Genomic DNA, 72089 nt, shown 5'->3' with positions numbered 1-72089 from the left:
GGAACCAAGGTAACGCATGGCTGCTGAACGAATCTCTCTCAAAGTAGAGATGGGGATCCGGTCCCTTGACAATAACCACAAGACTGACCACAAGGACTTCATGGCTGCAGCGGAACGCCTTATCACTGAGGTGACCGCAATCAAAATGGATCTTCAAGCGGCCATCGCGGATCAAGCTTCTCAGTCTCAGAAATTGATAGATGAGACTCATAATGCTTATGAGTCCACTATCTCTGTTCTTCAAGCAACCATCAATAGACTGCAGAAATCCCTTTCCTCCAACCTCCATGGCCCTGAGATCCTCCAGCTCACCAAAGAAATCCACAAGTTGCTCTTCAGCTTCTCCACTCCAAACAACCAACATTTGGCAGAAGCTCTCAAAGCTCAGTTCCAAGAAGTCTTCAACAAGGTGGATGGACTTAAGCAATGGCTTGAGGAAGCACCGGAGTTGCATCCCTCAAGAGGGGGAAGTGATGAAGAACAAGAAGTCCATCACTCTGATACTTCTATTCATCAGAGTCCCCCCATCATCACTGAAAAAATTCCCACACCACCGCAACCATCTCAACATACTCCATCTCCTCACACTTCACCTCCAAAAGATACTCCCAAAAAGCGAGAGACTCCTCCGCACTTCAAGAACTTGGCTGAAAACATGTCTTCTCCAAGCACCACAGACTCCCCTGCCACCGCTCAAAGGAAGCATGATTGGAAAGCAGCCAAGTTGGCAGAGTTAATTTGGAGAGAATGCGGGTTTGACACCATGATGGATGAGTCCTTGATCAATTCTTGGATAAATCCGCACCGCAGGCTGCTAGACGAAGATTACAGACCGCACCTCACTTATGCTGAACCCCCTGCTGATGGATACTAGGATATACCAATTTCTCCAAATGCCAAGTACTTCACTGTATTTGAGCAGTTTGACCAAAGCCTTCCAGATCACAAGAGACTACCAATGGAGTTTGAGAGACTTAGTCTTTTTCATGCTAAACATGCCTCCTCCATTGAAAACATATGGTCTAACGACAGACCATCCGCAGTCAAGAACTACAAAGTCAGGAAATTTATGAAGGCTGACTACATCCAGTATACCCTCACCAGAAGGGAGCATGACTATATCCGCACCCAGGCAGACTTTCCTTGTATGAATCCGGAAGAAATCTTCCTTATTGCCAGGGTGTTCCAAAACAAGTCAGAAAAGCACCCTAAAATGCAGATAACGCTTGAAAATGCCAACTCTTTTCTTAGGGATACGGTCTGTGACTTTGCCAAGATAGATGCGGATATCTACCCCTCCATCCTCAAGAAGTTTGATCTCCCACCTTTTGAACCTGTGCCAATGCCTACCGAAGGCTTCCAAGAAAGATCTCTAGCCGCAACAAACTACCCTGAACTTGGAGTCATATTCAAAAGGAAGACTGACAACGTCAAATATTTCATTCCTATGACTGCCATTCACCGCCTGACCAAGAAACAACTTGACATCTGCCGGACTGCAATTGAAAGATCTAAGCACACTACCGCAGAAGTCAAGTTCGAGATCACAAGAAGAATCACATGGTTGGAAAACGTCAGGAAGTTCTGGTGGATTTTGATCAAGTTCCTCAAACTTGATAGCCGAACCGGAGTTAAAGAGGTCACATAGGGGAAATTATTGAATCATAAAAGTGACCCTCTTGAACTCAGCTACTGCAACCATCTTTCTACCGCAACGGTTCAGCACCCGAAGTCAATCTTGTTCATCAGCAACCGCATCAGCAACCAGAGTCAGCTACCGAAGTCAACTTAGCTAGATTACGTTATTTGTCTTTTATGTAATACACTCTATTATCCAGTATGCCTTGCACGGCTGCTTATGGAGTTGTAATCTAGTGTAGTTCCTAAGTCTCTATAAATAGACTTACTCTCTTTGTATTCAAAAAAGATAGGAAGAACCGATAACTTATGAATTCTATCTGAATACACATTCTGAAGTTATCTCTCTATCTTTCTTCAACTCATCTCTTCTTACTTAAATCTTATCATAATTCTGCTGATCATAATCTCTCTTCGGAGCAAGTCTTTAAGACTTAATCACTAAGCTTGATCTTCCTTATTAACTTGGAGTGAATGCATTCCTTGTTATGAATTAGCTTAAGTGTCTTCTTGATATAACAATTGCTGTCATTTCCATTCCTTTACATTTCCGCAACTAACCCTCTAACTATCTAACTATATTATTGTTGAGCTTTTAGATCCTTTGAGATTAACTATTCCACATTATACTTGTTCTCACTTTTGTTCAAGTGTCTCCAAGTTTTTCTCTCAACAACCTAGAATGCCATGGGCACCTCCCATGGTCTAATATGAAGTTGCCACGGGCTCCTCCCAGGGTCTTCACATATCTAGTAAATAAAGTACTAGCACATTCACATATACATGCATACCATACTTATCAGTAGTGAACCCACAATAACACTATAACTAACTGAATGGGCCATCCTTGGTGTCTTATACCCATTGGTATGGTGAGGAGACTCACCTCTCGTGAATGCTGAACTGACAAGATAAGATCTGATAAGTCCCAACGCACAGCTCCAACTGATCTGCCTATAATCATCATGTGATTAACTTGTCACAATCCCGAAATACCATAAATACCCTCAAAGTCAACCCTGGTCAACTCCTGGTCAAAGTCAAGGTCAACAGTTAGGGTCTACAGTTCATGTTGACCCAACTCGTCGAGTGCATCCAACAACTCGTCGAGTTCCTTCAGTTCTCAGAACACCGGGGAAAAACCTAACCAACTCGCCGAGTTATCTTACCAATTCGCCAAGTTCACTCTGTATACAAAAAATGGGAAAACCCGATCCAACTCGTAGAGTTTCCCCCCTGTCTTGACATACTCAACCCCTTTCAGTCGATTGTAAAGCCCCAAACTATAGATCCAACCCCTAGGGTTAAGATACCACGTAAAGTTGCTAACTTTACATCCATGCAAGGCATCAAAGGGCTAAAAACACTTAATCAAAGCTTATCAAGGGAGTTAGAGCATGAAGGAGGACCAAGACTTGATAAAGTTGGGAACTTTAAGTCCCCAAAGGCGCTGAGATGTCCAGATCTGAAGCCATATCTTCATAACATGCTCAAATCCCAAAATGGTCCCAAACTAAGCTAATAGTGGCCACAAACTTTCATAGAAGAAGATCTAAGAAATGAAAGGTCAAGGTTTCAACTTTATACCTTAAAATGGTTGCTACAACAGAGTAAACACCACATCTACAACCTCTCCCTTCAGCTATGCACCAACCACTTCAAGCTTCTTCACATAAACACCAAAAATGCACTCCTTAAGCCCTCACACACTCAAAAAGCAAGATGAGACACGATTTGGGTTTCTATGGACAAAGGGGGTGATAAGGGAGGCTACAAGTGAGGCATAAGGCCTTTAAATAGGGGACAAACCCTGAAACTTAGGGTTTTCCTTCCCAGTGTCTACTCGTCGAGTTGGGGCCTTCCAACTCGTCGAGTTGACCTCAAATGATGCGCGACTGAAGAGCTCTCTACACGACGAGTTGGAGCCTCCCAACGCGTTGAGTTCCCTTCAAAACTCAAAACTTAATATATTTATTCCATACTTGAACCAAGCATTACAAATCTCCCCCACTTGAACTAGACTTCGTCCTCGAACTCTTCTGATGCACAAGGTCCCGATAGTGCTTACATTCAACTTCCACTAACCCCACCATCTTGTTCTTCCAGGTCCTTGCTTTCTACTCGATAACTGATGCTAACTTCTCTACATGATTCATGCGTTCTTCATCCAGAATATCGACCAAAGGAACCACAACAGATTCGTTTTCCATCCACTTACATGGCTGAGAGATAATATGCACTATGAATCAGTCTGAGCTTCCGCAACGGTCGTATACGATGCACCCCTTGCCCATCGGGGCCAAATCCTGACAGAATCACCATACCTGGCCTTCAGCCCTGCTTCCCGAACCGGGTGTCAGCCCTTAAGGCGAAGTCCTGAAAGTACTTCAACCTTGATAAAACTTGAGTATCCAACTCTTACCATTAATCGGCAACCCGTTCTGAACCCAACGAATACCGACCCCCGACGTCCCGAGATACACCGCCGTCACCCCGATCATTCAATGGCCTTTTATAAGGTAACATGACCCAACCACACCAGACTCTCTCCAATCCTGATTATCTCGGTGTTACCAACTGAATGAATCCACATACCGTAACCGGATGCCGAACGTCTACATTTGGAATACCGGATTCCTGTCTGGTTGCTGAGCCGACTATCAACCTACCACTCGCCCCATGCGACCTCCAGAAGAGACCTCGTCTAGTAATAACTGTCCTAGCTATACCACGATTCATGGATCCTTCAATCTTTCTGACACATCTAATCATAATATCCTGACAACATGTCGCCACAGAATCTAGTACGAAAAGTGACTGCTACTGGAACCATTGTAGTCTTACATCACGTATGGTCTCCATCGACCCATCTTTTCCTCACTTCAAATACGTTGTGGCTCTTTCATGGATAATACTAACCCTAGACACATCACAATAACTCGGGCTGCTATCAACTAAGTCCACATATTACCCTTGGACCTCGCAACTGTCTCCCTTGGCATATAGATACCCCAAATCTCATCTCACTGAAACGAAATCCAGTACTGAACACGTGCAAACTTCGATTAGGGATATTTCCCAAAACAAATCGATACTCCGCTACACCAGTAGAAACCCAGACTCCTGGAATGACAAACTCCATTGCACGATTTCGCTCACGAACTGCACAGACTCCGACCCTGCTCGGCTCTCAAAAGCTGCTCCAAGTATTGGGTCTATTTCCGAGACCCTCCACTAAATGCACATGACATGAACCTCTCTTCTCAAGGTACTCCAAAACGATCCTTCGCCCTCGGGCTTAGGGATCCAAATCATTTAGGGTCTCGCACCCTGTCGCCCTCACCAACTTAATCGTCAATGGCTAAACTGTAATAGCTGTACTAACCTCTGCTCTAAACCAGGTTACAAACTACCCTCAAGACATAGTCTCTAATCGCAAAAGTACAATAGATCGCAAAATCAATCCATGCCGCCTGATACAAGAGATCCAAGGCGAACTCACAATCCTGGAAGTCCTTCCACTAACTGGCTCACCACCGGAGCAGGGACCAAACCCTGGTCCTTCCCATACGTGCTCATCCTCATCCTACAGAGTAGTTATTCCCACGGTCCAAGCATAAGCAAGAATTCTCCTTCCCGTAGGCTTGTAAGATTCTCCAAGACTCTCACCGATTCGAGTATGGATCATGTACTTTCAGTAGTACGGGCCCAATACTACCTTCCATACCTATCCATACTTTGCTCAGCAATCCTCCCGAATCCTGTAAGTCACCTACTTCACTAATGCACCAAATATCCGCTAAACAACAGAACTATGCCCACCGAAGCAACTCCTAGGCTCTCATAGGTTCCCTAACCCACCTAGTCCTCAACTGTTGAAAGATTCCCAGTAATGTCAACTAGCTACCTCATGAATATATCCACATGTAGTAGAGATCAGGTAATCGTTCAAGTAAAAGACTCATCCCTAGAACGGTTGGAATCATACAAGTGTTGCGCAATAGGGTCAAGTCCATCACTCTGAGATTATCCATCCTGTGCTTCATGTGGCTTAGCATATTCAATTACTAGCTAACTCACATTGATAAGAGTCCTACAAAGCACAAAGCAAGCAAGATTCGGACAACGGAAAACTAACCAACATACTCCAATCAAACAATTCTATCCACTCATACAATTTGCAATCAGGTGACTCCTGTCACTAGTCTCATCCTAGGCTTACCCTAGGGTAATCTCCGACCCATGAAACTATCATTGAACATTCGGCCCACATACCACAACTCATGCTGTCCACATCCATCCATCCTCACTGTCGGCTGTCTTATGCATGCAAATTGTACACAGAACAGGAAACGAGCCAAACCAATCATTCTAAGGCTAAAAGATCCTAACCGTATACAATTTTCAAAACATACACTTAGTAGTTATCCATTCCAATAATCATTCTCATTCTAGCATGGCATCCAATATCTCCAAGGCTACAAGAATCACATATCAGGCCAATATATCGCTGACTACTCAACACTAGCATGCGAGTTTACCAGTTCATACAACATATAAAGGCATCCCTCCTAGCCCTAACTAGCATGTAATTCTCAGATTCATAAATCAAGTCATAACAAATAACATATGTGGGTATTCTGGGAAACTTACTTGAGCTCGACTGATTGCATGCACCACACCCTTTCTTATCTTAAAAAACTTTTTCCTTGAAAACATTTTTCTTTTTGAAAACTTTACAAATCCTCAGTTTGAGTTCAGACACACCCGGAAGTATGTCCGAATCCCTCAAACCAAGGCTCTGATACCAACTTGTAACGACCGAAAATAAAGGGTAAAAATTTCGTTTTTCATTATAGTCACACACAAATGTTACTTCATCCAATCATTCTAACCATTACTTAATTAAAATGTTTATTAGAGTTACCTCCCGAAATCATATAAAGCGGAAACACAGGTGTGTGCGCTTCGATCAAGCCGGGCCCTTCCTTTCCTAACCGATGATACCTGAAACCATGAATAAAACTGTAAGCACAAAGCTTAGTGAGTTCCCCAGGGCATACCCCCCACATAATCCACATAATCACACAAACCATATCAGCTATATCAGCTACACAAACCACATAAGCCATGCATACAAACGTATAAGGATATCATGGTCTCCCTCCAGGGTCTTACTCCAGGATGTCGTGGGCTCCCCCCAGGGTCTTATACCTATGTGCCATAGGCTCCCCCGATGGTCTTTACCTGGAATGCCATGGGCTCCCCCCCCCCCCCATGGTCTAATATCCAACTGCCAAGGGCTCCCCCGGGATCTTCCATGTAAATGACACAGAGTCAACAAGCATACCATATATCACAGAAATAACTATCATACTACATAACACATATCTAAACATATATGGATGCCGTGGACTCCCTCCAGGGTTTTACTCCAGGATGCCGTGGGCTCCCTCTAATACCTATGTTGCATGGGCTCCCCCCATGGTCTTTACCTGGCATGCCATGGGCTCCTCCCATGGTCTAATATCAAACTGCCACGGGCTCCTCTCGGGGTCTTGATATATCTAATAAATAAAGTACTAGCACATTCATATATACATGCATACCAGACATATTAGTAGTGAACCCACAATATCACTACGACTAACTGAATGGGCTGGCCTTGGTGCCTTAGACCCATTGGTATGGTGACGAGACTCACCTCTTGTGAATGCTGAACTAACAAGATAAGATCCGATAAGTCCCAACGCACAACTCCAACTCAATTGGCTATATTCATCATGTGATTAACTTGGAACAATCCCGAAATACAATAAATACCCTCAAAGTCAACCCTGGTCAACTCCTGGTCAGAGTCAAGGTCAACAGTCCATGTTGACCCAACTCGTCGAGTGCATCCAACAACTCGTGGAGTTCCTTCAGTTCTCAGAAAACCGGGGAAACACCTAACCAACACCCCGAGTTCTCTTACCAATTCGCCAAGTTCACTCTGTATATAAAAAAAGGGAAACCCGATCCAACACGTCGAGTTTCCCCCTTGTCTTAACATATTCAGCCCCTTTCAGTCGATTCTAAAGCCCCAAACTACAGATCCAACCCCCTAGGGTTAAGATACAACGTGAAGTTCCTAACTTTACATCCATGCAAGGCATCAAAGGGCTAAAATCACTTAATCAAAGCTTGTCAAGGTACTTAGAGCATGAAGGAGGGCCAAGACTTGATAAAGTTGCCAAGTTTAAGTCCCCAAAGGCCCTGAGATGTCCAGATCTTAAGCCATATCTTCATAACATGCTCAAATCCCAAAATGGTCCCAAACTAGGCTAATAATGGCCATAAACTTTCGTAGAAGAAGATCTAAGAAATGGAAGGTCATGGTTTAGAATTTATACCTTAAAATGGTTGCTACAATAGAGTAAACACCGGATCTACAACCTCTCCCTTCAGCTATGCACCAACCACTTCAAGCCTCTTCACATAAACACCAAAAAGGAACTCCTTGATCGCTGACACACTCAAAATGGAAGATGAGACACGATTTAGGGTTTCTATGGACAAAGGGGTGATAAGGTAGGCCACAAGTGAGGCTTAAGGCCTTTAAATAGGGTACAAACCCTGAATATTAGGGTTTTCCTCCTTAGTGTCTACTCATCGAGTTGGGGCTTTCCAACTCGTCGAGTACACCTCAAATGATGTGTGGATGAAGAGCTCTCTACACGACGAATTGGAGCCTCCCAACTCATCGAGTTCCCTTCGAAACTGAAAACTTAATATATTTATTCCGTACTTGAACCAAGCGTTAAAAATCTCCACCACTTGAACTAGACTTCGTCCTCGAAGTTTTCTGATGCGCAAGCTCCGTATACGTCTTACATTCCACTTCCTCTAACCCCGCCGTCTAGTTCTTCCAGGTCCTTGCTTTCTGCTCGATAACTGATGCTAACTTCTCTACATGATTCAGGCGTTCTTCATCCTGAATATCGACCAAAGGAACCACAACAGAATCATTGTCCATCCACTTACATGGCTGAGACATTAATATGCACTATGAATCAGTTTGAGCTTCCGCAATAGTCCTACACGAGGAAACGCTTGCCCATCGGGGCCAAATCCTGACAGAATCACTATACCTGGCCTTCATCCCTACTTCCTGAATCGCATGTCACCCCTTAAGGCGAAGTCCTGAATGTACTTCAAACTTGATAAAACTTGAATATCCAACTCTTACCATTAATCGGAAACCTGTTCTGAACCCAACGAATACCGACCCCCGACGTCCCGAGAGACACCGTCGTCACCCCGATCATTCAATGGCCTTTTAAAAGGCAACAGGACCCAGATTATCTCGATGTTACCAACTGAATGAATCCACTTACCGTAACCGAATGTCGAACGTCTACATTCGGAATACCGGATTCCTGTCCGGTTGCTGAGCCGACTAGCAACCTCACACTCGCCCCACGCGACCTCCGGAAGAGACCTCGTATAGTAATAACTGTACTAGCTATACCGCCATTCATGGCTCCATCAATATTTCAATCACATCTAATCATAATAGCCTGACAACCTGTCGCCACAGAATCTAGTACAAAAAGCGACTGCTACCGGAACCACTGTAGTCTTACATCGCGTCTGGTCTCCATCGACCCATCTTTTCCTCATTTCAAATACGATGTGGCTCTTTCACGGATAAGTCTAACCCAAGACACATCACAACAACTCGGGCTGCTATCAAATAAGTCCACCCATTACCCTTGGACTTGGAAACTGTCTCCCTTGGCGTATAGATACCCCAAATCTCATCTCACTGAAACGAAATCCTGTATGGAACACATGCGAACTCCGATTAGGGATCTTTCCCAAAAAGAATTGATACTCCGCTCCTACCCCGAGACCCATGAATCTGCATATGAATAATGCACCATAACTTCCGACATCCCTTACTTGACCGATAAATAAATATCCTTAACCGATCCCCGAGACTACCAGTCTAGCACTTGGTCTAACCACCAGGTTCCCAAGAGATTAATATCAGGACCACCCGGCCGTAGCTCTACTATGTCACATACTAATTATCCACATGATCCTCCAACTCAAGTTCCAAACCCTTGACTCAACAATCTCTACCAATTCCATCCCGAATTTCCATAAGCATCCGAGCTCGCTCACGGATAACTAATTGAATAATCATCTCCGGTCCTTATTCTAATTAAGTCGTGGCTTCCCACGACCTTGCGAACTGGCCTACCCTATCCTAAATCACCTGAAAAAATATGTGAATGCTACGGCTATACCGCACTCTTACAACACTTCTCATGCTATCCGGATGCTAGTGAATGTTATGGCTCCCCATACTCTTACAACACTTTCCACACTATCCAACTGCATGTGAATCTACGGCTCCCCCGCAGTCTTACAACACTTTCACCCTAACTAACCATTAGTGATTGCTACGGCTCCCCCGCAGTCTTACACCACTTTCACCCTAACAAACCATTAGTGATTGATACGACTCCCCCGTAGTCTTACAACACTTCCCATACTACATGATCGTTGCCCATGGCGTAATCACTCATCTACCAATCCGAACACATCTCAATGTTGAGCACCTACGCGGTCTATCCTTCCAATCTGAACTCAAGTACTGACTGGAACCAAACCTGGTTCTTTCCCCCAAAGCCTGCGATATGACGTCAAGAAGACGCGATCCAAATGTTGGGGAGTTTCCCGAACTCCCATCCCGCCAGATCCTATACTCAGATAGTCCCTGAGGCTGCCTCTCCTCCCCGATAGGGATGTGAAATGCATCCTAGTTTCACACTTTCTTCTATCCTGGATATCTGAACGGTTCTCCCCCACTTAGATTCAACTAAATCCGCTCGGCACATGAAAATTGAAGGATTCCCAATCCTTCTTACGTTCCAATAATCATTTCGATGACGACCGGTGCATACCAAAGCTAGTGCACCATAAATAACCCTTCCCAAAACAACACAATTCCTGAAAACCAGCTAACTCTTCTTAAATCTCAACAACATCAATGACTCCAGATGCTTACACTGATATCACACTCAGATCTCGAAGTCCAAAGGTCGGATGATCCAACCAAAACTTCAGTGACAACTCTTTATCTTCGATCGGAAACCCCTAAAGCCCTTCCAAGCAGAATTTCTAAGGCTACTGAAAGCTAGTCATAATTCTCTTGTACAAGCCCTCGAACCCACCCCGACTACACTCAAGGTGGCATCTGAACACTGGGAGTCTGCTATGTATAAGGGGACGACCTCGTACTACTCCACCAAAGATCCATGGTATGAAGATAGAATATAAATCTTCTTGAGCATATAACTCAACCACAAACAGAGATAGCAACCCAACGATTCGCTTACTCGCACTGATGCAAGCTAACAACAACAAAATACAGGTAAATCTGGAAAAAGGAAAAAATATACATACCCCGCACCCTCGCCTGCTGAAGTTCCGGTCTCCCCTGACTAATACTACGAAGTGTGTCCCTTCTCTGTCGGGAATCCTGCTCTACCCTCTTGTCTGTCGGTGATCCTCAAAATAGTCGGAGCAGGTGCACTCACCGCCCCTCCCTGATCATCAGACAGTCGACCTCCTTGTCGCCCTCCTGATTGCTGTGAAAGTAGAACGGGCTTGCCTCCTGTGGGTAATCCCTGCTGATGTGACCAACCCTGCTACACAAGTAGAAACCCAGATCCCTGGAACGACAAATCTCCATCGCACGATTTCCCTCATGTATTGCACTGACTCCGGCCCTGTTGACCTCTCAAACGTTGCTCCAAGTATTGGGTCTCTTTCTGAGACCCTCCACTAAATGCACATGATATGAACCTCTCTTCTCATGGTACTCCAAAACGATCCTTCGCCCTCGGGCTCAGGGATCCATATCATTCAGGGTCTCACACCCTGTCACCCTCACCAGCTCAATCTACAATGGCTGAACTGCAATAGTTGGAGCAACCTCTACTCTAAACCGGGATACAAACTACCCTCAAGACATAGTCTCCAATCCCGAAAGTGAAATAGATCGCACAATCAATCCTTGCCGCCTGATACAAGAGATCCAAGGCGAACTCACAATCTTGGCAGTCCTTCCACTAACTGGCTCACCACCGCAGCCGAGACCAAACCCTGGTCCTTCCCATACGTGCTCATCCTCATCATGCAGAGCAGCTATTCCCACGGTCCAAGCATAACAAAGAATTCTCCTTCCCATAAGGTTCTTAGATTCTCCAAGGCTCTCACCGATTCGAGTATGGATCCTGTGTTTTCAGTAGTACGGACCCAATACCACCTTCCACACTTATCCATACTTTCCTCAGCAATCCTCTCGAATCCTCTAAGTCACCTACTTCACTAATGCACCAAATACCCGCTAAACATCAGCACTATACCCACCGAAGCAACTCCTAGGCTCTCCTAGGTTCCCAAACCCACCCAGTCCTCAGCTCCTGAAAGATTCCCATTAATGTCAACTAGCTACCTCAAGAATATAGGCACATGTAGCAGAGATCAGACAATCCTTCAAGTAAAAGATTCATCCCGAGAACGGTTGGACTCATACAAGAGCTGCACAATAGGGTCAAGTCCATCACTCTGAGATTATCCATCATGTGCTACATGTGACTTAGCATATTCACTTAGTAGCTAACTCACATTGCTAAACAAAACACAAAGCAAGCGACATTTGGACAATGGAAAACTAACCAACATACTCCAATCAAACAATTCTATCCACTCATACAATTCGCAATCAGGCGAATCTTGTCACTAGTCTCATCTTAGGCTTACCCTAGGGTAATCTCCAACCCATAAAACTATCATAGAACATTCGGCCCACATACCACAACTCATGCTGTCCATATTCATCCATCCTCACTTCCGGCTGCCTTATGCATGCAAATTGTACACAAAACAGGAAACGAGGCAAACCAGTCATTCTAAGGCTATAAGATCCTAACCATATATAATTTTTAAAACATACACTTAGCAGTTATGAATACCACCAATCATTCTCCTTCTAGCATGGCATACAGTATCTACAAGGCTACAAGCATCACATATCAGGCCAATCTATCGCTAACTACTCAGCACTAACATGCAAGTCTACCAGCTTATACAACATATAATGGCATCTCTCCTAGCCCTAACTAGCATGTGATTCTCAGATTCATAAATCAAATCATAACAGATAACATATATCGGTATTCTGGAAAACTTGCTTGAGTTCGGCTGATTGCATGCATCACACCCTTTCTTGTCTTCGAAAAAGTTTTCCTTGAAAACATTTTTCTTTTTGAAAAATTTACAGATCCTCAGTTTGAGTTCAGACACACCCAGAAGTATGTCCGAATCCCTCAAACCAAGGCTCTGATACCAACTTGTAACGACCCAAAAATCAAGGGTAAAAATTTCGTTTTTCATTATAGTCAAACACAAATGTTACTTCATCCAATCATTCTAACCATTAATTAATTAAAACGTTTATCAGAGTTACGTCCCAAAATCACATAAAGCGGAAACACGGGTGTGTGCACTGGGATAAAGCCGTGCCCTTCCTTTCCAAACCGATGATACCTGAAACCATCAACAAAACTGTAAACACGAAACTTAGTGAGTTCCCCAGAGCATACCCCACATAATCCACATAATCACATAAAGCATATCAGCTATATCAGCTACACAAACCACATAAGCCATGCATACAAACATATAAGGATGTCGTGGACTCCCTCCAGGGTCTTACACCAGGATGTCGTGGGCTCCCCCAAGGTCTTATACCTATGTGCCATGGGCTCCCCCATGGTCTTTACCTAGAATTCCATGGGCTCCCACCGTGGTCTAATATCCAGCTGCCACGAGATCGCCTCGGGGTCTTCCATGTAAATGACACAGAGTCAACAAGCACACCATATATGACAGAAATAACTATCATACTACATAGCACATATCTAAACATATAGGGATGTCGTGGACTCCTTCCAGGGTCTTACTCCAGGATGTCGTGGGCTCCCTCCAGGGTCCTATACCTATCTGCCATGGGCTACCCCCATGGTCTTTACCTGGAATGCCATGGGATCCTCCCATGGTCTAATATCAAACTGCCACGGGCTCCTCCCGGGGTCTTCACATATCTAATCAATAAAGTACTAGCACATTCACATATACATGCATACCAGACATATCATTAGTGAACCCACAATAACAATACAACTAACTGAATGGGACGACCTTGGTGCCTTAGACCCATTGGTATGGTGAGGAGACTCACCTCTCGTGAATGCTGAACTGACAAGATAAGATCTGATAAGTCCCAACGCACAGCTCCAACTCATCTGCCTATAAACATCATGTGATTAACTTGTCACAATCCCGAAATACCATAAATACCCTCAAAGCCAACCCTGGTCAACTCCTGGTCAAAGTCAAGGTCAACAGTCAAGGTCAACAGTCCATGTTGACCCAACTCGTCAAGTGCATCCAACAACTCGTCGAGTTCCTTCAATTCCCATAAAACCGGGGAAAAACCTAACCAACTCACTGAGTTATCTTACCAATTCGCCAAGTTCACTCTGTATACAAAAAACGGAAAAACCCGATCCAACTTGTCGAGTTTCCCCCCTGTCTTAACATATTCAGCCCCTTTTAGTCGATTCTAAAGTCCCAAACTATAGATCCAACCCCCTAGGCTTAAGATACCACATGAAGTTGCTAACCTTACATCCATGCAAGGCATCAAAGGGCTAAAAGCACTTAATCAAAGCTTGTCAAGGGATTTAGAGCAAGAAGGTGGCCCAAGACTTGATAAAGTTGGCAACTTTAATTCCGCAAAGGCCCTGAGATGTCCAGATCTGAAGCCATATCTTCATAACATGCTCAAATCCCAAAATGTTCCCAAACTAGGCTAATAATGGCCATAAAATTTCAGAGAAGAAGGTCTAATAAATGGAAGGTCAAGGTTTGGACTTTATACCTTAAAATCGTTGCTACAACAGAGTAAACACCGGATCTACAGCCTCTCCCTTCAGCTATGCACCAACTACTTCAAGCTTCTTCAGATCAACACCAAAAAGGCACTCCTTAAGCCCTCACACACTCAAAATGGAAGATGAGACACGATTTAGGGTTTCTATGGACAAAGGGGGTGGTAAGGGAGGCTACAAGTGAGGCTTAAGGCCTTTAAATAGGATACAAACCCTGAAAATAAGGGTTTTCCTTCCCAGTGTCTACTCATCGAGTTGGGGCCTTCCAACTCGTCGAGTAGACCTCAAATGATGTGTGGCTGAAGAGCTCTCTACACGACAAGTAGGAGCCTCCCAAATCATCGAGTTCCCTTCAAAACTCAAAACTTAATATATTTATTCCATACTTGAACCAAGCGTTACAAATCTCCCCCATTTGAACTAGATTTCGTCGTCGAAGTCTTATGATGCATAAGGTCCAAATACTGCTTACATGCCACTTCCTCTAACCCCGCCATCTTGTTCTTCCAGGTCCTCGCTTTCTGCTTGATAATTGATGCTAACTTCTCTACATGATTCAAGCGTTTTTCATTCTGAATATCGACCAAAGGAACCACAACATAATCGTTGTCCATCCACTTACTTGGCTGAGACATAATATGCACTATGAATTAGTATGAGCTTCCGCAACGGTCCTACACGATGCACCCCTTGCCCATCGGGGTCAAATCCTGACCGAATCACTATACCTGGCCTTCAGCCATGCTTCCTGAATCGGGTGTCTCCCCTTAAGGAGAAGTCCTGAAACTACTTCAACCTTGATAAAACTTGAGTATCCAACTTTTACCATTAATCGGCAACCCGTTCTGAACCCAACGAATACCGACCCCCGATGTCCCGAGAGAGACCGTCGTCACCCCGATCATTCAGTGGCCTTTTAAAAGGCAACATGACCCAACCACACCAGACTCTCTCCGATCCTGATTATCTCGGTGTTACCAACTGAATGAATCTACTTATCGTAACCGGATGCCGAACGTCTACATTCGGAATACCGGATTCCTATCTGGTTGTTGAGCCGACTAGCAACCTCACACTCGCCTCACGCGACCTCCGGAAGAGACCTCTTCTAGTAATAACTGTCGTAGCTATACCGCCATTCATGGCTCCATCAATCTTTCTGACACATCTAATCATAATAGCCTGGCAAGCTGTCGCCACAGAATCTAGTACGAAAAGTGACTGCTACCGGAACCACTGTAGTCTTGCATCGCGTCTGGTCTCCATCGACCCATCTTTTCCTCACTTCAAATACGTTGTGGGTCTTTCACTGAATAAGACTAACCCAAGGCGCATCACAATAACTAGGGCTGCTATCAACTAAGTCCACCCATTACCCTTGGACCTCGCAACTATCTCCCTTGGAATATAAATACCCCAAATCTCATCTCACTGAAACGAAATGCTATACTGAACAAATTCGAACTCCGATTAGGGATCTTTCGCAAAACGAATATATAATCTGCTCCTACCCTGAGATTCTTGAATCTGCATCTGCATAATGCACCATAACTTCCGACATCCCTTACTTGACTGATAAATAAATATCCTTAACCGATCCCTGAGACTACCAGTCTTGCACCCGGTCCAACCACCAGTCTTGCTCCCGGCCGTAGCTCTACTATGTCACGTACTAATTATTCACATGATCCTGCAACTCAAGGTCCAAACCATTGACTCAACAGTCTCTACCAATTCCATCCCGAATTCCCATAAGCATCCGGTCTTGCTCACAGATAATTGATCGAATAATCATCTCCGGTCCTGATTCTAATTAAGTTGCGGCTTCCCCACGACCTTGCGAACTGGCCTACCTTATCCTAAATCACCTAAAAAATCTATGAATGCTACGTCTATACCGCAGTCTTCCAACACTTCCCATGCAATCTGTTTGCTAGTGAATGCTACGGCTCCCCCTTAGTCTTCTAACACTTTCCACACTATCCAACTGCATGTGAATGCTACGGCTCCCCCGCAGTCTTACAATACTTTCACCCTAACTAACCATTAGTGATTGCTACGGCTCCCCCGCAGTCTTACACCACTTTCACCCTAACAAACCAATAGTGATTGCTACGGTTCCCCCGTAGTCTTACAACACTTCCCATATTACATGACCGCTGCCCATGGCCCTATCACTCATCTACCAATCTGAACACATCTTAATGTTGAGCACCTACGCGGTCTATCCTTCCAATCTGAACTCAAGTACTGACTGGAACTCAGCCTGGTTCCCTCCCCTAAACCTGCTATATGACGTCAAGAAGACGCGATCTAAATGTTGGGGGCTTTCCCGAACTCCCATCCTGTCGCATCCTATATTAAGACAACCCCTGAGGCCGCATCCCCTCCCCGATGGGGATGTGAAACGCATCGTAGTTTCACACTCGCTTCTGTCCTGGATATCTGAACGGTTCTCCCCTACTTAGATCCAACTAAATCCGCTCGGCACATGAAAATTGAAGGATTCCCAATCCTTCTTTCATTCCAATAATCAATCTGCTGACGACCAGTGCTTACCAAAGCTAGTGCAGCATAAATAACCCTTCCCAAAAACAACACAATTCCTGAAAACCAGCTAACCCTTCTTAAATCTCAACAACATCAATGACTCCAGATGCTTAAACTGATATTACACTCATATCTCGAAGTCCAAAGGTCGGATGCTCGAACCAAAACTTCAATGACAACTCTCGATCTTCCCTCGCCAACCCCTAAAGCCCTTCCAAGCATAATTGCTAAGGCTACTGAAACCTAGTCATAATTCCCTTGTATAAGCCCTCGAACCCACCCCGATTACACTCAACGTGACATTCGAACATTGGGATCCTGCTATGTATAAGGGGACGACCTCCAACTACTCCACAAAAGATCCATGGTATGCAGATGGCATATAACTCTTCTTGAATATATAACTGAACCACAAACAGAGATAACAACCCAACGATTCGCTTACGCACACTGATGCAAGCTAACAACAACAAAATACAGGTAAAGCTGGAAAAAGGCAAAAAGATACATACCCTGCACCCTTGCCTGTTGAAGTTCCGATCTCCCCTGACTGATACTGCGAAGTGTGGCCCTTCTCTGCTGGGAATCGTGATCTACCCTCTCGTCTGTCGGTGATCCTCAAAATAGCCGGAGCAGGTGCACTTACCGCTCCTCCCTGATTATCAGACAGTTGACCTCCTTGTCGCCCTCCTGATTGCAGCGAAAATATAACGGGCTTGCCTCCTGTGGGCAATCCATGCTGATGTGACCAACCCTGATACACCAGTAGAAACCCAGACCCCTGTAACGACAAACTCCATCGCACAATTTCCCTCACGTATTGCACTTACTCCGGCCCTGCTGGCCTCTCAAATGATGCTCCAAGTATTGGGTCTCTTTCCGAGACCCTCCACTAAATGCACATGACATGAACCTCTCTTCTCAAGGTACTCCAAAACGATCCTTCGCCCTCGGGCTCAGGGATCCATATCATTCAGGGTCTCGCACCCTGGCACCCTCACCAGCTCAATCTACAACGGCTGAACTGCAATAGTTGGAGCAACCTCTGCTCTAAACCTGGCTACAAACTACGCTCAAGACATAGTCTCCAATCCCGAAAGTGCAATAGATCGCACAATCAATCCTTTCCGCCTAATACAAGAGATCCAAGGCGAACTCACAATCCTGACAGTGCTTCAACTAACTGTCTCACCACCGGAGCTGGGACCAAACCCTGGTCCTTCCCATACGTACTCATCCTCATCATGCAGAGCAACTATTTCCACGGTCCAAGCATAACCAAGAATTCTCCTTCCCATAGGCTTCTTAGATTCTCCAAGACTCTCACCGACTTGAGTATGGATCCTGTGCTTTTAGTAGTATGGGCCCAATACCACCTTCCACACCTATCAATACTTTCCTCAGCAATCCTCCTGAATCCTCTAAGTCACCTACTTCACTAATGCACCAAATATCCGCTAAACATCAGTACTATACCCACCGAAGCAACTCCTAGGCTCTCCTAGGTTCCCGAACCCACCCAGTCCTTAGCTGCTGAAAGATTCCCAGTAATGTCAACTAGCTACCTCATGAATATAGCCACATGTAGCAGAGATCAGACAATCCTTCAAGTAAAAGACTCATCCCTGGAATGGTTGCACTCATACAAGAGCTGCGCAATAGGGTCAAGTCCATCACTCTGAGATTATCCATCCTGTGCTACATGTGACTTAGCATATTCACTTAGTAGCTAACTCACATTGCTAAACAAAGCACAAAGCAAGCAACATTCAAATAATGGAAAACTAACCAACATACTCCAATCAAGCAATTCTATCCACTCATACAATTCACAATCGGGTGACTCTTGTCACTAGTCTCATCTGTTGACAGAAAAACTTGAGTAACACACTTGAACAAACGTTAAAACAAGTGATAATGCGGAATGAAGTTTAACTAAGTGGATCATAAAGCTCAACAATAATAATAAGTTAGATAGTTAGATAACTAGGTGCGGAAAGATAAGGAAATATAAATGACAACAAGTATTCTATCAAGTATACACTTAAGTTGATTCTTAACGAGGAATGCAATCAGTCCAAGTTAGTAAGTGAGATCAAACTTAGTGATTAAGTCAAGACTAACTTGCTCCGAAGAGATAACGATCTTTGATATTAGAATCTGAAGATCTTTGAGGTCAGATAGTAAGTGAGTAAATACGATATTTAAGATAGAGATAATTGAGAGAGAGAGAGATAGATATTTCATTCAGAGTAAGAGAACTCTATTTATAGAGTCTCGAAGATTACAAAAGCCCTATCTGCTAAAAGTTGCCACGCAGGGCACATTGGATAAAAGAAAGGACATTTAGAAAAAAAGATAAAAGACTAAGACTAAGTGTTGATGATGATGACTGCGGTTGCTGTACTTGACTGCGGATCTAGATGACAGCTTCAGATCTTTTTTAAGTTTAAGAGGGCCACTTTTATGTTTCAACATCATCCTAGGCTTACCCTAGGGTAATCTCCGACCCATGAATCTATCATAGAACATTCGGCCCACATACCACAACTCATGTTGTCCACATCCATCCATCCTCACTGTTGACTGCCTTATGCATGCAAATTGTACACAGAACAGGAAACGAGCCAAACCAGTCATTCTAAAGCTATAAGATCCTAACCGTATACAATTTTTAAAACATACACTTAGCAGTTATCAATACCACTAATCATTCTCATTCTAGCATGGCATCGAGTATCTCCAAGGCTACAAGCATCACATATCAGGCCATTCTGTCGCTAACTACTCAGCACTAGCATGCAAGTCTACGAGCTCATACAACATCTAAACGCATCTCTCCTAGCCCTAACTAGCATTCGATTCTCAGATTCATAAATCAAGTCATAACAGATAACATATGTGGGTATTCTAGGAAACTTACTTGAGCTCGGCTGATTGCATGCACCACACCCTTTCTTTTCTTAGAAATTTTTTTCCTTGAAAACATTTTTCTTTTTGAAAACTTTACAGATCCTCAGTTTGAGTTCAGACACACCCGGAAGTATGTCCGAATCCCTCAAACGAAGGCTCTGATACCAACTTGTAACGACCCAAAAATCAAGGGTAAAAAATTCATTTTTCATTATAGTCAAACACAAATGTTACTTCATCCAATCATACTAACCATTACTTAATTAAAACGTTCATCAGAGTGACGTCCCAAAATCATATAAAGCGGAAACACGGGTGTGTGCACTGCGATCAAGCCGGGCCCTTGCTCTCCAACCTGATGATACCTGAAACCATCAACAAAATTGTAAGCACAAAGCTTAGTGAGTTCCCAGAGCATATCCTACAGAATCTGCATAATCACATAAACCATATCAGCTATATCAGCTACACAAACCACATAAGCTGTAACGACGTAATTTTTCAAAACAATTTTTCATTTTAAAACATACTTTCATTCACACGATAATCATAAAAACATAATGTATCCTCTGTATCATAACAAAACATGTCCCAAGATCTCAATATCAAAACTCCATAAGTGTGTACGGATCATGCCGGCGCCTTCCCGTGATCCTCGCTAGTACCTGAAACACATCACACAACAACTGTAAGCGTAAATGCTTAGTGAGTTCCCCAAAATACCACATACCCCACATACTCCTTTCCAGGCCATAACTCTATAGGATCTTCCGATCCATGTGTCTTAGGGGACTTCCGTCCCAAATCCCGGTAGACCTTCCGGTCCTACCCGTATCGACCTTCCGGTCCATATCATCCTGACCTTCCGGTCCATAACATACATAACACATACATACATCGTCTTGACCTTCCGGTCCTTATCATACATAATCATACATAGCACATACATATCACATAATCGCATATAGCACATACATCATAGCATACAAGACCTTCCGGTCACATATAGGTACCCTTCCAGGTATAGTATAGTGAGAAGACTCACCTCAATGAAGTCGGATAAACTCTCGTGCTTAACGTCCCGACTTAGCCTCTTCCTATTATTCAAATAACATTCCCGATCAATACTCTCTCTAAGGACTGGGTAGAAGGCCATTCTACCCTTCCCTGAACTCTCCTGAATCAGTCTTGACCAGAACCCTAAAGTCAACGAAAGTCAACGGTCAACTTTAACCCGACTCGTCGAGTGCACATGGGCGACTCGGCGAGTCCATGCGGGTCCTCTGAATCCTTTCAGTCTCTCTTGGCTCGTCGAGTCATCCTTTCACTCGACGAATTACACCTGTCACGAGTCACGGGGCCACCCCGACTCGACTCGTCGAGTCCACTTATGGACTCGGCGAGTTGCCGCCATGATCATACTCAAATGACCTTCTGAGCTCAAATCTGTTCCTCTAATCCATATATCTGACCTTCCCAAGCTCAATAAACACGTAAAGGTTCGAACTTGATACTCATGCAACGTCCAAATGACTCTACTTGAAGATTTAGCCCCAAATACAACATCCTTAGTCCATTTCTTCCATAACTCCTCATAAAGCAAGATGGAATAAGTTCTCTGGACCACTATGGATCCAGATCTGAAGTCTAACATGATAAGGGACCCTATTCCCGACAAATCAACCCAATAAAGGGTTATAGAAAACCCTAGATCCATAGATTCTTTAACAAAACAGAAAGGGGGTTGATATACTACCTCAAGGATGATGTCCTTTGCTTGAAATCCACAGATCTGCAACCTCCTTGGCCTCCTCTAAGTTGGAATCAACTTCTTCTTGCAAAACCAACCCACAAAGGTCCAATAATGTCTTCTTCTCTCTCACAAACGCTCAAGCACTATTAGGGTTTCTCTCAAGAGTCTGGTAGCCGCAAATGGTGGCTATAAGGGTCCTTAAATAGGTCCCAAACCCGAGAAATTAGGGTTTCATTAAACAGCATGGACTCGCCGAGTCCACGTATGGACTCGCCGAGTCCTTCATTAAATCAGACCAAGGACACACGATCCTACTCGGCGAGTCTGAGCGCCTACTTGTCGAGTCCCTCTCTAAAACTCAACATAAATGCTTAAAATAATATACCTGGGAATCCGGATGTTACAATTCTCCCCCACTAGAATCAGACTTCACCCTCAAAGTCCTGCTCGACAAACAACTCCGGATGCTGCTCCCGCATCTCCCACTCTGGTTCCTAGGTCAGCTCGGACCCCTTCCGATGTTGCCACTGGACCTGCACCAGTGACACCTCCTTATTCCTCAGAACCTTGATCTTCCGATCCCGGATCGCGATTGGTCTCTCCGCATAATTCAGGCTCGCATCCACCTGAATATCCTCCAGTGGTACTACTGATGGGTTTTGAGCATTCTAACACTTCCTAAGTGTACATGCAACCCTAATAACCTTGAATCTATGTTTTCTCTATATACATGCAAATTTCTATTTCAAGGTTATTTCCTAACTAGCATGGCATGGGGAATATATGAAACATAAAAACTAGTAGAAATACATACCTTGTTGTTGCTTGGATTCCTTCAAGACTTTGTGAGCCTAGCACCCCAAATGTTGTGCCTCAAATGCTTCACACAACACCACAAAACTTGGAATAACTTGAGAGAATACTTCTTGCACTCAAAATCGGTTATGCCCTCTCTAGTAACACTCTTAGGTCCCGATTTTGCTAGCCATAGGGTTCCTTTTATAGTGTTGTCACAATTAGGGTTTACACATGAATGCCCTTAATTGTCATGACTCTTGATTTCTCATGACCCATGGGTTTGTAACTCCCATGGACTATCCATGGAGCTCCATATGGTTACAACCAAACCCATAAACCATGGATCATTAATCTACCATAAAAGAATTGATGATTGTCATAATCAACCCTATATTTAATTAGTCTCACTTTGATCACCAAATTAATACTAGATTAATACTTGATCAATACTAATTAGATAATACTATTATTAATATATTAGAACTTATAATATATTAATAATCATAAGTGCCTTATTCTCTCATCTAGTCTATCCAAGTATTGCAATGCCATGCAACCCAAATGGACCATGCCGGGTCGGGTCAAGTTCATACCAAATAAAGTTATGGACTTAGACACTATATCCAACAATCTCCCACTTGGATAAGTCTAATAACTATATTTGCAAATATGACTTGAAAACCCGACTAGCAATCGTAGCTCTTTCAAAGTCTCTCGGAACTGAGATGATGATGATACGCCATTTAAGATAAATGATCATATAATCCTCTGTTCTCATGATATCAGCCGGACAAACACATGGAACATGGTCTTACTTATTGTCCAGCATTTGTTTCTCGATCTCTGATTTGTTTCGACATAGAACTAAATTGAACACATCAATTAGGTTCTGACCGGGCCCGGTACATAGGTCAAAACCAAATCATCGAGGGGCCCAGATATCGCTTCTATTTCTAGAAGGAACAGATAAACTTCGACTGATATGCTTGTACTAACTACTTGTTGAATTATTCACAAAGGCACGTTTTATGACATCGAGTTACCAATGCGTTTTCGTGCAATCAATGAATAACCAACTCATAGTCAACAACTCATATCTCTAGGTTTGAAGATTTATATGATATTACCGTCTCACGATCACTCGAGATAAATTCCATGAAGTGATGCAAGTGAGCATGGGTTGGATCCAATACTCAGCCCTTATGAGTACTCATGAATGTTGTAGCAACCATTGCATTGTCTAAAGCACTTTAGACAAATCATACAAGCCAAATTCATGACAGTCTTGATTCATATCTACTTCCAACATATGACTGACTGTGGATTGTTTAAATAATATGATATATACCATAACATAATTATTCTGGAAGTCAAAACGTGCAAAGTGAAACACAAGAATAATACTAATCTTATATGGCCCCAACACTTTGAGTGTAAATAAAACACCTTTTATTTAAGCACCATATTGATTACTCATTATTTATGTTTCGATTAATCAACTTTATGCTTGAATTAAAACATTAGTTGTCCCATGCTCCAAGCATGTACACTATGGTTTTCCAAACAACAATTATGCCATACTCCAAGTATGCATACTATGTTTACATATGGTCCTCTCTTTCTGAAATAGATCAATTGACAATATTCCAATGATGCTCATTTCACAATTCCAATCGTTGTTGTAAATGAAAGAATACCAAACTCTTGCCATTTACTGTAATCTGTTAGATTCTAAACTTATATGCAATGATCCCTTTGTAATGACTATGCACAAAAGTCACAAAGACTTGACAACAGACATTACAAGATATTTCAATGGAAAGCAATTCCATGAAGTCTCAAATTCAAAGTACATTCCTTTGAACATCCTTCTTGCATTAAGTTCTCTAATCTTACACAGATTCAAAAAGTAACTTCCACCTATGGAAACAATTCCATATTCCTTCTTGCATTAAGTTCTCTAATCTTACACAGATTCAAAGAGTAACTTCCAATTGTCCATGAGTAACCAATCTTTGGTAAACCTCAAACTGTCCTCGACAATTTTGCTTAATCATTTTAGTCATTTCCAGTTCTATTCCTTTTTTCCATCTTAATGCCCTAGGCATTTGGAAAATTTAGAATGGATGAATATTATAGCACATGTAATCAAACTTATACCCAAACCATATGGGACATGATTTATGCTATAAAAATTTTTATTTGCCATGTTTTCATAATTCGAACTATGAAGAGGGATGTCGTAATCATAATCGAATTTTGAGAACGCAACATATATAGAAATTCCTTATGTTGAACAATTCCAACATAACATTCACATATATCCTTGACTAAAGTTGATAAAACTCAATCTAAGCTGGTAGAATTGGAATGAAGTATAAAATCCTCTCCCTTAGTTATAGCAAACAACTTTTCAAAGCAAATTGAAACTTTTGTTTTCTATAATTAACATTGCTAACCTGCAATATTTAACATAATCGTCATGCTCCCACTAGCATAATGATTACCAGCATAACACTTTATGCTCCCACTAGCTTTGACATGTACTCAGAAATCAACTGGACTTCTAGAAATCAATACTTTACTGACTTTCTTACCAAAGTTCATATTTCTGATACTAGATTGCTTTGATAAGACTTTATCAAAAACATACACCTTTCCTTAGATAGCTCACATGTTTGTCTAGACCTTTTGCAATTCTCACTAGTTAGTGTGCCGGTTAACCACACACGCTCCACTAACTATATGAGAATGCAAATATCACAACCGCTATCTACTTAAAATCTTCTTAGTGGAAGCGTTTCGTCACCATCATTTTCATGAATCGAAGAGAAACCTTATGACACTTAGATTTTATGGTGTATGTGTTCCTATCCATGTGAATTTGTCATAACCATAATCATAGGACTAGGTTAGTGACACTTCCAAATTCATAGGGACTGAACTTGTGCAATCTTAATTTCTTGCCACCTGGTAGCACAATGCCCACCATTGCTTCCGGGTTGTTATGCAAACAATTGAGAACTCATAGAACTCACAAGCATAATCAACTTTCAACTGGAATAGACACAGAAACAAGAATATGTCAACACGATAGGTTACAAACCTCAAGTCGTGGGCTAGTGATTAACAAAACTCTTGATTTAGTTCTTGAAACTATTTCATAATCATTTAGACTCCTACTATCCTCTTGACATATAAGACTTCTCTTTGTCAAGAACCATTCCTTGACAAAACAAATATTCAAGATCTAGTGCGGATTCTTATCAAGTTAAACACTTCTCACTATTGGTCTTAGCTGGTCTTTGTTTTATCCAAAACATCACAACTTACCAATCTCAAATGTACAAGAATAGGAAACATCTTACTCTACATTTGACAAGTGTTATGAACTTTCTAAAGACTATGTCACTTAAGTTACAATCTTGGAGTATAACTCCAGGATTTGTTTTTGGCACGAAGTATGAATTATCTTTTGATTTAACCATTTCAACAATTCACGATTCCTCTCCTCAGGCAACAAACACACTAAGGTGTCCCTAGAGGATCAATTGTGATATGGTTCCATAATCACTAAGATAATCATAAAACAAAATACACAAGTACTCTCCCATCTCTTCAGATTGGAGAAAATTTTATCTTTCTGCCTTATTTGATTCTTCTTATTCATTCTGCCATACATTGAAACTTTTTCAATGTTTCAGAATTACACTTAAACTCGTAAGCATAACCATATTTACTAAACTTTAGTAAATCATAACGAATAATCTTATCTACCTTTGTGGTGGACCTGACCATCACACAACCAAGTGTACCCAATCTTTTAGTCCTTCACTTGACTCATGTGAACAAGGAATTAGTCTTAATTTCCCAAAGACGAAAACTTCTCATTCATCATACAATACAAGTTGCATGATTCCAAGTTTCTATCTAACTGAAACTTGGGCGATGAGAATCTTTCCTTATTTGGTAAATTATGATACTACCACAAATGAAAGAATCAAATCCATTTTCAAATATTGCTATTAATGGAAACATATAATCAACAATTTTTCACAAATGTCATTGTAAGGATACTTAAAATAAATAAAATCAAAACTTTTCTTTATTTTAAAACTTTGCGGAAAACTTATCCTTACAACCCATATGAAAACCTTGTTGTTATCTATTCCTAAGGAATATGTCTCAACTCTTAAGTAATAGCTCAAAATTCTGATCACCGAACCATGCGATCAAAATCCCTCTTCGCGATCAGAATCAACATATACTTTCTTTAAGTTTCTTCACTTTTCTTTGATTCTTAAAACATCAACATGTGACCCAGTCACATCATGCAATAAGAATCTCAGAATACAAACTTAATAGAGTTAGACAATGGACTTTACCTGAAGTAGAGTCAAACATTTGACTTTACTATCCTTATGGACTTTTAGGTAAATTTGGCAGCTTCGCAACCAATGTCATTCCTTTGGCAACAGAAACATATGGACTCTTTGGAAATGGTACACGGGACTATCACAGACTTAGCCTTTCTCTTTACCATTTGGTCAACCGAGTTGACTATGGCCAATCCCTTTCAATTGGAAAGAGAAAGTTTTTCTGGACTTCCAATGTTACCATTGTCAATGTCCATGGAAGTTTGGGAAGTTGATCTTCCAATCAAATTTTTCTTGACCAATGCTCCAAATCATTGCTGATTCAGCATCATCAAGCAACTAGGTAAGATCATTAAGGGTCATGTCGTGATCTGTTATCAGGGAGTGACCAAGTCAACAGCCAGCTACCTTGAGACTTCGACACCCGACTCTCCCGGCTTGTCAATATGTGACTTAATCTCCAAGACCTAAGCACATATAGACTTTGTTTGCCAATAGGGATTGAGTGACTTAGAACTTATCATGTCTTGAAACTTGTGGGATAGGGAGATTTATTGGAGTAGGTGGAGGAAGTGAAGTATGATTTTCAGTCCCACTAATGCATAACAAAGGGATTGATCTTTCACCTTGATTGCCATTCGGGATATCATCTTCATTAGAAACCTTCTTCCTAAAGATTTGGGAAGACCATAGCTGTCTAAACTAGACATCTATAATGGGAGAAATTCAAGTTAGTTGATTTAAAGTCCTTAATATAACACCCAATATGAAATATTAAGGCTAGGACCCAATAACCTATTTATAACTGGAAGAGGGATGCCGTAATCCAAATTATAAAATAGTTAAAGGTAGGTAAATGACGATTTACCAATTTCCACCATGAAAAACGAAATATAATTAAGTTTTAATTGGATTTGAAACTCCTAGATCTTTTGAGATACATTGAACTTTCAATGACATGTTTGAATCTCGATTGTGCCCTCTCAAGTTTGTGACTGGGATGCCGAGGATCACAAACAAGGTGTGAATAACCATACAAATTGACTTGGTACCCTCAACAATATTACCTAATCGATGTGCCGGTTAACCACACACGCTCCACCGATCTATAATAAGGTCAAGTTACCCTTTGCCACTCTTACTAGTCCATGTTAGTGTGCCGGTTAACCACACACGCTCCACTAACGACTTGGTAAGGTACAAAGTGTAATTTTATGGGCTAGCACCAATTTCCAATTTTCCTAAAGTAACTAAGATTGGGAATTTATAATGTATAGTTACTTTATAATTCATTATACTTTTAACGGGTATTTAAAGTCGTATCCTACCCGTTCGGCTAACGACCCTCCACCGATCAAGGAAGCGGTGGGTGAGAGTGGACACCCATTAAGTCACAATTTTATAGGCAACAACCTTATACCCCCCTTATAGACCAGCTTCGTGAATGAGGCCTACTAACGGTAAGAAAGACATATTCTTATACATATCTATATAATAAAATTATAATAATAGTATAAGTGTTGATTTTTAAACTTTTTAAAAATCTAAGGTTTAATTTGGAATTAAAGTATTAAAGTGTAAGACTTTTCAAATTCCAAAACTTGAGGGCAAGATTTGAAACTATTCCAAGTCTCTTCAATTTGTAACTTATGAGTTTTAATGGTTCATAAAAAAAATGAAGACTCTTCATTTTATGAAACCTCTTTAGTTCTTTAATTACAATTTAAAGAAGTGACTTTTGGTTATCCATAACTTGAGGACAAGTTATGGACACCATCATTGCCATTAAGATCATGAATTAAACACACATGGAGGTTACACATAATTCCTATGATCTTCTAAAAACTCATAAGAACACAAATTCATGTCAAGCAATTTCAAGAAATCATATAAACATATACAATACTTGAAAATTGATAAAAGCCATGTAAAATGGGTTAACATAATCATTATCATTTTGAAAAACAGATTTTACAAGTCCAAAACAGATTGGGATAATGATTTTAATCCATTTCCAGCAACAAAACACGAAAAGCTGCCCAGCACGATCCTACTCGGCAAGTGCATTATTCTACTCGTCGAGTAGGATGAATTTGTTCATGGACTCGGCGAGTCCTCCCCATGGACTCGGCGAGTCCAGTCGTCAGAGTGCAGAATTTTCGATTTTTAAGCAGTTTTGCATCAAGTATACAGAAAACAATCCTAGGCTCTGATACCACTGATGGGTTTTGAGCATTCTAACACTTCCTAAGTGTACATGCAACCCTAATAACCTTGAATCTATGTTTTCTCTATATACATGCAAATTTCTATTTCAAGGTTATTTCCTAACTAGCATGGCATGGGGAATATATGAAACATAAAAACTAGTAGAAATACATACCTTGTTGTTGCTTGGATTCCTTCAAGACTTTGTGAGCCTAGCACCCCAAATGTTGTGCCTCAAATGCTTCACACAACACCACAAAACTTGGAATAACTTGAGAGAATACTTCTTGCACTCAAAATCGGTTATGCCCTCTCTAGTAACACTCTTAGGTCCCGATTTTGCTAGCCATAGGGTTCCTCTTATAGTGTTGTCACAATTAGGGTTTACACATGAATGCCCTTAATTGTCATGACTCTTGATTTCTCATGACCCATGGGTTTGTAACTCCCATGGACTATCTATGGAGCTCCATATGGTTACAACCAAACCCATAAACCATGGACCATTAATCTACCATAAAAGAATTGATGATTGTCATAATCAACCCTATATTTAATTAGTCTCACTTTGATCACCAAATTAATACTAGATTAATACTTGATCAATACTTATTAGATAATAATATTATTAATATATTAGAACTTATAATATATTAATAATCATAAGTGCCTTATTCTCTCATCTAGTCTATCCAAGTATTGCAATGCCATGCAACCCAAATGGACCATGCCGGGTCGGGTCTAGTTCATACCAAATAAAGTTATGGACTTAGACACTATATCCAACAACTACCGCCGACTCGTCGGCTATACACTTCCTCAACTAGGACACGTGGAAGGTATCATGAATCTGGCTCAACTCCGCAGGTAGCTCTAACCGATAAGCTACCTTGCCCACTCTCGCGGTCACCCTGAACGGACCGATGTACCGGGGCCCCAGCTTGCCCCTCTTCCTGAATCGGATCACTCCTTTCCAAGGAAATACTTTCACGAGTACAAAGTCCCCCACCTGGAACTCCAGCTCAAATCATCGTCGATCCGCATAACTCTTCTGACGACTCTGAGCCGTCAGTAACCTCTGTCTAACCTGCTGTATCTGCTCTGTCGTCTGAAGCACTATCTCAGTGCTACCCATCACACGCTGCCCTACCTCTCCCCAGCAAATGGGAGTCTGACACCTCCTTCCATACAAGAACTCGAAGGGAGGCATACCAATACTAGAATGGTGGCTGTTGTTGTAGGAAAACTCAGCCAATGGTAGGTTCGTGTCCCAACTTCCTCCGAAGTCCAACACACATGCTCAGAGCATGTCCTCGAGCGTCTGAATCGTTCGCTCACTCTGTCCATCCGTCTGGGGGTGGTAGGCGGTACTGAAATGCAACCTCGTACCCAACTCCTCGTGGAACTTCTTCCAGAACCTGGAAGTGAAACGTACATCTCGATCTGATACGATCGAGATCGGTACCCCATGACGCGATACCACCTCCCTCACATACAACTCTGCCAACCTCTCGGCAGAAGAGCTCTCACTAATAGCAAGAAAATGCGCGCTCTTCGTCATCCGGTCGACGATCACCCAAATTGCATTGACACCCCTCGAGGTCCTTGGTAATTTGGTGATGAAGTCCATGGAAATATGTTCCCACTTCCACTGGGGAACCTCAAGCGGCTGCAACTTGCCATGCGGACGCTGGTGCTCGGCCATAACCTTGCGACAGGTCAAGCACCTCTCGACAAACCACGCGACATCCCTCTTCATACAGGGCCACCAATAATCTTTCTTCAGGTCCAAATACATATTCGTGGCCCCGGGATGGATCGAGAACCTCGATCTATGCGCCTCCTCCATCAGAATGGTACGTGCCCCGCCTGTATACGGCACCGAAATCCGACCCTGAAAGGTCATCAGCCCTCGACTATCGGTAACAAACCCAGGTACCTGTCCAATTACCCGCTCGCTCTTGCGGTTCACCGGTCTCACGGCCTCTGCCTGGGCCTCCCGAATGGTGTCGAACACCGGAGTCATCACTGTCAATCTCATTCAAGTGCCTCGGATCGGGGCACTCTCTGCCCTACGGCTCAGCGCATCGGCTACCACATTAGCCTTGCCCGGGTGGTACAGGATCTCACAATCATAATCCTTTACCACATCGAACCATCTCCTCTGTCGCATATTCAAGTTGGGGTGATCCATCAGATACTTCAAACTCTTATGGTCCGTGTATATGGTACACCGAACCCCATACAAATAGTGATGCCAGATCTTGAGGGCGAACACCACTGCCCCCAACTCCAGATCGTGGGTGGGATACCTCGTCTCATGAGGCTTCAGCTGCCTCGATGCATACGCTATCACATGCCCCCTCTGCATAACCACTACACCCAACCCTGATATCGATGCGTCACAATACACCACAAAATCCTCCATCCCTTCCGGGAGGGCTAACACAGGGGCTTCGCATAATCTCTGGCGAAGTGTCTCAAACGAGGTTTGCTGCTCCGGACCCCATGAAAAAGAAACACCCTTCCGCGTCAACCTGGTGAGTGGCACGGCGATCTTGAAGAAATCTCTGATAAATCTCCGATAGTAGCCGGCGAATCCCAGAAAACTCCTGATCTCGGTTGGAGATCTCAACACCTCCCAACTCATAACCGCCTCAATCTTGGCCGGATCGACCAAAATCCCATCCTGGTTGACGAGATACCCCAAGAACTGGACCTCCTGTAACCAAAACTCGCACTTGGAGAATTTGGCATAAAGCCTCTCCATCCTCAATACCCTGAGAATCTCTCTCAGATGATCCTCGTGCTGCTCTCTAGATCTCGAATACACCAGTATATCGTCGATGAACACGATCACCGAACGATCCAACATCGGTCTACACACCCTGTTCATGAGATCCATGAACGCTGCTGGTGCATTGGTGAGCCCGAAAGGCATCACCACGAACTCGTAATGCCCATAACGAGTCCTGAATGCCGTCTTCTGGATATCCTCATCACGCACTCTCATCTAGTGATATCCAGACCTCAGATCAATCTTGGAAAACCAAGACACTCCCTGCAACTGATCGAACAAATCGTCGATCCTCGGTAATGGATAACGGTTCTTGACCGTCAACTTGTTCAACTCCTGGTAATCAATACACATCCGGTGTGAACCATCCTTTTTCTTGACAAAAAGGATCAGCGTTCCCCATGGCGAGCTACTCGGTCGAATAAACCCCTTCCCTAGCAGCTCCTGAAGCTGCAAGGATAACTCCTGCATCTCTGGCACAGCAAGGCGATTAGGCGCCTTGGCGATAGGCGCTGCCCCCGGAACCAAATCAATGCGGAACTCTACCTGCCTCTCGGGAGGCACACCCGGCAACTCCTCGGGAAAAACATCCTGGAACTCACACACTATCGCAACATCATCCACCGAACTCGGCCTCCCAACGGCCACTCGTGTGTCTAAGACATAGGCTACAAACCCGCTGTAGCCCTGCTGTAAACTCTGTCTCGCTCTGGCAGCCGAACATAACGCTGACCCACATCGGGTACCCTCACCGTACACCGTAAGTACTCCCCCACTAGGGTCTCGTATCGTCACCAACTATCGCTCGCAGTCTATCACAGCCCCAAATCGGCTCAACCAATCCATGCCCACTATGACACATACATCCCCCATCGCTATCGGGACCAGATCTACCGGGAACTCAACACCGAAGATCTCGAGTACACATCCTCGTATCACATCCGTGTTGGATATAGTGTCTAAGTCCATAACTTTATTTGGTATGTACTTGACCCGACCCGACATGGTCCATTTGGGTTGCATGGCATTGCAATACTTGGATAGACTAGATGAGAGAATAAGGCACTTATGATTATTAATATATTATAAGTTCTAATATATTAATAATAGTATTATTTAATTAGTATTGATCAAGTATTAATCTAGTATTAATTTGGTGATCAAAGTGAGACTAATTAAATATATAGGGTTGATTATGACAATCATCAATTCTTTTATGGTGGATTAATGGTCCATGGTTTATGGGTTTGGTAATAACCATATGGAGCTCCATGGATAGTCCATGGAAGTTACAAACCCATGGGTCATGAGAAATCAAGAGTCATGACAATTAAGGGCATTCATGTGTAAACCCTAATTGTGACAACACTATAAAAGGAACCCTATAGCTAGCAAAATCGTGACCTAGGGTTACTACAGAGGGCATAACCGATTTTGAGTGCTAGAAGTATTCTCTCAAGTTATTCCAAGTCTTGTGGTGTTGTGTGAAGCATTTGAGGCACAACATTTGGGGTGCTAGGCTCACAAAGTCTTGAAGTAATCCAAGCGACAACATGGTATGTATTTCTACTAGTTTTATGTTCTATGTAATCCCCATGCCATGCTAGTAAGGAAACAACCTTGAAAAGAAATTTGCATGTATATAGAGAAAACATAGATTCAAGGTTATTAGGGTTGCATGTACACTTAGGAAGTGTTATAATGCTCAAAATCCCATCAGTGGTATCAGAGCCTAGGATTGTTTTCTGTATACTTGTTGCAAAACTGCTTAAAAAAATCGAAAATCCTGCACTCTGACGACTGGACTCGCTGAGTCCATGGGGAGGACTCGCCGAGTCCATGAACAAATTTATCCTACTCGACGAGTAGAATAATGTACTCGGCGAGTAGGAGCGTGCTGGGCAGTTTTTTCGAGTTTTGTTGCTGAAAATGGATTAAAATCATTATCCCAATCTGTTTGGGACTTGTAAAATCTGTTTTTCAAAATGATAATGATTATGTTAACCCATTTTACATGACTTTTATCAATTTTGAAGTATTGTATATGTTTATATGATTTTCTTGAAATTGCTTGACATGAATTTGTGTTCTTATGAGTTTTTAGAAGATCATAGGAATTATATGTAACCTCCATGTATGTTTAATTCATGATCTTAATGGCTATGATGGTGTCCATAACTTGTCCTCAAGTTATGGATAACCAAAAGTCACTTCTTTTAATTATGATTAAAGAACTAAAGAGGTTTCACAAATGAAGAGTCTTCATTTTTATGAACCATTAAAACTCATAAGTTACAAATTGAAGAGACTTGGAATAGTTTCAAATCTTGCCCTCAAGTTTTGGAATTTGAAAAGTCTTACACTTCAATACTTTAATTCCAAATTAAACCTTAGATTTTTAAAAAGTTTAAAAATCAACACTTATACTATTATTATAATTTTATTATGTAGATATGTATAAGAATATGTCATTCTTACCGTTAGTAGGCCTCATTCACGAAGCCGGTCTATAAGGGGGTATAAGGTTGTTACCTATAAAATGGTGACTTAATGGGTGTCCACTCTCACCCATCGCTTCCTTGATCGGTGGAGGGTCGTTAGCCGAACGGGTAGGATACCACTTTAAATACTCGTTAAAAGTATAAAGCATTATAAAGTAACTATACATTATAAATTCCCAATCTTAGTTACTTTAGGAAAATGTGAAATTGGTGCTAGCCCATAAAATTACACTTTGTACCTTACCAAGTCGTTAGTGGAGCGTGTGTGGTTAACCGGCACACTAACATGGACTAGTAAGAGTGGCAAAGGGTAACTTGACTTTATTATAGATCGGTGGAGCGTGTGTGGTTAACCGGCACATCGATTAGGTAATATTGTTGAGGGTACCAAGTCAATTTGTATGGTTATTCACACCTTGTTTGTGATCCTCGGCATCCCAGTCACAAACTTGAGAGGGCACAATCGAGATTCAAACATGCCATTAAAAATTTCAATGTATCTCAAAAGATCTAGGAGTTTCAAAACCAATAAAACCTAATAATAAAATATTTCGTTCTTATGGTGGAAATTGGTAAATCGTCATTTACCTACCTTCAAATATTTTATAGTATGGATTACGGAATCCCTCTTCCAACTATAAATAGTTTGTTGGATCCTAGCCTTAATATTTCATTTGGGTGAATTATTAAGGATTCCTAATCTAATGAAACTTGTCTTTCTTTCCTTTCAAGATGTCTTCCAACAATGCTTCTGGCTCAAACCCAACAGGCTCCTTTTCCCTTATGAACTTGTGTGGTAAGGTCATCTTTGATGGATCCAATTTCAATGAGTGGATCAGAAACATCAGAATGATTACCCGCTATGAGGACAAAGAATATGTCCTCGATAAGGAGCTTAAGGTTGTGAATGAAGCCACTGCTACTCCTGAAGAGTTTGCGGAGTTTGTTGCACATGAAAAGGATGCTACTAAAGTAGCATGCATCATGATGGCCACCATGACTCCTGAACTTCAAAAATCCTATGAAGATTTCTACCCCTATGAGATGAACCTGGATCTGATGGAAAGGTACCATCAGAGCGCGCGTCAGGAGAGGTATGAAATCATCTCCTCCATGATAACCGCAAGGATGAAGGATGGTGAACCCATCACCGGTCACTTGCAGAAGATGCAAAGGTTCATTGACCGGCTGCTGAAGCTAAATGTTGACTTTCCTTAGGAAATGGCGATTGACATCATTCTCCATTCGTTACCTCCAAGTTATGATCAGTTTCATATGACTTATCATATGAACAAGGAGGAAGTCACACTTAGCAAACTTCAAGGACTCTTAAGGACAGCTGAAAATGGCCTTAAGGGTAAAGCGGTTGCTACTTCTACTCCTTCAACAGCCCCTGTTCTGGCTATTGGACAGGGAAAGGGTAAGAAGAGGAAAAACCCTTCGAAGGGTACCAAGGGTAAGACTCTTGATGGTTCCTCTTCAAGTGGGACAAAGAAAGGTCCCATTACTCCTTCTTCAAACCCAAAGGAAGCACAGTGCTTCTATTGCCAGGATAAGGGAAACTTCAAGCGAAGCTGCCCTAAATATCTGCAAGATGTAAAGGATGGGAAGGTTAAACCCACCCATGCAGGTATTTACACAATATTGTCTAATAACTCATCTAATGCTAATTCTTGGGTGCTTGATACAGGTTGTGGTATTCACATCTGTACTGATTTGCAGGCACTAAAAAGAAGTGAGCAAGTGGAGCACGGGAAGATAAACTTAGTCATGGGCAACAGGAAAGCATCACCTGTTACCAAGATAGGAGTTTATTCTTTATTGCTTAATAATGGGTTAATGTTAGATTTGAATAAGTGTTGTTACTCGCCCGAAATGGCGAGAAATATTATTTCTTTTCATGGCTTGTACAAACAAGGTTTTTCATTTTCATTTGAAAATAAAAATGGTTCTATTAATGTTTATTACAATGATGTATTTTACTTTAAAGCATTACCTTGTGATGGTGTATATGAAGCCGTGAATGTTGTAGACAATCTAGGAAATAATGTGTTGTATATTGATTCTTCAGATAGCTTGGATAAAGCATCCTTGTGGCATTGTCGTCTTGGACATGTTAACAAGAAGCGCATAGGCCAACTCCAAAAGGCTGGAGTCTTGGAATCATTTGACCTCAAGTCAGATGATAGTTGCGAGTCTTGTTTACTTGGAAAAATGATAAAGTCACCCTTCACAGGTACTTGTGATAGGGGTGAAGGTTTGTTGGACCTTGTACACACGGATGTGTGTGGGCCCTTCAGAGTTGCTACAAGGGATGCTAATCGCTATTATGTGACTTTTACTGATGATTACAGTAGATATGGATGTATTTACTTAATCAAGCATAAGTCAGAAACCTTTGAAAAGTTCAAAGAGTTTAAGCAGGAAGTGGAGAATCAATTAGGCAGGAACATCAAGATGCTCCGATCCGATCGGGGAGGAGAGTATCTTAGCATTGAGTTCCTTGACTATCTTAAGGAATGTGGGATTGTCTCACAATTGACACCTCCCAGAACACCACAGTTGAATGGTGTAGCTGAGAGGCGCAATCGAACCTTGCTGGATATGGTTCGTTCCATGATGAGTCGAGCTTCGTTACCAATCTCTTTCCGGGGGTATGCTTGAGAGACTGCCGCCCATATCCTTAATCTAGTCCCTACTAAAAAGGTTGCCAAAACACCTCACGAGATGTGGACTGGGAAAGTTCCCAATTTGGACCACATCAAGATTTGGGGTTGTGAAGCTTTCGTGAGGCGTGAGACTCATGATAAGCTTGAACCTCGAAGTGAGAGGTGTATTTTCATCGGCTACCCACAGAGATCCTTTGCTTACCTCTTCTACAGACCCAGTGATAATGTGGTCTTTGTAGCAAGAAGAGGAGTCTTTCGTGAGAGAGAATTCATAAGCCAAGGGGACAGTGGGAGGCAAATTGACCTTGAAGAGCTTCAAGAGTCAAGCGGTGAGGGAACCTCAAATGCTATCGACCAACCTGAGGAGGAAACTCCTGTTGATCCGATAGATGAGTCTGTACCTCCAAGACGTTCCACTAGGGTGAGGAACACACCTGATTTTTATTATGGTTATCACATCACCACTGAAGGTGATACATTTATTAGTGATAGTACACTAATAGATTTGGATGAACCTAATAATTACAGGGAAGCCATGGCAGGCCCTGAGTCTGCTAAATGGAAGGAGGCTATGGACAGCGAGATTCAGTCCATGTATGACAATCAAGTTTGGAACTTGGTTGACAATGTACCAGGTCGTAAGACAGTTGGGTGCAAATGGATCTTCAAGAAGAAGACCGACATGGATGGGAAGGTACATACTTATAAAGCGCGACTGGTTGCGAAGGGCTTTACTCAAACTCTGGGAGTTGACTTTGATGAGACCTTCTCACCAGTAGCTAAGATTAAGTCTATTAGAGTATTGTTAGCCATAGCTGCATTTCATGATTATGAAATATGGCAAATGGATGTCAAAACCGCTTTCCTTAATGAAAAGTTGGCTGAGGATGTTTACATGGCTCAACCAGAGGGTTTTGTCGATACAAGATACCCTAATAGAGTGTGTAAGCTTGATAAATCCATTTATGGATTGAAACAAGCATCTCGCAGATGGAATCTTTTCTTTGATGCGAAAGTCAAAGAGTTTGGCTTTTCTAGGAGTGAGGATGAGTCTTGTATGTATGTCAGGGCTAGTGGGAGCATTGTTAGCTTCTTGGTATTGTATGTGGATGACATACTTCTCATAGGAAACGACGTCCCAACCTTGCAGGAGGTTAAGTCCTGGCTTGGGAAGTGTTTCGCTATGAAGGACCTTAGGGAAGCTGCCTATATCCTAGGGATAAGGATATTGAGAGATAGGAGTAAGATACTAATTGGACTTAGTCAAAGTACTTACTTGGATAAGGTGCTGAAGAGGTACAGCATGCAAGAATCCAAGAAATGGGAATTACCCGTCCAGAGTAATGCCAAGCTGAGTAAGACTCAGAGTCTGAGTACAGAGGCTGAGATAGCTGAGATGAGTCATATACCATATGCTTCCGCTGTGGGCTCGATCATGTATGCTATGACTTGTACTCGCCCTGATGTGGCCTTTGCTTTGAGCATGGTCAGTAGATATCAAGGGAACCCTGGCAAGGCACACTGGACCGCCGTAAAGAACATTCTCAAGTATCTGCGGAGGACTAAGGATTGGGTCCTTACCCTCGGAGGCAGTGATGACTTGAGAGTGGAAGGATATGGCGATGCTAGCTTCCAGACTGATAGGGATAATTTCCGCTCTCAGTCAGGCTGGGTCTTTATCCTAAATGAAGGGGCAGTTACTTGGAAAAGTTCCAAACAGGAGACAGTAGCTGATTCTACTTGTGAATCAGAGTACATAGCAACAAGTGAAGCAGCTAAGGAGGCGATATGGCTAAAGAACTTCATCGGACACCTTGGAGTTGTACCAGCTATAAAGGAGCCAATGGAAATTTTCTGTGACAGCGAAAGTGCGGTTGCTTTGGCTAAGGAACCAAGAGATCACAGGAGATCTAGGCACATTGACAGAAAATACCATTTCATCAGACATCGAATAGAAGAAGGACTCCTCATGGCTAAGAGGGTATCATCAGATGAGAACCCGGCAGATCCCCTCACGAAGGGACTGAGCAGGGTTAAGCATTTACAGCATGCGAGGCGCATTGGGCTGAAGGATGATATTAGTTTCAATAATTAGATTCCTGAAACTTGTAAAATGTAATTGACATTTGATGATAAATAAAAGTTGTTATTTATTTATGAGTAAGGTGTTACTATCTTGTGTTGATTGTTTACTATGTTTCAATTTTGCATGTTTTTACTTCTAGAATAATTATGTTATTATTCAAACCATCCACAGTCAGTCAAACTTTGGAAGTAAGTATTGATTTAAGACTGTCATGAATTTGGCTTGTATGATTTGTCTAAAATTGCTTTGGACAATGTAATGGTTGCTACAACATTCATGAGTACTCATAAGGGCTGAGTATTGGATCCAACCCACACTCACTTGCATCACTTCATGGAATTTATCTCGAGTGATCGTGAGACGGTAATATCATATAAATCTTCAAACTTAGAGATATGAGTTGTTGACTATGAGTTGGTTATTCATTGATTGCACGAAAACGCATTGGTAACTCGATGTCATAAAACGTGCCTTTGTGAATAATTCAACAAGTAGTTAGTACAAGCATATCAGTCGAAGTTTATCTGTTCCTTCTAGAAATAGAAGCGATATATGGGCCCCTCGATGATTTGGTTTTGACCTATGTACCGGGCCCGGTCAGAACCTAATTGATGTGTTCAATTTAGTTCTATGTCGAAACAAATCAGAGATCGAGAAACAAATGCTGGACAATAAGTAAGACCATGTTCCATGTGTTTGTCCGGCTGATATCATGAGAACAGATGATTATATGATCGCTTATCTTAAATGGTGTATCATCATCATCTCAGTTCCGAGAGACTTTGAAAGAGCTATGATTGCTAGTCGGATTTTGAAGTCATATTTGCAAATATAGTTATTAGACTTATCCAAGTGGGAGACTGTTGGATATAGTGTCTAAGTCCATAACTTTATTTGGTATGTACTTGACCCGACCCGGCATGGTCCATTTGGGTTGCATGGCATTGAAATACTTGGATAGACTAGATGAGAGAATAAGGCACTTATGATTATTAATATATTATAAGTTCTAATATATTAATAATAGTATTATTTAATTAGTATTGATCAAGTATTAATCTAGTATTAATTTGGTGATCAAAGTGAGACTAATTAAATATATAGGGTTGATTATGACAATCATCAATTCTTTTATGGTGGATTAATGGTCCATGGTTTATGGGTTTGGTAATAACCATATGGAGCTCCATGGATAGTCCATGGGAGTTACAAACCCATGGGTCATGAGAAATCAAGAGTCATGACAATTAAGGGCATTCATGTGTAAACCCTAATTGTGACAACACTATAGAAGGAACCCTATGGCTAGCAAAATCGTGACCTAGGGTTACTACAGAGGGCATAACCGATTTTGAGTGCTAGAAGTATTCTCTCAAGTTATTCCAAGTCTTGTGGTGTTGTGTGAAGCATTTGAGGCACAACATTTGGGGTGCTAGGCTCACAAAGTCTTGAAGGAATCCAAGCAACAACAAGGTATGTATTTCTACTAGTTTTATGTTCTATGTAATCCCCATGCCATGCTAGTAAGGAAACAACCTTGAAAAGAAATTTGCATGTATATAGAGAAAACATAGATTCAAGGTTATTAGGGTTTCATGTGCACTTAGGAAGTGTTAGAATGCTCAAAATCCCATCAATCCGTAGCATACACCGCTCGCTCGTCAGCTATGGAAACTCGCAGAGGTCGACTCAACGCCTCTCGTCTGCTACTGATGTGTCGACTAAACGCTATCGACATAAAAGATCGACTCGCACCCGAGTCAAATAACACTAAGGCAGGTACAGAACTCACAAGAAAAAGTACCTACGCATATCATCATATAAGCATAATATCTCAACTCAACATAAATAAATAAGGAAATACATACCAGCCACAACATCAGGCGCTGCGCGGACCTCCTCCATTGTCAACTGGAAAGCTCTCCCGTGAGCCTTCGGTGCCTCGGCCTTCGCTGGCCGAACCTCGGTAACCCTAGCAGCAGGTGCAGATCCCTGTGCTGATCCCTGATGTAACTGCGGGCACTCAGCCTTCCGATGGCCAGTCTAGTTGCAATGAAAGCAAACCATAAATCCCTTGGGGCAATCCTTGGCGATATTCCCCTCCTTGCCACATTTGTAGCAAGCACCCGATCGACAGACCCCATCATTTCCCTTGCCGCACTTTCCGCAAGTGCGGCCCTTCTGGCCTCCAGATCTCGTATCAGCGGACTTGGCCCGCTTGGCTGTTCGGCTGAGACTGTGCCGGCCGCCGATCCATCCTCTGAGACTCGGCCTCCTCCCTGGCCTGAGTCTCCAACTCAATCTCCCTCTTCCGGGCATTTTCCTGGAGCTCAGCAAATGTCCGGTAAGTCGAGTTTGACACGAACTCCCGAATGTCTCTCCTCAAAACGCCCAAATACCGGCTTATACGTGCCTGCTCAGTAGACACCTGCTCAGGGCAGAACATCGCCCTCTCATGAAACTTCCTGGTAATCACAGTAACCGAATCAGTACCCTGCTTGAGGGTCAAGAACTCCTGAACCAACCGTTCCCTCTCCACAGGGGGAACATACTCATCTCTGAACATGGTGGTGAACCTCTCCCAGGTCACCGCTGAAATCTCTGCAAGAGTGAAGCTCGCCGTCACGAACTTCCACCAATCCTTCGCTCCCAAGCGAAGCTGGTTCAACGTGAACCGTACCCTCAGATGCTCCGGACATGAACACGTGTAGAAGCATCCCTCGATGTCAGAAATGCATCTCATCGCAGCGATCGGATCCTGCGTCCCATCAAACTCTGGTGGCTTCGTGTTGCTGAACTCCCGAAGCAACAAGTCACCTCCCTGAGGTCGGGCAGCAGCCACAGCTGCAGTAGCTGCAGCAGCAGCAGCCTCAGTCACCGCCGCGTACCGCTCATCGAAAGCCTCAATCAGTATGGTCTTGATAGACCCAAACATCTCCGGAATCTCGGCCTTGATCGCCGCCGCCACCTCATCGTGGATCATCTGAAGAAGCTCCTCGTCACTCACGCCGCTCGACTCAGGTCTGTGGCGTGTCCCAACCATGATGTCTCTGTAACACAACATAAATATATCAGAGACTCGCTCGAGCATACTCGCACTCGATACTCAACCCTACTTGTTCCTTAGTACCTAATGGATTCTTACTTAGAGTGCGCACTGCTCCGGTGTCTTCAGTAGTACGGGCCCAGTACTACCGTCCACACCGCATCAGCATTCACCCTAAGTCCTCCTCCTTGGATCCCAAATCACAAGTACTCTATATCTCACTGGCATAGGCTACCCTTCGGTAGACCTCTCATCAGCTCCTCACTGCTACCTACTCGCTCCCAAGCATCACATAGCAGCAAAATCCTTCCTAGGCTAAGGCATCACAAATCAGGCCACTCTAGTCCTAATATGAATACCTAGCCTACTCTAGCATGCATAACATATCATAACATATCTCATAACACATAAGGTAAGGGTATTTGGGGAAATCACCGTTCGGGCGCTGGCTGATCGTACGCACTGCTTCCTTCTGTCTTTCTCAAAATCTTTTACTCTTTTTAGAAAAATTGTTTATTTTATGAAAGACTTTCTCAATTCCTCAGTTTGAGTTCAGATCCATCCGAAGATGCACCCGAATCCCTCAAACCAAGGCTCTGATACCAACTTGTAACGACGTAATTTTTCAAAACAATTTTTCATTTTAAAACATACTTTCATTCACACGATATTCATAAAAACATAATGTATCCTCTGTATCATAACAAAACATGTCCCAAGATCTCAATATCAAAACTCCATAAGTGTGTACGGATCATGCCGACGCCTTCCCGCGATCCTCGCTAGTACCTGAAACACATCACACAACAACTGTAAGCATAAATGCTTAGTGAGTTCCCCAAAATACCACATTCCCCACATACGCCTTTCCAGGCCATAACTCTATAGGATCTTCCGATCCATGTGTGTCAGGGGACTTCCGTCCCAAATCCCGGTAGACCTTTCGGTCCTACCCGTATCGACCTTCCGGCCCATAACCTCTTGACCTTCCGGTCAATATCATCCTGACCTTCCGGTCCATAACATACATAGCACATACATACATCGTCTTGACCTTCCGGTCCTTATCATGCATAATCATACATAGCACATACATATCACATAACCGCATATAGCACATACATCATAGCATACAAGACCTTCCGGTCACACATAGGTACCCTTCCAGGTACAGTATAGTGAGAAGACTCACCTCAATGAAGTCGGATAAACTCTCGTGCTCAACGTCCCGACTTAGCCTCCTCCTATTATTCAAATAACATTCCCGATCAATACTCTCTCATGATCTCATCTCTACGGACTGGGTAGAAGGCCATTCTACCCTTCCCTGAACTCTCCGGAATCAGTCTTGACCAGAACCCTAAAGTCAACGAAAGTCAACGGTCAACTTTGACCCGACTCGTCGAGTGTACATGGGCGACTCGGTGAGTCCATGTGGGTCCTCTGAATCCTTTCAGATTCTCTTGGTTCGTCGAGTCATCCTTCCACTCGACGAGTTACACCTGTCACGAGTCACGGGGCCACCCCGACTCGACTCGTCGAGTCCACTTATGGACTCGGCGAGTTGCCGCCATGATCATACTCAAATGACCTTCTGAGGTCAAATCTGTTCCTCTAATCCATAGATCTGACCTTCCCAAGCTCAATAAACACGTAAAGGTTCGAACTTGATACTCATGCAATGTCCAAATGACTCTACTTGAAGATTTAGCCCCAATACAACATCCTAAGTCCATTTCTTCCATAACTCCTCATAAAGCAAGATGGAATAAGTTCTCTGGACCACTATGGATCCAGATCTGAAGTCTAACATGATAAGGGACCATATTCCCAACAAATCAACCCAATAAAGGGTTATAGAAAACCCTAGATCCATAGATTCTTTAACAAAACAGAAAGGGGGTTGATATACTACCTCAAGGATGATGTCCTTTGCTTGAAATCCACAGATCTGCAACCTCCTTGGCCTCCTCTAAGCTGGAATCAACTTCTTCTTGCAAAACCAACCCACAAAGGTCCAATAATGTCTTCTTCTCTCTCACAAACGCTCAAGCACTATTAGGGTTTCTCTCAAGAGTCTGGTAGCCGCAAATGGTGGCTATAAGGGTCCTTAAATAGGTCCCAAACCCGAGAAATTAGGGTTTCATTAAACAGCGTGGACTCGCCGAGTCCTTCATTAAATCAGACCAAGGACACACGATCCTACTGGGCGAGTCTGAGCGCCTACTCGCCGAGTCCCCCTCTAAAACTCAACATAAATGCTTAAAATAAGATACCTGGGAATCCGGATGTTACATAAGCCATGCATACAAACGTATAAGGATGTCGTGGAATCCTTCCAGGGTCTTACTCCAGGATGCCGTGGGCTCCCCCCATCGTCTTATACCTATGTGCCATGGGCTCCCCCCATGGTCTTTACCTCGAATGCCATGGGCTCCCCCATGGTCTAATATCCAACTGCCACGGGCTCCCCCCGGGGTCTTCCATGTAAATGACACAGAGTCAACAAGCATACCATATATCACAGAAATAACTATCATATTACATAACACACATCTAAATATATAGGGATGTCGTGGACTCCCTCCAGGGTCTTAGTCCAGGATGTCGTGGGCTCCCCCAGGGTCTTATACCTATGTGCCATGGGCTCCCCAATGGTCTTTACCTTGAATTTCATGGGCTCCCCATGGTCTAATATCAAAGTGCCACGGGCTCCTCCCGGGGTCTTCACATATCAAATCAATAAAGTACTAGCACATTCACATATACATGCATACCAGACATATCAGTAGTGAACCCACAATAACACTACAACTAACTGAATGGGCCGGCCTTGGTGCCTTAGACCTATTGGTATGGTGAGGAGACTCACCTCTCGTGAATGCTGAACTGACAAGATAAGATTTGATAAGTCCCAATGCATAGCTCCAACTTAACTGCCTATAATCATCATGTGATTAACTTGTCACAATCTCGAAATACCATAAATACCCTCAAAGTCAACCCTGGTCAACTCCTGGTCAAAGTCAAGGTGAACAGTCCATGTTGACCCTACTCGTCAAGTGCATCCAGCAACTCGCCGAGTTCCTTCAGTTCTCAGAAAACCGGGGAAAAACCTAATCAACTCGCTGACTTATCTTACGAACTCACCGAGTTCACTATGTATACAGAAAACGGGAAAACCTGATCTAACTCGTCAAGTTGCCAGGGCAACTCATCGAGTTTCCCCCCTGTCTTAACATATTAAGCCCCTTTTAGTCGATTCTAAACCCTAAACTACAGATCCAACCCCCTAGGGTTAAGATACCATGTAAAGTTGCTAACTTTACATCCATGCAAGGCATCAACGGGCTAAAAACACTTAATCAAAGCTTTTCAAAAGATCTCTAATTGCTTCCGGGTCATGCGGTTCATGGCAGTCATTGGAATGAAGTATTTTGTTTCATCATTTAATCCTTTGAAAATGACACCAAGATCTAGGAAGTTAGTTCCTCCAAGGGATCTTTCTTGAAAGCCTTCAGTCAGGACTAGAGCTGGTTCAAGAGGAGGAAGGTTGTTAGAGTCGAAGTGTTGTAATTAGTCGAAGTATGTTTTGGTGTCTTCGAACATTTTGTAATCTGTTTTACTAGGGCATTGTATTCGAAGCTTAACGCTTAGTCCTTAGTATATTTTTTGTACGCTTTCCTCTCCTATAAATAGGAGTGTTTACAAGAGTCATAGGAACGAAGTCTTTACAGAATTGTCTTTTGTACTCTATAAAACTTGAGAGCGTAATAGAGCTGAAACAAGATCATATTTACATCCAGTGTCTAAATCTCGCATTCTTACTTGAATTCATACTCTGATTAATTCATTACTCGATTCTTTGATTCATCAATTGGTATCAGAGCAGGAATCATATCTCTGATCTGATTTTCATCTTTTTAAAAGTTTTTAAATCAATTTCTTTTTGGTTTAACAAATTCTGCACTTTTTGAAAGTGAAAAATTCATTGGATCTAAGTCTGTGATTCGATTCTGCACTTAAATCATTGAATCGAGTGTTCTACTAGTGATTCTGATTTGAATCATATAGTTTGTTGTCAAATTCCTAAAGTTTCTTCAAAAATTCTCAAGGATTTATTCCGTACATCAATGGCGTCTTTCAATCTTAATTCCATGACTTCATTTTCTTATCTTCTAGGATCATCCACCAAAATTCCTATGCTAATCTCTGAGTATTACGATCAATGGGCTGATCGTATGCAGGATTATCTCAACGGATTGGATGAAGAACTGTGGAATTGCATTGATGGCAATCTCAATCCACCAACGAATGTTCAAGCAATTGGATCATCTTCTGGAAGTTCTGGAGTTAAGAATCAGTCTGATCGTCTGAAAAAGCTAGAGAATAGATGCGTGAGAGAGCTAAGAGGTGCTTTGCCTCCAGTTGTTTACAACTATGTGAGAAGTTGTACAACTGCAAAGGAAATCTGGAACAATCTCAAGGAGAAATTTCAGGGAAGTGAGAAGACAAAAGTTAACTTTGTTAAGCAATGCTTAGTGGAACTGAAGGACTTCAGACAGAAAGATGGTGAAACCATTGAAGTTTACTACGATCGTCTTAATGAACTAATCTATCGATGCAATCGATATGGTATCACCAGATCAGCCATGGAGTTCAATTTAATTTTTGTTATGGGTCTTCGTAAGGAGTGGCGTAGTGTGAGCATGATGGTTAAGAATCAGCAGAGTTTTGATACGTCAACTTTGAATGACTTGTACAATCAGCTGAAGTCTCATGAAAGCGAAGTGAACGAAATTGCTGAAGAATCGAAGGCAAGTTTGGGAGGTCCACTAGCTTTGGTTTCGAAGATCTCTAAAAGGGAAGCTGAGAAAGATGTTTCGGACGAAGACGAAGGGTTCATCATGAACTCAGATGATGAGGCTATTGCTTTCTATTCAAACAATCATGTGAAAAAATTCTTCAAAAAGCCATTCAATTCGAAGGCAAAGTCAACTGAGACAAAAGGGAATTTTATGAGTAAAAGTGTTGGGGATGAGAAGAAGAAGGAAGAGAAGACAGATACGAAGTTTGTTGAGGGAAAAAACTGAGAAGAAGTTAAAAGGAGATGCTGGGATTGATTGTCATTATTGTAATGGGGCTAATCATTCAGCTAATGATTGCATGCTGAGGAAGAAAGATGAGAAAAAGTATAAGACAAAGGATGAAGCGTATTATGTGGAAAAGTTGGAGTAGGTGCGTACGAAAGCAAAGAATCTTTCATTAGTTGCTCGTGGTAAACAAGAAGAAGATGGAACTTATCAAATCTGGTCATCTGGATCAGACGATGAGGAGATGCGAAATCCAACCCACGGAGCAATGTATGCAAAGATGGAGGAAGAATCAGATGAAGAGCCATACGAAGTTCATGGGAGATGCTTCGTTTCAAAAGCCGCTGACAAATCTCCGATGACCACAAAGGTACGTAATATTCTTGAATCTTTCAATATTCCAGTACATGCTTATAATTCTAAATTAGTATCTTTCGATGAAACTGTTACTTATTTTGATTCAATTGTTGTATCTGCTAGCAATGAGGCTAAGAAGTTGTCTATGCAGTTGCTAGAGAGATAGAAGAAACTAGATTAAAAAATTACTAAGATAGATTGTTTAGAACTTCAAATAACTAATATCATGGTTGATAGGGATAATTTGTCTAGTGAAACTAAACTGTTGTTAGCCTAGAGAAACATTTACTATAATTCGGCTAAAAGATTGTATGGGAAATTAACTGAACTACATCATTCATGCGAAATCAGTAAAGAACAACATAGAAAATTGCTGCCATTTTTAGCTTATGCAAGAGCTACGGTAGATAACATTTCGTATGACTGTGAAAAAGAAATAGCTGATTTTAACAAAGTTCCGAATGATAAGTATAGATATGTAATAGTCAAAGTTGATGAATGTCTTGATGCGAATGAATTAGTTAACATTGTGAATGATACTTTGACTAAATCTGAACAAATTCAAATTTTGAAAAAGACTGAGAATTCAACGTCTGATTCTCAATCTAATTTTGCTGATATTGAAGATAATTCTGATAATATTAGTGAAATTAGTGAACTAGAAGATGTTGATTGTTCTCAGTTGTCTGTTGTTAATGTTGCATCAACATCTAAAGGGAAAGAAAAATTTAAGGATTTGATGGTTGAAAATGAAACGGATATACCCTCAACTTCGAAAGTTTGTGATATGAACTTCGTGGATCTCAAAGACAGCCAAACTGATGACAGTGATGATGAAGATGAAGAGAACATTTCGAATGAAAAGAAATCTTCAAAAGAAGAAGAAATTCCTCGAATAGTGGTAGATCAAGTGTATGGTGATACACAAAAGTTCGAAAAATTAATGAATGAAAAAGGTAAACATTATCTTGAAACGAACACAGTGGTTTATCCAAATTTCAAATGCACAGATGATGTCATTTTTCCAAATCAAGTTTTTGTAACTACTGGTAATGTTGAGAATATCAAACCAGAATTAAAGAAGTTGGTTGAAGAGGATAATTCAAAAACAACTGACGAAGGTTTTTTCGCAAATCAAAGCACAGTTGAAAACAACTTAACAAAGAATTCGTATGTGTTTCAACGTCAAAAACCACAAAGACAATGGGTTGAGAAATCAAAAATTGAAAAAGAGAATTAAAAAAATGTGGAAAAAGAAAATGAAAAGGTTTTCAAACTAAACTCTAAGGAATTTAAAGATCAAATTGACAAATTTTCGAAGGAAAACAACATTTCGAAAAGACAAGCAAGAAAGAAAATATTTTGGCAAAATGTTGAGTCTCAAAAGATGTCTGAATCACATTCAACCAAAAATGTTTTCAAAGCTAAAAATTCCTCTTTTTCAACAAAAACCCAAAATTTAACTCAATCAAATCATACAAGGTCTGAAGTGAATAAACAAACAAAGTTTTCGAAAGTTTCTGAAACTAACAAAACAAGAGCATTTTCAAATAAATCTAATTCAAATAAAAAATTCTTTCAACGTCAACATTTTAAATCAACAGTTGATACATCTTATAGTCAATCTTTTCTAACAAAACCAAAAGTTGATTTTGTTCCTCAAAAACCAAATTTTCCTAATAATACGAAGAAAGAAACTATGAAAACATCACGTGAAAAGGGTTTGACTTCAAGAAAGAACAATGATCATTGGCTTGAAGGCAAAGGAAAGGTGTATCAGTCGAATGCATATTCAAAGGAACAAATTCATGAAGCATATGAAAAGTATGTCAATACTTCTTCGAATGGAAGTTGATATTCTAAGGATTCGAACATCTCGGTCAAAGTTTGGAAACCAGTATCAAAGGCAAAGAATGTTCATTCTCAAACTCAGAATTCGAAGGGTAGTGTCAATGAACATTCGAAACCATCAAACACATAAATTTCGGTTCCTTTAGATGATGAAGTGAACTTAATTGATAGTCTCAAAACCAAAGTTTGTGATTGGGTTAAAAGTTCTTCATTACATTCGAAATTGAAATCTAATTTCCAAGGACCCAAAAAGCCTTGGGTACCTAAATTTTTCCACTGATTGCAGGTACTGTGTGACGAGCAATATGATAACAAGTGGTACATTAATAGTGGTTGCTCTCGTCACATGACTGGGAAGAAGGAGAATTTAAGAGATTTTCGAAGTCTCAAGAATGCTGGAGTAGTAAAATTTGGGAACAATCAAAAAAGTCAAGTAAAAGGATATGGGAAGATCACGAATGGACAATTCACAGTGAATCGTGTTGCATATGTTGAAGGTCTTCAACATAACTTGGTCAGTGTTTCTCAACTTGTTGTGGGCACTGGAAATCAAGTTCTTTTTAATGAAGAAGGCAGTGTTATTTCGAATGTTAACACAAAAGAAGTGTTACTCAAATCCAAAAGGAAAGGTGACATGTTCACTCTGGACATCAATCCGATAGTTGGGAAACCTGCTATATGTCTTCTTTCGAAAGCAACAGTAGACTTAAGTTGGCTATGGCATCGAAGACTTTCTCATCTCAATTTTCGAAACATCAATAAACTGGTGGTACAAGATCTGGTAAGAGGTTTACCTGTACTTAAATTTGACAATGATTCTTTATGTGCAGCTTGTGAAGTTGGCAAGCAACATAAACAAGGTCATCCAATTACGATAGATTCGAAAATTGTTGCACCTCTGGAGCTTTTACATGTTGATTTGTGTGGTCCTTCGACTGTTTCAACTCTCAACAAGAAACGGTACATTTTAGTTATTGTTGATGATTTTTCTAGATTTACGTGGGTTTATTTTCTCAGGCTTAAATCCGAAGTTGCACAAATCATGATTGATTTTATCAAAAAGATGGAAACAACATTAAAGAAGATTGTTCGAAAAATCAAGAGTGATCATGGAACTGAATTTAAGAACAATGTTCTTGATTCATTTCTGGTGGACAAAGGGATTTCGCATAATTTTTCATCTCCATACACACCACAACAAAATGGTGTTGTAGAACGAAGGAATCGCTCACTATGCGAAGCAGCAAGAACCATGTTGGCATATGCGAATTTACCCCAATATCTTTGGGCTGAGGCAATATCAACTGCATGTTTTACTCAGAACAGATCTTTCATACACAAGCGTTTTAATATTACACCATACAAAATTCTGAATAATCTTAAACCTAATGTGAAATTCTTTCATGTTTTCGGATGTAGGTGCTTTATCATGAATCTCAAGGATCATCTTTCGAAATTTCAAGAAAAAGCTGATGAAGGGATTTTTCTTGGATATTCGCACAATTCTGTTGCATATCGAGTGTTAAATAAGCGAACACGAAAAGTGGAAGAAACTTTCAATCTCACATTCGATGATTACTATGTTAAACAAAATGAGCATAAATTTGCAAATCATCCAATTTTACAAGAAACACAAGTTGAAACTGAGTCTTTACAAATGGATGATATTGATTATGATTTGATTTTTGGAATTTCAGATCTTGCAGTCGATGCTGAAATTCATGCTCCTGGTAATCACATACCAGAATTTGCGAAGTTAACTGATGAATCAACATCAACTCCTCAAGAAGGCGAAAGTATGCACATTAATCCAGTGGAGGAGGAGCAATTAGATTCGAATACTTTAAATGACGAAGAGCATTCTTTCGAGGGGGAGAAAGGAAGATTGAATGCTGATGTTGAGGGGGAGCATAGTGTTGAGGGGGAGCATAATGTTGAGGGGGAGCATAATGCTGATGACGCTTGTTCAATTGCAGGTTCAGAAAACGATGAAATGTACGAAGATGCACCTTTGGAATTTGATCCAGCATATCCACCAATGGAAAAATGGACAAAAGATCATCCGAAGGATCAAATAATTGGGAATCCACAAGAGGGAGTTTTAACAAGAGCTCAAATTCGTGCAAAGAAAGAGGTACTGAATACTCATCAAGAATTTTGCATGTTCAATGTTTTCATCTCTAAAATTGAACCAAAAACAGTTAAGAATGCAATGGAACACTCAGATTGGGTTGTTGCAATGAAATCTGAATTGTCTGAATTCGAACGAAACAAGGTTTGGAGATAAATTCCTAAACCTGAAAATGTTTCGATTGTCGGGTTAAAATGAATTTTCAAAAATAAAACCGACAAAGATGGAAATATTGTTCGAAACAAAGCCAGACTTGTTGTAAAAGGATATTCACAACAAGAAGGAATCGACTATGAAGAAACTTTTGCCCCTGTCACAAGACTCGAGGCGGTTCGTATATTTCTAGCCTATGCAACTCATAAGGACTTTGATGTTTATCAAACGGACGTGAAGTGTGCATTTTTAAATGGAGAGCTTGAAGAAACAGTTTACGTGGAACAACCCCCAGGTTTTATTAACGAAGAATATCCAAATCATGTTTATATTTTACATAAGGCAGTTTATGGTTTGAAACAAGCACCACGAGCATGGTATGCAACTCTTACATCATTTTTGAAACAATCTAAATTTAAACAAGGATCTGTTGATCCCACATTATTTCGAAAGAAAGTGGGGAATCATCTTATGCTTGTTCAAATTTATGTTGATGATATTATCTTTGGCTCGACTGACCCTGCCTTGTCTAGAGAATTCGAAAATCTGATGAAAAGCAAGTTCGAAATGAGCATGATGGGAAAAATCAATAATTTTCTTGGCTTGAATATTCGTCAAAACAGAGAAGGGATCTTCATCAATCAAGAAAAATATACGAAGAATCTGCTAGAAAAGTTTGGATTGACGAATAGCACGAAGTTACGAGTACCTATGGCAACATGCATCAAGTTAACACCATCATTAGATAAACCTGCAGTTGACATAACTCTTTATCGAAGCATGATTGGTTCATTACTTTATCTCACAACAAGTCGACCTGATATAATGTTTTCTGTGTGTAATTGTGTCAGGTATCAGTCCAATCCACGAGAAACACATCTCACTGTTGTGAAGAATATATTTCGTTATCTTAAAGGAACAATTTCGTTAGGATTGTGGTATCCTTCGAAAACTGGATTTTTCGTACAAGCTTACTCAGATGCAGACTTGGGTGGTTGTAATCTTGATCGAAAAAGCACGAGTGGTGGATGTCAATTTCTTGATGGCAAGTTGGTGAGCTGGCAGTCGAAAAAGCAAACATGCGTATCAATCTCAACAGCTGAAGCAGAATATGTGGCTGCTGCTGCTTGCACTTCACAAATAATATGGACTCAAAGTCAATTGCGTGATTATGCAATAAATATGAAAAAGATTCCATTATATTGTGATTCTCAAAGTGCGATAAGAATTTGTCATAATCCTGTGCAGCATTCGAAGACTAAACATATAGCTCTTCGTTATGATTTTATCAAAGATCACGTGGAGGATGGAAATATTGAAGTACATTTTGTGAAAACAACTGATCAGTTAGCTGATATTTTTACGAAATCTTTAGATGAAAAGTCAGTTGTGAGAATAATATAAGGGCTTGGAATGATCGATGGAAATTCTTTTCCATTCGAAAAAGAAGAATGATGGGTGACAAAGAATGAATCAGAGGCGCTGAATAAAAGATAACGCAAAGTCATTCAGCATTCAGCGGTTACTGTTCATAGTCAACGCTTCGACCCCTTCGAATTCGCACGTTTGTCACTTATTTTAAGGGTTGATTCCGCGGTTACTGTTCATAGTCAACGCTTCGACCCCTTCGAATTCGTATATTCATCACTTCTCAGGGGATGATAAAATTTCGTGTTTTTGCAACAAGTACAGTATATTCTAATTTTCGAAAAATCAAAAATCCAAAAAGATTTTCTTTTATTATGTCATTTCAAATTTTCGAAAAATCAAAAATCCAAAAAGATTTTCTTTCGTTTTGTCATTTCAAATTTTCGAAAAATCAAAAATTCAAAAAGATTTTCTTTTGTTTTGTCATTTCAAATTTCGAAAAATCAAACATCCAAAAAGATTTTCTTTTGTTTTGTCATTTAAATTTTCGAAAATTCAAAAATCCAAAAAGATTTTCGCTTGTTCTGTCTTTATTTCGAAAAATCAAACCAACAAAAATATTTTGATTCTTCATTTTTTTTGTATTTGGTTGCAGATTATTATGACGATATAGAGGGGACTTTGCATGCAGTATTAGGGTCAGGTATTTTTTTTTCGTATGAATCGATAAATTTTTCATCATTCGAACTAGTTATGTTGTCCCTAGAAGCATGCTGCTGCATGTTGACCAAAGCCTCCATGACTCAATGTGTGTGTATGAAAGCCTTAATGAAATTATTCATACGAAAATTTCTTCCCAATCAGGCTTATATTCACATTAGTCTCTGAGCTACCTTACTCTTCTCAAAATGAGTTAAGAGTTTACTGTTTGGTCCAAAAATATAACAGAGGTACTTTTCGAATCTTAAATCCATCTTTTTCATCAAAACTCTTACACGATCACACACGAAGACATATGTCCAAGAGGTCTCTGATCAAACCAATCGAGACTTAGACATATGAAAAATCTGTGTTTATGATCTGACATCATGAGACCGTGATGAAAGTGAAACCCAATTTTCATAATCTTTTTAAGGAATTGACAGGGAACAATTTTCCAGATATTCACGAAACTTTTGTTTCTGTACCAAAATTCGAAACTCCAAATCATATTCATTTCGAATGAGTGGTCTTGATCAAACATTCGAAACCCATGATGTTTGTTGCCCAACAAGATCCAGCACACAATTTTTTTTTGAATATGATTTCAGTGTGAGTTTCATTCGAATGCCCTTGTCATTTTAAAATTTTTCAACAGCCACTTGTCACTGACTACACTGGTCAAACAAGTAATTTCTATTACAATTTATCACCTTATGTTTAGGATGACATGTAACGAAATTTTGAACCTACCCACGAAGAATTCTCAAAAGAAGCCCTTTGATACTAATCAAAAAGTATTCGATTGTAATTCACGGGAACCTACACAAGCTATTGATCATTTCTTTTAATGATTAATGAAGTAATCTTTGCCCGGGATTTAATCTGCTTTTGTGTCAATTGTTTGACATCACACTAATCCAAATTTTTTTATCATTGCTTCTTATCTACATTCTTTGGAACGCTGCACTCACGAAATCCTTGAGGCTCTGAGTAATACCAACTCAGGCTGATGATTTCGAACTTCTGGCATATGACTTCGCTTTTTATCCCAAAAGTGAAAGAGCCCTGCCTCCATTCGAAGGGTTCTGACGGTTACAATTCTCTTGGGGATATAAAGACAGGCTGTGTATAAATGACGTATGGTATTATGTCCGGTTTTCAAGGCGATGTGACAGCTACTTTTTGATGCGTGGCTACCTTTCCGCAGTAATGGTCTGATTTTCAAGGTGCCACGTTGGATACCATTAAATGCACATCCCGCTTCAAATTCAAACTTCAGGGTTACATATAAAACGGGATTCAAGGGTTTATTATCAGTTTACGCATTCCAAAAGCAAAAATTCCCTAAATTCTCTGATCTTTCAAATTCTCAAACCCTAAAAATGGCAACTTCTGCTCATGTTGATCCTTCCACTGAAGATATTTCATCCGCACCAGTCATGAAGATTCAATCCACTAACTATTACGTGGATGGTGAAGTTTCTCAATACCCGGAGGAATTGAAGATGCTCATCGTTGCTCTGAAACACTCTGTTTTATCCACGACGATGTTCAATTCCTTTTCTGTTCCATTGTCCTGGCTTTCTCAAGTAGGATCCACTGCAACTTACAATAAAGCATCTGATACGATCACTTTCCATCTTGTGAACGACAAAAAGGTTAGGCTATCCAAGAAACTCTTCTGCCAGATTCTTGTTATTCCGAATTTGCCTCCATATGTCGATTTCACGTTTCCTCAAATAGTCCATATGTTTAATGAGAGGGGATATCAGCCCCCATTGTCCAAGATAAGTGATTTTAAGAAATCTGGTCTTCCTCTACTATGAAATTTCTTATTTGGGATTTTTCTCCGATGTTTGACCGGAAGAACAGTTGGTTTAGACAAAGGAAGGATGGAGGTATATGCAATGGTTGCAGGCATATACTACGATCTTCAAGTAGACTATTCTACACAGTTATGGAAGGAATTCCAAAAGGGTGTAGAACATACGAATGTTGTTCATGGCATTTCGTGTGCACGATATTGGAGCCTTATTTTGCAGTATTTTTATAATAAGGAAGGGATTCTGGTACCAAATGACGAAGCGAAAGTTAATTTTCAATCATACCATTATCCGAAGGAAGTTGTAGATAATGCTGATGATTTCCCATCTGTGGCTCGAATTCCAGATGTGATACTCAAACGGGCTGATCCTACGAATTCCGTTTTAGTGGCTTATGTGCAAACAATCGATTCTTCTGTTCAGACTGGGATCTTGTTGCCTAGGGAAGAGAAGAAGTCCAAAAAGTCAAAGAAAGCTGATCCTACTTCATCTGAAAAGAAAACCACGGATTTGAAATCCTCGAAGTCTCCAAAGAAAAAGCCTGAAACTGTTGGAGTATCTGTTGCTGAAACACAAGTGATTGAGCCCATCATTGAACAAACTCAAGAGAATGTTATCATTCCTTCGAAAATATGAATGTTTCGAAGAATTAAAATGAAGTCCACTCACAAACGCAAGTCTTCTACAAAGAAAATAGTTCGAAGACCTCAAATCACTCATCAAGGAGTGTTAATTCACGAAGTAGCAGCACCTGTTTCTCTGGTGTCCAAGAAAAGAATGGCTGAGGATATGGCAAAGCATTTGTCACAGAAGAAGGAGAAGACTCGAAAGCTGGTGATTTCTACTGAGTCAACAGACGATGATGATGACAGAATTCCAGAGACTCCAGAGTTCACTCATCTCAAAGAAGGTTCTACTCCTGAGAAGACAGTTGTCATACCTGTTGGATTAATGTCTAAGTCCATAACTATATTTGGTATGTACTTGACCCGACTCGACATGGTCCATTTGGGTTGCACTTCACCCGCACAATTTATATGCATAGTCTTTTGAGAATAGTATATTTATGATTTATATTAATATATTATAAGTTCTAATATATTAATATGGAATCATATTATTTAATTAGTATTGATCAAGAATTAATTTAGAATTAATTAAGTGATCAAAAAGAACTAATTAAATATGGACTCTTATATATATGGAATGGGCCAAGTTCATTTAGGTTGGGCTAAGCTTTCATGGATGGTCCATGGAGCTTTTAACCCATGGATCCTATGTAAATGAAAGGTCATGGGTATTAGGGTTTACATGGATGTAACCCTAATCCTCCATAATATATAAAGGGATCCTTGGCTCACAAAATTGACACAAGTGTGTGAAAATAAGAGTGGGCCGTTTTTAGTGTGCATACATATTCTCTCAAGTTCTTCCAAGGTGTTTTGGTGATTTGTGATTCCATTTGAGGCTTCCACACTATTGGGGCTAAGCTCTTAAAGCTTCAAGACATCAAGCTACATCAAAAGGTATGTCATCTAACTAGAACTTTGTAGTATAGGTGCTTCATAATATGCTAGTTAGGATGAAACCTTGGAATAGTTAATATTTGCATGTATAATACAGAAAACATAGATCCAAGGTTTATAGGGTTGCATGTACACCATAGGAGTGTTAGAATGCTCAAAACCCAACAGTGGTATCAGAGCCATGGGTTGTTTTCTGTTATATTGATGCAAATGTTTTATTTTCAAAGTTGTAAAAAAACATGACATTTGTCAAATTTTAAGATAATTACTTGTTTTTGTGAAAAACTAATTATTTGTAAAATTTGAGTCATTTGCTATATGAGTTGAATTAGGTCAAATTTAGTAAAAGATAAAATGATATGATTATTTTATTAGTTTTAAAAGTTTGTTCTAAAGAGTTTTTTGAAACCTCCATAAGTTATGGATATGAAAAGGTTTTTAAAAAAATTGATTCAAAGTTTTTTATGGAGTTACAAAACTTGGTCTTAATGTTTTAAAGAATTCCATAACTTGTTCTTAAGTTATGGAACATGAAAAGTTTCATCATAAAACAAGTATTTAACTCCATAAGTTATGGAATCCAAAAGTTTTCAAGAGTTACAAAACTTGCCCTCAAGTTTTGGAATTTGGAAAAAGTTTTTTTATGATAAAAAAAAAGAATTGAATTCTAAAACTCTTGGGTTCATAACTTAAACAATTAATTAAATGGTTTTAATTTTGAATTTAATAATTGGAATTATGATGTTTTATTGAATAATTCAATTAACTCTTATGGACTTTATTAATAGATAATTAAAGTGTTTAATTAAAAGAGAATTAATAATTCCATAATGACATGGTTTAAATTTAATTAAATTAAGAGTATAGTTTAATTAATAGATTAAACCACCAAGTATTTTAAATGTCTAAAATACACCCTTATACTATTATAATATTAAAAGTTTAATATATTATATGTATAAGAGCAAGTCGTCTTACCATTAGTAGGCCTCATTCACGAAGTCGGTCTATAAGGGGGGTATAAGGTTACTGCCTATAAAATGACAGTTTAATGGGTGTCCACTCTCACTCACCGCTTCCTTGACTGGTGGAGGGTCGTTATCCGAACAGGTAGGACAAGGACTATAATTCTCCCTTCTTTAAAAGTATTAATGATAAATACTAAGTAACTAAACTTTTTATAAATTCCCAATCTTAGTTACTTAGGAAAATGTGAATAAGGTGCTAATCCATGAAATTACACTTTGCACTTTGTTTAAGCTGTTAGTGGAGCGTGTGTGGTTAACCGGCACACTAACCTGGACTTAACAAGGTAGGCAAAGGGTAACTTAATGTTTATCATAGTATCGTTGGAGCGTGTATGGTTAACCGGCACATCGATTGAAGGGTAAATATTAAGGGTACCAAGTATATTTGCATGGTTACTTCACACCTTGTTTTGTGATCCTCGGCATCCCAGTCACAAAACCTGAAGGGCACACTCGAGATTGAAACATGCCATTGAAAAGTTCAATGAATCTCAAAAGAATCTAGGAGTTTCAAAACTAGTTAAAACCTAATAATACATTTCGTTTATCTTGGTGGAAATTGGTGAATCGTCATTCACCTACGTTCAAATATTTTATAGCTTGGATTACGGCATCCCTCTTCCAAGTTATAAAATAGTTTGTTGGGTCCTAGCCTTAATATATCATATTGGGTGTTATATTAAGGACTTAAATCAACTTTACGTGAATTTCTCCCATTGTTGATGTCTGGTTTAGACACCAATGATCTTCCCAAACCAAGCTTTCCTAATGAATATGACTTCCCGAGTTTGGCTCATGGAAGTCATACTTCTCTTCCTCCACCTCCTCCAATTATTCTCCCTAACCCACAAGTTCAAGGTCACTCAAGCCCTATTGGCAAGCAAGGCCTATGTGTGATCGCATCTTGGAGATGAAGTCACATATTGACAAGCCGGGAGAGTTGGTTGTCAAAGTCTTGAGAAAGTTGGATGTTCAATCACTTTCTAAGTCACATAGTGAGTTCCTTTGGGACTACTATGAAACAGACTATGACATGAACCTTAATGATCATATCTATTTGCTTGGTGCTGCTGAATCAGCAATGATTTGGAACGATAGTAAAGCAAATTTGATTAGAAGATCAACTTCCCAAAAACTTTATGGACAGTGACAATGGTGACACTGGAAATCCAGAAAAAGCATTCTCTTCCCAATGGAAAGGGATTGGCCATAGTCAACCCGGTTGACCAAATGGTAAAGAGAAAGGCTAAGTCTGAGATAGTCCCATTACCAAAGGGTCCATATGTTTATTTTGCCAAAGGAAGGGGCGTTGATTGCAAAGCTGCCAAATTTACCTAAGGATGTTAAAGTCAATAAGTTTGACTCTACATCAGGCAGAGCCCATTATCTAACTCTGTTAAGTTCTATTCTGAGATGCTCATTACATGATGTGACTGGGTCACATGTTGATGTTTTAAGAATCAAAGAATAGAGAGAAATCTTAAAGGAAGTATATGCTGATTCTGATCGCGAAGGTGGATTTCGATCGCATCAGAATTTTGAGCAGTTGCTTAAGAAGTTATGATATATTGCTAAAGAATAGATAACAACAACTTTCCATGTGGATTGTAAGGATAAGTTTTTCCGCAAAGTTTTAAAATAAAAGAAAATTTTTTAATTTTATTTATTTGAAGTATCCTTACAATGGCATTTGTGGAAAATTGTTGCTTATATGATTCCACTGACAGCAATATTGGAAAATGGATTTGATTCTTTCATTTGTGGTAGTGTCTAAATTTACCAAATCAGGAAAGTTCCTCATCACCCAAGTTTCAATTGGACCGAAACTTGGAATCATGCAAGTTGAATAGTATGATGAATGAGAACTTTCAAGCATTGTAAAATCAAGACTAATTACTTGTTCACATGGATGTGTGAGTCAAGTGAAGGACTAAAGGGATCGAGTACACATTCTTGTGCACTGGTCATGTCCACCACAAAGCTCGTTAAGACTATTTGATTTACTAAAGTTTAGTAAATATGGTTATACTTACAAGTTTAAGTATATATTCTGAAACATTGGAAAAGTCTCAATGTATGGCGGAACGAATGGGAAGAATCAAATTAGGCAGAAAGATAAAAGTTTCTCAAATCTGAAAAGATGGGAGAGTACTTTAGTATCATGTTTGTGATCATCTTAATGATTTAGAAATCATATCACAATTAGTCCTCTAAAGGTCATCTTCGTGCATTATTATGACTAAGAAGAGGAGTCATGAATTGTTGAAATGGTTAGATCAGGAAGATGAGTCATACTTCGTTCCAAAACAATTCTTAGAGTCATACTCCAAGATTGTAACTTGAGTGACATATCTTAAAGAAAGGTTTAAAACACTTGTCAAATGTAAGAGTAAAAGTGTCATACTCTTGTACATTTGAAATTGGTAAGTTGTGATGTTTTGGATAAAACAAAGACCAACTAAGGCCAATTGTGTGAAGTGTTTGTCTTGATAAAGAATCCGCACTATCTCTTGAATATTTGGCAAGATAGTCTTATATGTCAAGAGGATAGTGGGAGTCTTAAAGATCCTAAAAAGAATTTCAAGAACTAATCAAGAATAAAACTTGAGGTTCTTCACTAGCACACGACTTGAGGTTTATAACCTATCGTGTTGACATATTCTGTGCCCATTCCAGTTAAAGTTGGCTTTGCATAGGAGTTCTGAAAATTCTCAATTGGTTGCATAACAACTTGGAAGCAATGGCAGGCCCTGTACTACCAGGTGGCAAGAAGTTAAGATTGCATAAGTTCAGTCCATATGAGTTTGGATTTGTCATTATCCTTGTCTTGTGACTATGGTTTTGACGATTCACATGGATAAGAACACATACACCATAAAATCTAAGGGTCATAAGGTTTCTCTCCGATTCACGAAAATGATGGTGAGGAAACACTTCCACCAAGTAGATTTGAAGCAGATGGCAAAAGGTCTAATGTGACATCCCCAAAATCTCGGCCAGAAAAGACCGGTTTTATTTATGCTTTTAAAATTATTTTCAGAGTAAATCTTTTTCTTTTATTCAAAAGAGTTGCGGAATTTGTCCCAAAACAAAATATGATAAAATAAAGTTTATCAAAGCATTTTATCAAAGATGCATAATCATTTTATAACAATATTCGGGATGTCATGTTCCGATAAACAGACCAAAAGCATAAACAAATATTACAAGCAATTCAACAGTTGAATTCATATAAAGGCTCATAAACAAAACAACTTGATGATTCATCCATCTTATGCCCTTGCGCCACTTCCTGTAATACAAATAAACTGAGTGGGTCAGGCTTGGGAGCCTGGTGAGCATATAGGGTTTTCAACCCGCAATAAATAATTATATTTAATTTTTACCGACCAACAATAACCCGATTACCCATTCCCGTTATCCTCACTTTACGTCCCTAAAATAACATCTATCTAAAGGGACCTAATCTAGGAAAGTTCATCGGGACGGACATTACTGCTAAGGGGTTTCCTCAACAATAGATGTCCTAAAGGCAACCATGTGGGGGAGTAGAGTACACCGGTGAACACGTCGTTCACAACACCTACAGGTTATGAGCCTGCTAGTGTTCCACTGGACTGCCTAGAAGAGTCCGTGGTCGTCATCCATACTCCGCTAGATGACTAGATCAACAACAACATCGAGGCCTCTCATCTGTTTATCACACATCAACTATCTACCCATGTTCTACCCAACATATTAGTAGATAAAAATATATATTTTTATGCATAGTTTTAAAACCTGTAAAGCATGTTCATTTAATATATATTCCACATAACAGATAAGGCACACACATATAACACATATTTCATAGATAATATATCATATATATGAGATAGAAGAAAGTGAATATACATTCACACATATAACAACCAAATATACACATGACACATATTTTATAATAAATACTTCATAATATGCGTTAGAAGAAAGTAACTACACACTCACTTGTTCAGAAGATAACCGGACAGCACTACGACTTGTAGAAGTAGTATTCCTCGGTAGTCCTGGAAGATCTTCACAAAAAAACGAGCTTCTCGCGAGCAGAGCTTCGGCTCGAGAGTTGCACTTCTCGGGATCCTCGGGGCTTCAAAACTTGCTTCGGGGCTCGGGAATAATATCGGGGCTTCGGGATATTATTGGCACGCAAACCAAGGCAAAATTTAGAGAGAAGGAATGAATATTGGTAAGGAAAATGGCTGAACTTCGGTTCCTATTTATAGTCGCTGGAAACCCCGATTACGCTGGGCGTAATCTCAAAGTACGCTGGGCGTACACGGCGTCACTGCATACGTCACCTAGCAGTACTCGATTAGTTGTCGGCTCCTTTTCCTTTTCTTCGGTGTAAAGTAGATTCCTCCGGTCGAATAATAAATAGATAATTAAAAATAAATATTAATTATTTTAAAAACTTTGGAAATTCATATCTTCTTCATATAAACTCCGTTTTTGACGTTCTTTATATCCACGCGTAGGCGGGAACGTAATCTACAACTTTCGTTTAGACTCCGTCGGCTAATTTTGAATTTATTTTAACAGTTATATTTTTAACAGGCCGGGACAGGATTAGTCCGTTAAAAATTCATAACTTCTTCATCCGACGTCCGTTTTCGTCTGTCTTTTTACCGTTGCATTACTATTAACGAGATCTTCAATTCTCGTTTAGGTTGTGTCGGCTAAAAACTGCTCGATCTCAAATCGAGTATTTGGGCTGTATACCGCTAAGCTGAAACTTAGAAAAATCATAACTTCCTCATATGAAGTCAGATTTGGGCATTCTTTTTATGCACGCTTTCGGTTTAACGAACTCTACGACTTTCGTTTAGATCGCTAAGGCTAAAACTCGCTTTATTGTAAATTCACTATTTACGCTTCCCGGTATCGTGTCGGTTCCGTCGTGAAACTTCGTCCGGTCATAACTTCTTCGTTATAACTCGGATTTTGGCATTCTTTATATATTCGGAAACCTCGTCACGACCACTACCACATCCTTCATAGATATCGGGTTTATCTAACATTTCATTTTGACGCTTATTTTTATTCTTTATTAATTATACATTTATAATTAAATAATAAGCACATAAATTCACATAATTCACAAAATACTCAAATATTTCATCTTTATTACATCAAAAGAGTTACAATGGTTGACCTAGACTATTACATCGTCTAAAAAAAATGCTTAGCCCCGAAACCCGGGCGTTACAATTCTCTCCCCCTTAGGATGATTCCGTCCCGGAATCATGCGTCAGCAAACAGATGCGGATAGCGACTCATCATGTCATCCTCTGTTTCCCAAGTGAGATTCGGCCCATTCGAATGTTTCCATCGGACTAGCACTAAGTCGACCATCTTGCGTCGTAACTTCTTAATCTTACGGTCAACAATTGCCTCAGGCTCTTCGATTAGCCTCTTATTCTCATCCATTCTTAACTCCGAGATCGGAATTATGTCGGGAACTTCTCCCGTGAATTTCCTCAGATAACATACATGGAAGGTGTTATGAATACCATCGAGTTCTTCGGGCAATTCCAACTTGTAAGCTTGGTTCCCAATCTTCTGAAGAACTTTGAACGGTCCAATAAACCTTGGACTCAGCTTTCCTCGTTTCCCGAATCGTATAAGTCCTTTCCACGGTGAGACTTTAAGCAAAACGGAATCCCCAACTTCGAAGGTCATCGGTCGTCTTTTCTTGTCAGCATAGCTCTTCTGACGATCCTGAGCTGCTAACATCCTTTCCCTGATCACCTTCAGCTTCTCAGCAGTCTCATGGACTATCTCGGGGCCCATAAACTGCTTTTCGCCAGCCTCAAGCCAACAAGAAGGCGTACGACACTTTTGTCCATACAAAGCTTGATAAGGTGCCATCTTGATGCTCGAGTGGAAACTGTTGTTGTAGGAAAATTCTACCAAAGGTAAGTGCTCATCCCAGTTACCTTGGAACTCGAGGGTACATGCTCTCAACATATCTTCAAGCGTTTGAATCGTTCTTTCACTCTGACCATCAGTCTGCGGATGGTAAGCTGTACTCAGACATAACTTCGTACCCAATTCCTCTTGTAGAATTCTCCAAAACCTTGACGTGAAACGACTATCACGATCCGATACAATTGTTAGAGGAACACCGTGAAGTCTCACAATTTCCTTCACGTAAGCATTAGCAAGCTTATCCATAGACCACCTTTCATTGGCAGCTATGAAGTGTGCACTCTTTGTGAAACGATCCACGACCACCCAAATCATGTCGTGACCGTTCTTCGTCCTGGGTAGTGTAGTCACAAAATCCATGGTGATGTCTTCTCATTTACCCATGGGTACAGGTAAGGGTTCTAAACTCCCATATGGTTTCTGATGTTGTGCCTTAACTCTTGCACAAGTTACACACTCGGCCACATATTTCGCAACGTCGAGCTTCATCGTCGGCCACCAGTAGTAGGGTTTTAGGTCCCTATACATTTTAGTGCTACCGGGATGAATCGAGTACATGGTCTTGTAAGCTTCTTCCATCAGAAGATCTCTTATTCCTCCAGTCTTAGGTACCCAAATCCGATCTTGGAATACCTTTAGTCCTTGACTGTTTGTACCAAACAGTAATGTTTTTCCCAAACGTTCTTCTTTTCGGTCACTCTTCTCTGAGGCTTCTTCTTGAGCTTCCCTGATACTTTCCACAATGGTCGAGACAACTTCTATTCTCAACGCTCTTGGCCTTTTTCTTTCAAGGTTGACTTTTCGACTGAGAGCATCAGTGACAACGTTTGCTTTACCGGGGTGGTAAAGTATCTCACAGTCATAGTCCTTGAGTAATTCTAGCCAGCGTCGTTGCCTCATGTTCAATTCTTTCTGATTAAAGAGATATTGGAGACTCTTATGATCGGTGAAAAGTTTGCACTTCGTGCCATAGAGGTAATGCCTCCATATTTTTAGAGCGAAAACTACCGCCGCCAACTCCAAGTCATGAGTCGGGTAGTTCTTTTCATGTTCCTTCAACTGTCGAGACGCATATGCGATCACCTTTTCTCTTTGGGTCAAAACACAACCCAACCCAACACCAGACGCATCACTATAAACAGCGAAGTCTTCAACTCCATTGGGTAGAGAAAGTATCGGTGCCTCGCATAGTTTCTTCTTTAGCTTCTCGAATGCTTCTTTATGCTTATCACTCCAAGCATAGGTAGCTCCTTTGTGGGTTAACGCTGTTAATGGACAAGCGATTGAAGAAAATCCTTGGATAAACCTTCGGTAATATCCGGCTAATCCCAAAAAGCTTCGGATCTCCGTGGGACTTTTTGGTTGTTCCCACTTCATTACCGCTTCAATCTTTGCTGGATCGACCATTATCCCTTCTTGGTTGACTACGTGACCCAAGAATTGGACTTCTCGAATCCAAAATCACATTTGGAGAATTTAGCATACAGCTTCTCCTTCTTCAAGACTTCTAACACTTCCCGCAAGTGTCTACCATGCTCTTCTTGGGTTTTCGAGTAGATGAGAATGTCATCTATGAACACTATCATGGATTTATCGAGGAATGGTTTACAAACCCTATTCATCAGATCCATGAATGTTGCTGGAGCATTAGTTAGTCCAAACGACATAACCAGGAACTCGTAGTGTCCATATCTCGTGCTGAACGCAGTCTTCTCAATATCCTGATCTCTCACCTTCAGTTGATGATATCCTGACCTAAGATCGATCTTTGAGAAATAACTTGAACCTTGCAGTTGATCGAACAGGTCATCAATCCTTGGCAACGGATATCTATTCTTTATTGTTGCCTTGTTCAGCTCTCTGTAATCAATACACATTCTCATACTTCCATCTTTCTTTTTCACGAATAACACCGGAGCTCCCCAGGGTGATGAACTAGGTCTAATGAAACCTTTGTCCAATAACTCTTGAAGTTGCATCATCAGTTCCTTCATCTCCGTCGGTGCTAATCGGTAAGGTGCTTTTGCTATTGGTGTCGTTCCTGGTAACAAGTCAATACGGAATTCTACTTGTCGATCAGGCGGTAATCCAGGAAGATCTTCGGGAAATACTTCCGGATAATCACACATGACAGGAATGCTCTGTATCACCTTCTTTTCCTTCTTAGCATCGATCACGAATGCTAAATATGATGTACATCCCTTGGTCAAACATTTTCTGGCTTTCATTAGAGAAATGATTCCAGAATTTACCCTGCGTTTGTCCCCATACACCATAAACGACTCTTTCCCAGGCTGGTTTACTTTTACAATCTTCTTTTTGCACAGTATTTCCGCATCATTGGTGCTAAGCCAATCCATTCCCAACACGATGTCGAAACCGTTAAGTTCGATAGGCAATAATTCCTCGTGAAACTTATTCCCGTTCAAATCAATTAAGATGTTTTTCATACGATGGTTAACAGGTACAAACTTGCCACTAGCAACTTCGACTAATAAGGCATTATCTAGTCTATCGACAGGCAAAGCTAGCTTTCTACCAAATTCATGCGAAATAAAGGAGTAGTTGGCTGCAGAATCAAATAAAATTTGGGCAGGCAATTTGTTTACGAGAAAGGTACCTGAAGCGACATCAGCTTCTTCCTTAGCAGCTTCCAGTGTCATCTGGAAGGCTCTAGCCTTCGGCTTTGGTGGAATGTTGGGTCTTCCTGCTTCGTTCTTCTTTGGGCAGTCCCTCGAAATGTGCCCCTCCTCGTTGCACTCATAACAGACCTTCTTAGTGAAAGTGCATTCATTGGCATAGTGCCCAGGCTTCCCACATTTGAAACAAGTGACCCCTCCGTCGCACTTCCCAGAGTGCATCTTCTTGCACTTGTCACACCACTTCACTTCGCCTCCTCCACCTCCTTTCGAACTAGACTTTGAGAATTTACCCTTTTTGCTGGACCCCGAGGGTCCGTCAAACTTCCTCTTCTCACCAACCTCTGACCTTTCCAGACCTTTCTCCCTGATCTGGGTCTCAACATTTCTGGCAGCCCAGATGGCGGCTTTCAACGTGGTTGCTTGCTTAACCATTGGACCATAGTCCGCTGGTAGTCCAAAGGCAAACTTATTGACCTTTGAGAGTTCTGTTGGAACTAGGTATGGGATAAGCTTCATTTTCTCCGTGAAACTTGCAGCGTATTCAGCAACGCTCATCTTTCCCTTCTTCAAATTCTGAAACTCGTTATTGATTTCCAGTAGGTCCTGCTCTGAGCAGTATTGCAGTTTCAGTTGTTCCACAAAATCTTCCCAAGACATTTTACTTGCTTCTCCCTTGGGCATAGAGTCAGCTAACAGCTTCCACCAACTCATCACGCCAGATTTCAACAACGGGATAGCAAGAGCGGTCTTCTGCCTGTTGTTGCATTCGCAACATTCAAACATTGTCTCCATTTCGGAGATCCAATCCATAATTTGCACCGGCGTCGGGCTTCCAGATAGACTCGGTGGCTTGGATGCCATGAAATCTTTGTATTTGCATCCACGTCCGTCATTTCCTCCATCCTGGTGGTTTTGCCTAACTATTAGTGGGTTGGCTTGACCAACAGTACCACTGAAGTTTCCACCTTCCGATGGCCCTCCATTCACTTCGGGCTCTTCAACTTGGATTGAAAATTCTTCACGATTTTGTCGAAGCAGACGTCTAGTTTCTTCCATCTGATTATCCAACATCGCCTGAATCATGAATTGTACACCAGCCATCGTTACTGGCTCAGGTGCTGCAGCTACAACAGGTATTTGCTCAATTACAGGTGGTCGATTCCTGTTTTCGTTTGCGTTTCCAGCTCCACTGCGGGTTCTTGCCATTTTGATCTATACCCCGAATAAGGTGAATTTAGATCTTTATTCCGGATAGACGTTTAAATCATCCTTATCTCTCCGAAACGTTTACATGTTAGTTCTAATATCGTAGTCGTACGTTTAGAATCCTAAACACATAAGGTTTCCAGATCCGGTCGGCAACAGACCATAGATCCGAACAAATAACAGCATATAAGGCATAAATCATTTAGCACATAAAAGCATTTTAGGCACAATTCCTAAAATAAGCTAGTGCTCACACCTTACAATCATCGCTTAACATTCTACGTTTAAGTCTAGAAATCCTACAAATTCCTAGTTCGCTTAAACTAATGCTCTGATACCAACTGTGACATCCCCAAAATCTCGGCCAGAAAAGACCGGTTTTATTTATGTTTTTAAAAATATTTTCAGAGTAAATCTTTTTCTTTTATTCAAAAGAGTTGCGGAATTTGTCCCAAAACAAAATATGATAAAATAAAGTTTATCAAAGCATTTTATCAAAGATGCATAATCATTTTATAACAATATTCGGGATGTCATGTTCCAATAAACAGACCAAAAGCATAAACAAATATTACAAGCAATTCAACAGTTGAATTCATATAAAGGCTCATAAACAAAACAACTTGATGATTCATCCATCTTATGCCCTTGCGCCACTTCCTGTAATACAAATAAACTGAGTGGGTCAGGCTTGGGAGCCTGGTGAGCATATAGGGTTTTCAACCCGCAATAAATAATTATATTTAATTTTTACCGACCAACAATAACCCGATTACCCATTCCCGTTATCCTCACTTTACGTCCCTAAAATAACATCTATCTAAAGGGACCTAATCTAGGAAAGTTCATCGGGACGGACATTACTGCTAAGGGGTTTCCTCAACAATAGATGTCCTAAAGGCAACCATGTGGGGGAGTAGAGTACACCGGTGAACACGTCGTTCACAACACCTACAGGTTATGAGCCTGCTAGTGTTCCACTGGACTGCCTAGAAGAGTCTGTGGTCGTCATCCATACTCCGCTAGATGACTAGATCAACAACAACATCGAGGCCTCTCATCTGTTTATCACACATCAACTATCTACCCATGTTCTACCCAACATATTAGTAGATAAAAATATATATTTTTATGCATAGTTTTAAAACCTGTAAAGCATGTTCATTTAATATATATTCCACATAACAGATAAGGCACACACATATAACACATATTTCATAGATAATATATCATATATATGAGATAGAAGAAAGTGAATATACATTCACACATATAACAACCAAATATACACATCACACATATTTTATAATAAATACTTCATAATATGCGTTAGAAGAAAGTAACTACACACTCACTTGTTCAGAAGATAACCGGACAGCACTACAACTTGTAGAAGTAGTATTCCTCGGTAGTCCTGGAAGATCTTCACAAAAAAACGAGCTTCTCGCGAGCAGAGCTTCGGCTCGAGAGTTGCACTTCTCGGGATCCTCGGGGCTTCAAAACTTGCTTCGGGGCTCGGGAATAATATCGGGGCTTCGGCATATTATTGGCACGCAAACCAAGGCAAATTTTAGAGAGAAGGAATGAATATTGGTAAGGAAAATGGCTGAACTTCGGTTCCTATTTATAGTCGCTGGAAACCCCGATTACGCTGGGCGTAACTTCAAGTACGCTAGGCGTACTCAGTACGCTGGGCGTAATCTCAAAGTACGCTGGGCGTACACGGCGTCACTGCATACGTCACCTAGCAGTACTCGATTAGTTGTCGGCTCCTTTTCCTTTTCTCCGGTGTAAAGTAGATTCCTCCGGTCGAATAATAAATAGATAATTAAAAATAAATATTAATTATTTTAAAAACTTTGGAAATTCATATCTTCTTCATATGAACTCCGTTTTCGACGTTCTTTATATCCACGCGTAGGCGGGAACGTAATCTACAACTTTCGTTTAGACTCCGTCGGCTAATTTTGAATTTATTTTAACAGTTATATTTTTAACAGGCCGGGACATGATTAGTCCGTTAAAAATTCATAACTTCTTCATCCGACGTCCGTTTTCGTCTGTCTTTTTACCGTTGCATTACTATTAACGAGATCTTCAATTCTCGTTTAGGTTGTGTCGGCTAAAAACCGCTCGATCTCAAATCGAGTATTTGGGTTGTATACCGCTAAGCTGAAACTTAGAAAAATCAGAACTTCCTCATATGAAGTCAGATTTGGGCATTCTTTTTATGCACGCTTTCGGTTTAACGAACTCTACGACTTTCGTTTAGATCGCTAAGGCTAAAACTCGCTTTATTGTAAATTCACTATTTACGCTTCCCGGTATCGTGTCGGTTCCGTTGTGAAACTTCGTCGGGTCATAACTTCTTCGTTATAACTCGGATTTTGGCATTCTTTATATATTCGGAAACTTAGTCACGACCACTACCACATCCTTCATAGATATCGGGTTTATCTAACATTTCATTTTGACGCTTATTTTTATTCTTTATTAATTATACATTTATAATTAAATAATAAGCACATAAATTCACATAATTCACAAAATACTCAAATATTTCATCTTTATTACATCAAAAGAGTTACAATGGTTGACCTAGACTATTACATCGTCTAAAAAAAATGCTTAGCCCCGAAACCTGGGCGTTACATCTAAACAATTGAGACTATGATTACGACATCCCTTTTCATAGTTTTGAAATTGTTTAGACACACATGCTTGCTATCTAAGGAAAGGTGTATGATTTTGATAAAGTTTTATCAAAGCATCTCGTATCAGAAATCTGAACTTTGGTAAGAAAGTCAATAAAGTATTCATTGCTAGAAGTCTAGCTGATTTCTGAGTACATGTCAAAGCTAGTGGGAGCATAAGTGTTATGCTAATAATCATCATGTTAGTGGGAGCATGATAATTATTGTTAGTGTTGCAAGTTAGAAATGTTAATTATAGAAAACAAAAGTTTCAATTCGTGAGGCTGCAGGGATTGAAAAAGTTGTTTTGCTATAATTAAGGGAGAAGATATACTTCATTTCAGTTCTAAAGGCTTAGATTGAGACCTTAATCATCCTTAGTCAAGAATATATATATGAATTTCATGTTGGATTGGTTCAACTTAAGGAAATTCTATATATTATGTTCTCAAAATTCTATTATGATTACGGCATCCCTCTTCATAGTCAAATTTTGAAAACATGGCAAATAAAAATATTGTAGCAAAAGACTGGTCTATAATCATGTCTTTATGTGAGACATCATGAATCGTGAACCATTTGCTTTGGGTACAGGATCGATTGCATGTGCTATAATATTTGTCATTTCTAAATTTTTCCAAATGCCCAGAGGCATTAAGAAGGGAAAAAGGACTAGAATTGGATATGACTAAAATGATTAAGCAATTGTCGAGGACAATCTGAGGTTTACCAAAGATTGGTTGCTCAGGGACAGTTGGAAGTATAGTGCTAATTTTGGAAGGACCATGTTGAAAATATACGATCTGATTACCACGAATAAAGGCTCGGATACCAGTTACTGGGTGACAGATATATATATTTAAGGAGATAAGATGCGGAAAAAAAATAAGAAGTGCGGAATAAATATAAACTGGAAAGCTATAAATGACTGAAAGCTATAAATGAAATAAATGACAGTATTTAAATGACGTAAAACTGTAATAAAATATATAAATATATAAATATATATAAAGTCGGTTCGTCAATAAATTAACTGAACTGGTTTAGAATTGGACTGGATCTTAATAGACTGTGTCTCTATTTGTTCAAAGTTCAATCCGGTAAGTAACAATAAGTTCTTTTTATGTAACAATGAATTGTTTACAAAACGATACAAAATACACGGGTAATGTTTTTTTGTATGTGGGTATGGGTTTTTTTAAGG

Source organism: Lactuca virosa, chromosome 5, assembly GCF_052849685.1.
Source record: "Lactuca virosa cultivar CGN04683 chromosome 5, Lactuca_virosa_CGN04683_v6, whole genome shotgun sequence".
NCBI classification, from domain to species: Eukaryota; Viridiplantae; Streptophyta; class Magnoliopsida; order Asterales; family Asteraceae; genus Lactuca; species Lactuca virosa.
The sequence above is the reverse complement of the archived record's forward strand: the minus strand, read 5'-3'. Positions refer to the sequence as shown.